This window comes from Lichenostomus cassidix, chromosome 2, assembly GCF_008360975.1.
Source record: "Lichenostomus cassidix isolate B80296 chromosome 2, HeHo_3.0, whole genome shotgun sequence".
Lineage (NCBI taxonomy): Eukaryota > Metazoa > Chordata > Aves > Passeriformes > Meliphagidae > Lichenostomus > Lichenostomus cassidix.
This window is the reverse complement of record NC_139482.1, coordinates 93,930,191-94,001,125: the sequence shown is the minus strand read 5'-3', so window position 1 is coordinate 94,001,125 and position 70,935 is coordinate 93,930,191. Positions and strand designations below refer to the sequence as shown.

General features: G+C 41.5%; 3 protein-coding genes across 10 annotated transcripts in view; all 3 read left to right on the top strand.

The window, feature by feature from the left end:
• Positions 1 to 12,386: 12,386 nt before the first annotated feature.
• CNDP2 (carnosine dipeptidase 2) lies at positions 12,387 to 27,885 on the top strand. 2 transcript variants are annotated; one of them, XM_085052432.1, is made up of 12 exons: positions 12,387 to 12,516; positions 15,117 to 15,213; positions 16,163 to 16,306; positions 18,767 to 18,929; positions 20,493 to 20,581; positions 21,504 to 21,704; positions 22,505 to 22,589; positions 23,150 to 23,310; positions 25,202 to 25,366; positions 25,891 to 26,032; positions 26,625 to 26,772; positions 27,192 to 27,885. In XM_085052432.1, the coding sequence occupies exons 2-12, from the start codon at positions 15,154 to 15,156 to the stop codon at positions 27,259 to 27,261; spliced, it is 1,428 nt and encodes a 475-aa protein (XP_084908558.1). In that variant the 5' UTR covers positions 12,387 to 12,516; positions 15,117 to 15,153; the 3' UTR covers positions 27,262 to 27,885. The 2 variants fall into 2 exon arrangements, with proteins under 2 accessions (XP_084908558.1, XP_084908559.1); XM_085052433.1 differs by having other exon boundaries at positions 12,489 to 12,510.
• Positions 27,886 to 38,048: 10,163 nt separating this feature from the next.
• On the top strand, positions 38,049 to 63,502 carry CNDP1 (carnosine dipeptidase 1). 6 transcript variants are annotated; one of them, XM_085052431.1, is made up of 14 exons: positions 38,049 to 38,881; positions 41,592 to 41,754; positions 43,001 to 43,100; positions 46,613 to 46,692; positions 47,506 to 47,649; positions 48,923 to 49,085; positions 50,144 to 50,232; positions 52,208 to 52,408; positions 53,812 to 53,896; positions 54,447 to 54,607; positions 55,959 to 56,123; positions 56,840 to 56,981; positions 57,388 to 57,535; positions 58,396 to 63,502. In XM_085052431.1, exons 4-14 carry the CDS (start codon positions 46,615 to 46,617, stop codon positions 58,499 to 58,501), a joined length of 1,482 nt encoding a protein of 493 aa, XP_084908557.1. In that variant the 5' UTR covers positions 38,049 to 38,881; positions 41,592 to 41,754; positions 43,001 to 43,100; positions 46,613 to 46,614; the 3' UTR covers positions 58,502 to 63,502. The 6 variants fall into 6 exon arrangements, with proteins under 6 accessions (XP_084908557.1, XP_084908554.1, XP_084908555.1 ...); XM_085052428.1 differs by having other exon boundaries at positions 38,050 to 38,881; positions 46,609 to 46,692; XM_085052429.1 differs by lacking the exon at positions 41,592 to 41,754 and adding an exon at positions 41,172 to 41,254 and having other exon boundaries at positions 38,050 to 38,881; positions 46,574 to 46,692.
• Positions 63,503 to 68,571: 5,069 nt separating this feature from the next.
• Positions 68,572 to 70,935, top strand: part of ZNF407 (zinc finger protein 407) — a 334,983-nt gene continuing 332,619 nt past the window's right edge. For both annotated transcript variants that reach the window (XM_085052423.1, XM_085052424.1), the window contains exon 1: positions 68,572 to 68,655. The gene's annotated coding sequence lies outside the window, so the exon portion shown is untranslated. The remainder of the gene's footprint in view (positions 68,656 to 70,935) is intronic.

Genomic DNA, 70,935 nt, shown 5'->3' with positions numbered 1-70,935 from the left:
TTTCAACAATGCTTCTGAAAACAAATCTTGGTTCTGCCTGAATTTAAGCCAGGAACAAAATACAGAGACTTCAGACCAGGTTAGGTGTCACAGCTGAGCTTCTCTAATTGCTACTGAAAAACCAAACGTGTTCCTTCCTCCTCCACTGCCACCTCCCTGTTTTCCTTTGTCTTGCCTGCCCGCTCCAGTCCCTTCCCCCAGTGAAAGATACTCCTTGCTGCCCAGGGAGCTTTCTCAACTTGCTAACAGGGCAGAGAAATGTAAAGCTGCTCCTTGCTGGGATTATTTTCAGAGAGGTCAGCAAGCCCTGAGGATACCGCCAGATTGGTGCAGGAAGGTACATTGCAGGGCCAGGCAGTCTGGGATGCTGGAGGCAGCACTGTCCCACTGGCTCAGCTGGATCAAATGTCTGCACCTTAAAGATGCAATGAGATATTGCAGATAAAGTGAACTTAATGGAAATGGTTGCTGAAAGGAGCAGTCCTGTCCCCATTTTCACCCCAGCCATATGCTGCCACTGCTCCCTCAGCAGCTGGATCAGAGTGGTTAGCCCAGCAGGCAGCATCAGTAGGTGTCTGGCTGCACTTTTTATTTCATCCTAAGAAACCAGCTAAAACTCACTGGATTTTGGGGTCTGTAAGGAGCCCACACCCTCCTCTTTGATTTGGGAACAGCATCTACATATAGCAAGAGCAATTTTATCTTTAACGTGCAGGTGTCTGCTGCTTTGAAATTACAGAATATGAAGAAATAAACTAAGAAAATAATGATAGGTCTTAACATAATTTTAATAAAGTTTTAATAGTTTTAATAAAAAATAAAAGTACAGAATGAACAAAACTTAATGAAGCAAATGCAAGTTGCATGACACTCACACTGGATAGTTTACCAGCTTCATTTTATGGTAAATCCCACAGGATGCATTTGCAGAGAACAAAGCCCTTTCTTCCAGAAATATTTCAAAACAGCATTCAGGCATGGGGAAAAGATTGTATCTAGTTTTTCAGACTCTGAACTTTTAAATATCTCACTGACTTTAGTGGGTGTGAAAAGGTGGACAAGCCTGGCAAATATGTATGTATGTTTGTACATGCACCTTCATGTACATGTATACATAGAGAGCTTCAGAACAGGTCAAGAATTGACCCAGAAAGCTTCCATTTAGTAAAAGATAAAAGCCTAGGTGGTTTAGCCTCTAATAACAATCTATTGTTAGTTGCAAAATTCAAGTCTATTTTTAGATTTTCCTAAGCTTCAAGGTTCTTAAGATTAACAGAGTTAATTGTAGTCCATCCTCAGTAAAATATATATCTTATGGTCCCTCTGTGCCATCGCAATTTTCCGTTAAAAAGAGAAACTTTGCTTTCTCTATATATTAAACTGTGAGTGTTTGACGTTCCATTCCTGTGCTCCTAAAGGAAGCTATATTCCTATTCTCATTTGAACTGAGAATTAAATTTGATGGAATTTAATTAGTAGAAGTTGAATTAAGGCAAGCGACATCAGGGGCAGTAAAAATAATCCAGGAGTAACTGAATTAGTTCCTACCCAATTAATGTTTGAATTAGTGCTTGGAGCACGATGTCAGCATCAAGTTGGTCTCCTCTTTGTTGCTGTGATGGGCACATCACAAAATTGCACATCACCAGTGATAGATCAAATGTGGAATAACCACAGGTTTCAGTGGCCACGGGTGAGATGCCTTGGTACAGCCAGGTGAGGAACCTGGGACAGCATCCACCTGTGCTGTGTGCTATGCAGGGGCTCAGCAGTTCCTCAGCCCAGGGCCATGAGGAGTCCTCAGCCCGAGGAGCTGCTGAGCCCTCACATTTCTCATCACCTTCAGACACAAACTGCATTGCAGGCTCAGGCTGTATTGTATTAGGCTGTATTGTATTAGGCTGTTAGACCTAATTTTCCTAATTACTGAATTCTTCATGAAGAAAGAAAGTAAATCAGTCATTAAGAACTACCTTGGCACTCAAGTTAATGAAATGTAAAACTGGTTCATTGAGACTTATTGTTCTCTTTTGATTGATTTTATCACCTTCTGTCATTGGTTGTCTATGGAAATGGGGTATGTGTCTGCTAATCTTTCACAAGGCACATGTGAATCTTCTATTTTCCTTCTAGGAGCTCAAGAAGTTTTAAAAGCTTTCAAATCTACCTTGAAAATACATTTTAATATACAAATACTTCTTTCTGATTTTCTTTGGCAAAGTTGTTATGAGAAACCTTGCAAGGTTAGACATAGGTTTGAACATGCCCTTTAGGCAGTGAAATTCCCCTGCAGAGTACTGAGTCTACCAGAGGAATCCAAATGGATTTTCTCATTTATGCCATTAATCAAAAAGAGTATGTTGCAAACTACTCACAGAAGTTTTATGGCATCAGTGAGCAGTGAGTTTATTGGGTCACACTGCGAACCAGAAGTAGAAAAATGGCACAATATAAAATACAGAGTACAGCTTTGTGGGCAAGGGAAAAGCCAGGGATAATTCACTGATTTAAACAAGGGAATGTGTTTAGACAGAAAAAGCTTTTCCATGTATATATATAATTTAAAAAAATTATTATATATTTTGTCCTGTTTGCTTTTTAATTTTTGAAGTATTTCTTAGGTATAGTTGCCCAGGAAAGCCAAAGGTATTAACTTTCCCCTTCCCTTTCACCACTTTCTAGATTCCACATAGAAGGCTTTAATTGTCCTGCTCTTCTCAAATATTCCCTTCCAATTAATCTCTTTATTAACCTCATGCCAACTTTTCCCTCTCATTTGGAAACAGTATTGCCTGAAGAAGCAAGTAAGATACCTTGGCAATCACTGTGGCAGATTGTGGTTTACTTCTAATTCTTCAAACAAGATGGAAAAATTAAGGTGTAAAAAATAGTCTGGAACCTTTGCCCACATATCCCAAATGATTCCTGACACAGTATTGCCTATTGCTTCTCTGCTACGTTCTTTGCCTGTTTACATTTCCAGTCACCAAAAGGAAAATCAGCTGTAAGATGAAGCTTAATCAGTTTGTGAGGGGAATTATAAGTGGAATTTTCTTTGCCTGGGATTGGAGTCAGTGACTTGAGAGCACTTTTCCAAGCCTAAGAGGATGCTCTCTGTTGGAATCTGCTGCTGTATGGCATGTTGTGTGTCTGTCCACAGTATGTGAAAGGGAGAACAAAGAAGGGAAAATGCTGAGATTGTTTTCCAGTCTTTCTGTATGCAGTTTCTAGCCTTTGCATCGAGTTCAGGCCAAGTGATCTCATTATGCCAATACTGAATCTGGCTCTGTGTAGCCTCCCTTTTAACTGTCTGAAATAATTCCAGAAATACTTAGAAGTTGCACTAGGGCTGTGTAGAAAGAAAAAAACCACCCCACCATCTAATAAGCTAATTCTCTGTGGCATTGGGCTATTATTTCCGTGAATGGTTCAAAGTAATTTAAATGGGCAGAATATTACACACAATAAACAGATGGCATTCACAGGACACTGACCATTTAGATACGTGGCGGCTCAAAAGAGAAAAAGTTAAGTGTCATCTTCTCTGGTCAAATGACCAGATTTATATACTCCAATGCATTAAGATATTTCAATAGCTCATACTACCAGAAAAGTTATCACGTTGTCATACAGATTAAAATCAATCCAGCTCTAAGGCTGCAGACTCTGAAATGACTTTATGTTAAGAATTTGCACCAGACTGATTTTAAATGTGTTTCTACTGGCAAGAGTGACCTAGCATACCTAAAGACCACATGTTTATGTTGTGTTATGCCAGAAATTGTAAAATGCAGCCTCAGGTCTGCATGCTGTCTGTTACTAGAAGAGAAATGGAAAGCAAAACTGATTCTTGGAGATGGAAAAAAGCATCTCCTTTGTAGGCACAAGTAACCACCAAGTGGATACTTACAATACTGCACGTGAAAGGTTTTATAAACTAGAAATAGACTTTCCAGGGACAATCTGTGCTGCTTTTCCCCATTCACATAAGCAAATCTTATTTTATAGCATTTTTCTGATTCTTTTGCTTTGTTCTTTTGGCTCACAGGGCTGTGTACTATGGTACTGCATGTTTAAAAATCAAATTAAATGCAGCCATCACATACAGTAGATTGTAGTGCATTTACACGCAGGTGTGTCCATTTCTCAATTTCTCTTCTAAAAATCCAAATCTGAAGTAGAAAAAATTGAGGGTTTAGGAAGACCATGGGTGATTTTCAGTACCAGTTCTGTAAAACTTAATTACTTTCAGTTATTTCCTTGAAGCTGTTCACTGCAGTTTCTTTGCAAATGATGAATAGTTGGGCATGGGGCAAACTGCAAAGTGATCCATTAGTGAAATCCAATTTTCTATCAGACTTTCCAAGTAATTAGCTTTCCTTTAGGTAATATATTGTTAGTTTGCATGCATCCAATATTGTATGACATTTGTTTAGGGAAGAGTAGACTTTCAATTTTTCTGTATTGCTTACAACAAACAAACAAACAGCTCTTTTTTATATCAAGGTGAAGCATCCCTGAGTGCAAGTGACTTCCCTGTGTTACTTCTGAGTAAGAAACCTGCATGTTGGATCCTGCCCAGCTACCTGAGCAGCAGCAATGCCACTACTGTGTGATGTTCCTCTTGTTGCATGCAAGCATCCTTCAAGAACTTGAGTGGTTCTGGTGGCCAGGCCTGTATCTGGGAGTCACTGTCACAGGCATCAACAGCCAATACAATAATCAAGGTGTGCCATGGTGCATCCTCTGGCTTTGAACAGAGTTGCTGGTGACTGAGAAGCTTCAGAAATTGATTTCCAGAGTTTCTTCCGCAGGCACAATCTTTGTGCCAGATTTAAAATGCACTTCCTCATGCAAAAAGAACAGAGAGAGAGGAGACTTTCCTTCTCATCAAAGCCAATCTGGTGTGTAGGGTTTACTTGGTAGGTGGGTCTCTAAGGAGATGTAACATTTCCTCTCTACCTCTTCCTATGCTATTTTAAAATCTGGGTTTGAGGCAGCTCTTCCTACCAAGCCACATTTAGTTTTGTGAGCTGCCTTTGGATAAGAAGTTAAATTGAATGGAAATACTTTATAAGGTAATAACGTATCTTTCAAAGAAATTTAATTTGTTATGGACTGGAGCCAGTGGCCACTGCAGATGTTGGAAGTCATCCCGTGATTTTCTGTTGGCTTTCAGCTTTAAGAATATGTAATTAAAAAAAAATCCCCACTTAAGTAAACTAGCCAGTTGTCTCTACCTCCACTGGTGAAACGAATAATCAAAATGTTGTCCTTTTTCTTAAAAGAAGAATTTCATGCAAACTTGAAAAATGACTTTCTGTAAAAAAGCTTTTGCTCCAGAATGTCTTATAATTAACTTGGCATTGCTTTTCTTTTTTTTTCCTGAAGTGTCGTGTTGTCATCCATTTCCTGTATTATGTTTTTTGTCATTTTTCTTCAGTACAGTCCCATTTTCTTCCTTGCTTGTATTTTTCAGTCCTCTTTATTCTTCAATGATTTACCTTTTCAGTTTTTTTATAGGCCTTAATTGTCTACCACCAACATCCTCTGTCAGTCGCCTCTCTCCTCAGAAGACTTTGTGTGTTGTAGAAGGAGTCCCTCTCCCCATCCCTAGCAACAGCCTTCTTCCAGGGGAAAAAAGGCAATTCCTTAATTCTGAATACAGAATCAGTGGATTTGCTTTTGATTTACACTAAGGAGCATAAAAGGAGGAATATGCAGAGATGCCATCATTAGACTTTTAATATTCCTTATTTTTGCAACTCCCTGTTTCCTGCATAGAACTAAATTGTGCTTTCAGCCGATGCAGTGCAGATGCACACACATATGTTCTTAGCAAAAGAACTCATAACAAGTCTCCCAAAATGAAAAACAGGGATTGCAATGTTCTGGATGCAAGTCTGGCAAGAGAGGAGATCCACCAAGGGAGGTAGACTGGAACCACAGGGAAACCACAAGAGACACCAAAATTAGTCCTGCAGAGCTGGCTCTCTGGAGTAAAATTCCAGCTGGAGAAGCACTTAGGCTCCATTTTATTAAGGAGAGCATGCATTGCTGGCCAAGCCTCTTTAATATTTCTTTTTCACTTTGACAAATCAACAACTTATAAAGGACCGAAATAAAGTCTCCCAACATCCCAAAATATATTCAAGAAGAAATTGAAAATGACATCTACTCACGCATATAGCACATTCCATGTACTTTCATCATGGATAAACTGGGCATGGAGTTAGGATGAAACACTGGAATGAAATACAGGATGGCTGAGATTAAGCAGAAAAAGGGTGAATGTTTTTACGTTTGGGCTCTGTGGTCATTCCGAAGAAAAGTGCTGGACTGAAGCAGTGTCCAAGGGCTGTGGTTCTCATCTGCACTCAGAGCACATCTAGCTGGGCTATTGACCCTTTGCTTGCCTGTCCTTTACACATGCCTTTACATAACACACATCCCACCATTCCCATTTGAGCCATTGACTTGTTATACAAATGCAGAGTACCAGGACAAGCAGGCAGAAGCACAGAGTGCTTTAGTCACCCAAGCAGAGGAATAGACAACAAACAAAGGGATGTAGGTGTATTTTTTAGTTCTTTCAGAGCACTGGCACAGCCAGACTAACACTTCAGCACACAAGGAATCTTTTGGCATGCCCATTCAATGACTTTCTAAGATATGTTGGCTGCGCTTTTTGCAAGCCAGTCCTTCAAGGTGATGGAAAAGAGCAATTTACTAACAACCTCTCACACCACTCTTTAATCTGTGCCTCAAAATCACAAGGGGGAACAGTACCTGCACAAGATCTCTGAGCACAAGATCCCCAAAATAGAAAGACTGCCTATTCCTGGGCAATGTTTGGGCAATGTAATTGTGAGAATGCTGCCAAAAGCACATTGATATCTGGGCAATTTGCACATTGAATTTAGAAGAAGGGGTATCTTTTTTCTGGCTGGCTCTCTGCCACTCTCTCTAATTTGAAGCAATCTTTCCAGCCCTCTAGACAGGTTAGTTTTGATGTTTCTGACAGTGACATTGCCAACGTGTCACTGCTGCATCCTGAGAAAAGGACATGGAGAGCACAGTTTGCAATATAGTGTACAGACTCAGCGAAATAGCACTTGTGGGGAAGGGCAAAACCACCTTATACAAAGCCAGCAAAAAAGGAACAAAGAGCTATCCGGCAGTGCAGAGCAAGACCCTTGCATTTTACTTTATGCTGTCATGGTTTGCAGATAAATTTAGTGCCTAAAATTAGAGACTTCAAGATCAATGGTGTCCTGAATTGGCTTAGTTAAGCAACTAGTGACTGCTGAAGGCTAAGAGTAACCCAGGGTATTTCAGTATTTTGTTAAGATACTGGAGGATCTAAAGTTGCAACAAGCTTTTGAGTGCATTTTTTTTATCAGGAAGGTCACAATCTTATTGACGGAGGGGCTACCAGAGCTGCAGAAAAGTTTGATGCATCAACACTGAGCCAGGAGGTTCCTGGGACAGGAAGAGGCTTGTAGGGACTGATGAGGAAGGAGAAGTTCTGTGAGCATGCTGGGCCTCCTGAGTATCCAACTCATCACTGCGGGGCAAATTAGCTCCTCATGCTTGTGGCAGCCAAACCAGAAAGTCAACCTAGCACAGCAGCAGAGAGCCACCCTGTGTGAGGGTGGGCATGTCTGTCTGCTCCACAGTGGCACAACGCTGTGAGGGCTCATGGATGATCAGTGCAGATGTCTCTGTTCTGAGCTGGATGGGGATATAAATCCTCCACTTGCCAGGCTCAGCATAGTGAGAGGACACAGGAGATGAAAAAAGCAGCAGTCAGTACATGCTAGAGGATGGGAAGGAGTGGAGGGAGGGAAAAGGGTCCTCTAGCATTTATTATTACTTGGGCTACTGAGCCACACAGGCTCCATTTCACACTAGTGCTCCATTATGGAAGGATGGGAAGAAGGATCACAGGACCAGGGCTCTAGATTTTGATTCAGTTCTTGTCTCAGCTGCAGCATCTCTCTGTGTGCACGTTTCACAACAGCAAAAGCCAAGTGCAGAGTCCAGTGAAGTGCCATGGCACACTCTAACTGGATTATGACCAGGGACTTGGGTACACAGGCACCCCACACTGGGGTCTCTCATGTAAATATCCACATTTTCTACATAGGTTAAATGTAATCTGCCCTGTACTTTGATTAATTACCTATTAAAAAATTCTTTTGTTGGAAGAAGCTTATGAGGATCAAACTCATTAATTACTACATGGCACACGTGCATATATAGATTAGGAAGGCCATGAACACACCCAAATATTCAGCACTCTACAATTACAGTATTTCACACAAACAACGTTGCTTTTTTGGAGTCCAGGGCAAGGTTACCTCTGAAGCAGCCCTAGTACTGACTGGACAGTAAATGATACTTTGACTTGTTTTAGTTTAGTGCTGTTCCTCTAAATGAGTTTGGGCTTTGAGGCCACCTGGTTTTAAAAAGCCAGAGGTAGTAGTGATGCTTATGTTGCTGGAATGTCAATGGCAAGGCAACTTCCAGGTATAAGCAGCTCTGTTCACCTTTAGACAACAAAATCAAACCTAGCATGAGTGGGTGTACTTAAGGTAAGCAACATTAATGGAGTCAAAATACTCACATAGGTACATGTACATAGGTGTGATATAAATAGGACACAGTTTAGAAGGGATTAAAGCACCCGGTGAGGACTTCCTGAAACATCCTGCTTTAAATTTGCTGTCACTAGCTCAAAAACTATTGTTTGTGGGAAAGCAAAGAAACGCAACAAAGCTGCACTGTTCTGCCCATCCACATTTACAGTCTTCTCTTTCAATCTAGCAGTTTATCTAATGTAGTGTGAGTGACCAATGTTTAGAAAACTGGGCTTGAGACTCACTGAAGCAGAAACATCAAAATAAAGAGGAAAATGGAAGATAGAGCAAGAAATAGCAAGATACGACAAAGATACTGAAGACAACTAACTTAAGCTTTCTATGCTGCTCAGAAGTGCACTGAAGTAGATATTTACTTTTATCTCAGGTAGGAGAAAAGACAAAAAAATTGAGCAATGTGAAATTTTGAGATGGCATACACCTGCACACAGGGACATGACCACTACTTGAAATTAATTTCAAAAGAACTGAGAGTGAGATTTTGCATGTGTACCATAGTACCCATAGAAACTTTCTGTCCCCTTTCATCATTTAGCATGGAATTTTTCAGACATGACAGTCACAGCTAGTAATGACATTTCTGCTGGCCTCCCACAGCCCTGTGGCTCTCAGTCCACAGTCATCCAAAAAGCTGATTCACACAGAGTTGTCCTCTCCCAGACCAGCACTTAGGTTTCAGGCCCCTCCCTTCCTCAGCTGCTACTGCTTCAGCTGACTCACACATGCTACATCCCTCTGATTAAAAGCAATGGCACAAGTACATACAAATTATTTCTTTAGAACAAAACTATTTCAATGACAACATATTAAAAAAATAAATAGAGCAGCTTACATGTCTAGATATCCCTGCCTGGACCAGAAAATATTGAGCACCTGTGTATCTTCTTTATAAAGTACCTTGCTTTGTCATCCCCTGTCCCTAAAACATTTCTGATGTGTCTTTTCCTACCCCTCTCTCCTCTGTTCCCAAAGGATTTTTATGCATGCATATGTTATTTTCACCTCCAAATTAACAGCCTTGTAAAACAAAACTGTGTTTCCACAAAAACAATTTACAAGGCCCTCAAAGCTGGTAATTGTGCCTGTTATCTTTCAAAAACTGTTGTTTTCCTTCGGGTAAGTTACTGTGTGGTTTCTGAGTTTGTTCTTCACATAATCCTTTGTGGATTTAGATCAATACAGGCTTGCAGAAAACTGTGATAATACACTACATAACATTTGCTACACAATGTATGCTTCTCTAATGCCTTTCTTTTGTCAGCTCACATCCTTGATTCTTATTTTGGTTTGTGAATTGTTTTAAGGATGTGGGAAAAAAGTACCAAAAATTACTTCCATGAAGGAACATAAGAATAAAATAGGTCACCGGAAATCATCCTGTGCCATGTCACTTAATACCCTTCATAAACACAACAAGCTGTTTTTTAGAAGCAGTTTCTTTTTCCTGGTTTTTAAATTTTTTTAAAAAATGTATTTATTTTTTTCTCTATTAATTCCAGGCAAGATTTTTCTTAACATAAGTGTAAATAGAAACTTTATTCCTTTATTCCAGTTTCTAAGTTCCATTTGTCCATTTGGGGTACATTTTGCCATCTGCTCTCCCACCAGCACAGAGCAGTGCCAGGTGTCCTGGTGCCAGGAGCTCCTCGGAGTCTGGGGTGCCAGGAGCAGCAGAAGCCCATGGGGACCTTGTCAGGGCAAAGCCTGGCAGCCAGGGCTCATCCCACCCCCAGCCAGGAGCCAGGTATCTGGGGGGCACCAGGGCAGTCCCAGCCCCAGGCAGCTCTCTGGGGACAAACCAAGGCTGGCATTAGTCTGTGAATCTCCAGCTCAGCATGGGCTGTGGCCCTACCAGCCTCATGCAAGCTCCTAGCACTTACTTTATGCCACACAGCACCACCAGCTGAGTTCCTAAATTATGTAGCTCTCCCCCATGGCAGCTCACAGACCAGCTAATGAGCCCCACTCTTTCTTACTCGTTTCCAGCTCTTGAGCTCTCAGCTACATAATTTCATCCTGGTTTTATTTCTGGGATCCTCAGGATTGCTGTGTTGTTCCTTCCCTGTACTGACTCCATCTTCCCAGCGTTATGCCCTCAGCAAATTTCATCAGCACTTTTCCTAATATTTATGGCACTGGGAGGCACACTGCCTGATAGGTTTGACTGAGTGGTGAACCTTCCTCAGTAATTCAGGTAACAAATACTTTTACTACAGCCAAGGGCCAACTGCCATTTTTACATTTATTTTAAGAATGTCTATAAACCAGTATGAGTTACCAAATTATTACATCCATCCATGGTTAGCAGCTATTCACTGCTGACTATTCATATCAGAGCTATTCACAAACAGCAGCAGCTTCAGCAAGTTCCCATCTTATAAATGCTGGCTTCATGCAGGGCAGGCACAAGGTAACAGCAAACCTTACCTGAATTTTTATGTTTTTGCATGTAAAATTACTTTATTCCTGTCCACCATTGTTAGGAACTCAGAGAACTCCTCATTAGGTGGCTTCACTTTCTCATCTTACTATTCATACTGCACTTCCCTTATCCAACCAATGATATCAAATTGGTTTTCCAATGATACTAAATTGAGAGGAGGCGTGACTCCCTTGAAGACAGGGAGGCCCTGCAGACAGACCTTGATAAATTAGAGGGCTGGGCAGCCACCAGCCCTATGAAATTTAGCAAGGTCGAGCGCCAGATTCTGCACCTGGGGTAGGGAAACCCTGGATGAGTGTGCAGACTGGGGCAAGAGATACTGGAGAGCAGCACTGTGGGAGGGGACCTGGGGGTCCTGGTGGATGGCAAGTTGAACATGAGTGAGCAGTGCCCTAAGGGCCAATTGTGGGGTGCATCAGGCACAGCATTGCCAGCCGGGCAAGGGAGGGGATTGTCCTGCTCTGCTCTGCACTGGGGCAGCCTCACCTTGGATATTGTGTGCAGTTTTGGGCCCCACAATATAAAAAAGTGATAAAGCTATTCGAGAGCATCCAAAGTAGGACTACAAAGGTGGTGAATGGTCTTGAGGAGAAGCCATGTGAGGAGCAGCTGTTCAGCCCAGAGAAGAGGAGACTGAGGGGAGACCTCATTGCCGTTACAGCCTCCTCGTGAGGGGAAGAGGAGGGACAGGCACTGATCTCTTCTCTGGGGTGCCCAGTGACAGGACCCAAGGGAATGGCCTGAAGTTGTGTCAGAGGAGGTTTAGGTTGGATATCAGAAAAGGTTCTTCACCCAGAGGGTGGTTGGGCACTGGAACAGCTCCCCAGGGCAGTGGTCACTGCACCAAACCTGGCAGAGCTCAAGGAGTGTTTGGACAGTGCTGCCAGGCACATGGTGTGACTCTTGGGGTGTCCTGTGCAGGGCCAGGAGCTGGAATTTGAAGATCCTTGTGGATACCTCCCATTTCAGGATATTCTGTAATTAATTCCGTGATTCTAGGGACCTATCTAAACCACATCTAATTCTATCTAAATCTATTTAACCTATCTAAACCACAAATGTAGGAAGATCGTAAGGACACTCCCAGCTTCGGCTGGAATAACTCAGTAGTGCAGACAGCCCCTGCTCAAGACGCCCCAAATTCCCCCGGTGTTATAATCACCGGTATATTACATTCCCTGTATTATTTCGGCCCCTCCCCACAGGCCCGCCTCCCTCAGGGCCGCCCGCCCGCCCCGCCCCAGGCCCCGCCCCGCCTCAAGCCCCGCCCCCGGAGCGCTCATTGCCCGCGGATTGGCCGGCAGAGCACGTGCCGCGGGGCGGGGCTGGCGCGGGGCTATTTAAAGCGCCGCAGCGGCCACGGGTCTCTTTACCTGAGGTGGGAGTCGGGACGGCGTGGGCACGGTGAGGGTGAGGAGGGGTCGGAGGCACCGGGTCCCTTGGCCTTGTGGCGCGGCGGCACCGGTGTGCATCGCCGCTCCGGCCTGCCGGGGAGGAGCCGGGAATGCCGGGTGCGCGGTGTCGCCGGGGCGCTGGGCCTTGCGCCGTGTCCCGCGATAGGGAGCTTCTGCTCGGCCTCGCGGCGCGGCGGCACCGTGGCTGGCCCCGAAAAGAAGCTGCTCCTGTCCTTTTTCCCGTCTCCTTGTTCACTCTCTCTCTCCCCGTGAGCTTCCCCCCGCGCTGTCCTTAGGAAGCCCTGCCTGCCTGCCTCCTGTCCCGGGCCTGTCAGCGGCCTGGGGGGCTGCGGGGAGTTCGTCTTGGCGCTGCAAAACCCTGTGAAATCCCGGGTTTAACCCTTAAGCCAACCTTGGCCCGCAGTGCTGAGCCTGCAGCGGGAGCGTGGCGCTCGGTGAGGGCTATAGAGAGCTCCTGACTTGGTTCCGTGTTCTCCTCCGGGATACTAATGTTGCTTGTGGGTAAGGAGGGCAAAGTTGTAATGGTGCTTTGATAGTCCCTTGGGTCTATCCCTTATTTCAAGGTGCAACTTTTATAGTCCCGTGAAGAGGTCAAACTGTGGAGCCTCTCCTGCATGGGTAGGAAGGGTTCAGCTCTCCATTCTGAAGGACTCACAGGAAGTTCAAACCCTGATTTTGAAGAGAAAGGGGGAAGTAAAATCCAGCCTTTTGCTATGTAGTAACCAACACTTGCTTTTCGTAGTTTGAAGCTTTCTGGAGCAGGCTTTTTTGCAGCTCTTCAGTGTGATTTGTGTGATTCAATGTCGTTCTGGTTTCCAAACTATTTAACTATGGTTAAGGTGATATTTAAAGTAGTCCCTGGCTTAGTGAGTAGTTCGGATCTTGTTTGTGTTGGACAGAATGTCAACCTCCATGTAACACGTATTTTGTGTCTGCTGTGAAGCTAGAGCACTGAAGTTGCTATAGAAACCGGCTGAGTGCAGGGGAGGGTCAGATGCGCTGGACTGATGCCTGTGTGCTGATTTCCTGAAAAGCTCCCCATGAATCCTGCCTGACTCCAACTGCATGTGAGGAAGGTGGCTTCATTAGGGAAGCCTAGCTTCAGTGGGAAGCATTGCTTTAACTTGGTTGTGTCTATGTAGTTCCTTCTGAAGGTGTCCAGTTTTCAGCTTTCATGACTATGGAAGTAAATGCTTACCCGTCTGGTCATTTGGGGATGTTCTAATTGGTCTTTAAAACTAGTTATCCAAATTCAGACTTGATTTATGCTTTGAATTAAATTGATGCTATCTCTGGTGAAAGGATTTTGTTGTATGTCAAACACCAGTGTCTGTGTGAGTACAACCTTGCTTGAAAGAAAATGTGTTTTAACTTTTAAGTAGTGCTTGTATTGCAATGTATTATGTGGGACAACCTGCAGCTTGAAAGGATTTGTTTCAGATATGCAGAGCAGTCAGCTGTTCAAGAAATCCTAAGACAAGCAGTCAGATGTTTCAACAACTGTCTTGTGACTACCACGTAGAAGTAGAAGAAAGGCTTAGAGGATCTGGCATAAAACTGACTCAACAAAAAACAATCACAGTGGCTGATGCTGCTGAATGTTCTTGTTTAGTGTATTATATGGACCACTGGAGTTTTCCTCCTAGTCCAGACACTTGAATTCCAGAGGCATATTTCAGGGAGCCTCCTCCTCTGTAGATACTCAAAAGGCTCCTGGACACTGTTCTGAGTATGTTGTAGGGCCATGGCTTAGACTAAGTGACCTCCAGTGGTCCCTTTCAACCTTAGCCATTCTGGGATTTGTGAAGCTCATTAATTTCCTGGCTTAGAGTAAGTGCTGTCTCTTTAGTTTTAACTTGAGAGCTAAGTTTATGCTTGTTTGCTTTGTTGCTTTAGTGGACAGTTTCTTTCCAATATTGATATTAAGACTGGTAGGGAAGACAGAAAACTGAGAAGGGGACAGGTCTTGGGTTTTCTCATGTGAATTTCAGTTGAAATAAAAATGAAAGAAGGAAATGGTGGCATTGAAGTAGTCACTGACCACTTGCTCATGACATGCTGGGGCTGGCCTCTGTTCCTATGGCTTCATTCTGACCTTGTTTGTGAACTCTGAATGGCAGGCTGAGACTTTAAGGCTGAAGAAAGCACAGTGCTTCAGCTGCCTTTTAACCTCCTTTGTAGAGCACAAAGTGTGGTGCTTTCTTGGATCTAGCTACCAGCATTCAAGCCTCTGGCATGCTATTAGTTGAAGTAATAATGAAATCTACTCTGAAGTTGCATTTTACTTGAGTAACATTTTGCCTGTAATTCTGCAGTAAAATGAAGTGTATGATTTCATTGAAGAATCTCCACAGAAAAGCTTGTTCAGTTTAACTTTAATAGTTATGTTGAGGGGAGAGGCAGAGAGTGGTGTTGAAATTAAACGTGATTTTATTTAGCCACTTCACTGTGTCATTTCAGGAAAGGGAGGGGCCTCTTATATTAGTAGAGCTTGGTGTGTGGCATTAGCAGCTGAAAGGTAAAAGTCTCCTGTGGCTCTTGATTACTGGCTGTTGCTTCTTAAACCTGTGAAGCTAAATTATTTTTCTGTCACAGAACCTTCAGCAACACTGTTCTGAAAACTAGTCCGAAAATGTCTGGTCTTGATACCCTCTTTAAATACATTGATGAGCACCAGGACCTCTATGTTCAGGTAAGCTTTCTTTGAGTTTTTCCTGCAGCATGGGCAGCACTGGGGTATTAAAAGTTAGGTGGTCAGGTTCAAGTTTGCTGTTACATCTATATAATATGCCCATTGATGGACTAATATCAAGTAATGGGAGAGAGGGGAGCAGGCAGCAGGTGTGAGTGATTTGAGTCAGGCCAGAAAACTGTTTCTTAAGTTTGGGCATAGTTCAGTTCAAAAACTTAAATGTCCATGGTAGATTTATTAGGAAATTATCTATTACTGTGTAGTGCAACTCATGACTTATATAGAGGTAGGAGAAGTTGACACTGGCTCTTGAATGCCAAACTAGGTTTATAGTTTATTCTCTCTTGAGATGGGAGAGGAAAGATATAAATGAGGCTGGAACAAAGCTTTCTTGTATAAAATGTTTTATGCTGGGGCACAGAGGGAGAGGTTGCCCTCTCCAGAGAGGTACTTTGCTGTTTAACCTGCTATTTAGTTACAGGTTGTGTTGTAATCCCTTTCACACATGAAGGAATCAGTGGTACAGCACTGTGAACTCAGGCAGGAACTATACCCAGTGTTCAGCTTGATTCCTGCCAGTTGTTCTTGCTGATCTCACATGGGGAGAAAAAGCTAAAATGGCCTTTTTGAGAGGCATTAAAGACTTTAGCTGGTTCTGGATACTTAAAGAACAGCAACTATAAAGGCACAATAAGCACAAACTGTCATACTCTTAAGCTTACTTGATGTATGTGTAGACTGTGCTATACTGCAGGGACTGTTGTAGGGGAGTGAGATTTTAGAGAGCTTTTGGGAGTAATATTAACTGTTAAAGTTTTTCTTTGCTCAGAGGACAGCTGATTTGCCTCAACTCGAGCTTGACTTAAACCAGTGTTTGTTGAATGACAAGGTGTGGTATTTGCATGGTGCCTGTTGTGTAGTAAAACCTGTAGCTCTTCCATGTCTGCAGCGCCTGGCTGAGTGGGTGGCAATCCAGAGTGTGTCAGCATGGCCAGAGAAGAGAGGGGAAATCAAGCGCATGATGGAGGTTGCTGCAAAGGATATTGAGCGACTGGGAGGCACAACCAAACTCATGGATATTGGGAAACAAAAGGTATGTGAGCATCTCCATGTCAGCTTAATAGAAAAAAAATCTGTTTAGAAGACAAGGTGTTTTGCACAAGAAGGTGCTGGTTTCTTATGTTCCTAATATGAAATGCACCTAGACTCCATTAAAATCCTGTTTGACTTATGACTAAAAAGAAAGAATAGTATGGGTATTCTTATGTCCCTGCAGGTACTGGCACCCCAAGCTGTGCAGCATCTAGCAGGCATCCAACCAGCATCTGACATGTTGTGCAAATCCCATGCATGGGAATGTTACCCCATTTTACTTATTCAAGTTCAGTTCCACTGACAAAAGGGATATTTGTGTGAGAATTTCTTGATGCACTTTTAGGTTGTCACAGACATTCAGGTGGTGTAATCACCAGTGCCAAGTGGGAACTGCCCTTCAGGTTACAGTCAAGGGGCTCAGTTTATCCTGCAGTCCAGGGATATGCACAGCACAATACAGGCAGGAAGGTGAAGCTCTGTGTGCAGCGTAGCATAGGCTTTGGGGTACTCAGGTTGTCTATGTGGGTCATTAATTCCTTGGTGTCTGATAGACCTCTGGTCAGGATCACCACAGAAGAGTCCTGTGGACAGTGGCCTAGAAAGGCTATAATACTGTTGAGGTGTAGGATAAGGTCTTGCCTGCCACACAGTCTGAACCTTCTGTTAAAAATCTTTGCTTATAGTACACCTTGGGACCCAGTTAAGAATATTGAATTAAATCTTGGACTGTATGAAATATATTTTAATTACTTCTTGAACTGAACATAAACAGAGCACTTGCAAACAAAAATGTTAGACATTTTTAACAAAAGGCTGGTGTTGGTCCTTAGACCCATAGACTGTAAAGATACTGACTGAAGTTTTTGTAAGTCTTCCAAAAAGCTTCTGGACTCTTTCAGAAGTGTACACTTGTCACAGGATTGCATTGCTGCCTTACTAGATACAAAAGTATCATTAAAATAATGAGTTCCCTCCTTATTTTTAGCTAGCCAGACTGCTTTTTTTCCCCTGAGAAATGTATGTACTTATGAGAATGATAATGATACTCTCATCCTAGGGAGCTATCTACTTGATATGCTCCTTCTTTGAAGTGCCTGGTCACTACCTGCCTGAGTAAGACCAATACAAAAACTGTTAGACTAGCCATTTGGATAGTGGCATTAAAAATCTCATACTGGGATGTTTGCTAGTTTTGGGAGATCATCCTTGTAATTGGTGTGAAAGACTGCTGAGTGCAATCTGTGTTTATGGGGACCTTCTGAGCAGTTCTTGCTTTTGGCAACTGGATTACACTTGTTTGTAGCTACAGGTTGCAGCAGGGAAACAGCTGACTTGGGAGGGAATCTGTAGGATAATTCTAGTTCTGCTACTACCTACAGCCTAAAACCCCATCAAAAGCATTTCAATTAATTCAGAGACCAAGTTTTTTTCATCACTGTAACTTTTTGGTAGCAAGAACTGATTCTAGAGTTTTATATGCAATATTTTTATTTAGATAACTTTAATCCACTTGCAAGTTAATTTCAGATTTACATTAAGTATAGAGAGAGCTAGTCAGTGTATTATGTATGTTGCTGCTGTATCTGTGAAGGACAATGTAAAGCAACTGAACTTGTCAGATCAGTTACTTTACTGTTGCACAGCAGTTTGTTGTGTGTTGATTGCTGTAAATTCTTGCTGTAGTGCTTTAATCACTTAGAGCTGGCAAAGGACTATGTAACCTGTTGATAAAAAATTGGAGTTTGGAACCCACATAAGCAAAAAGTCAAAGCTGATCTTGATCTGCTGAATAGTGTGTAGAAGTACATATTCATCGGAAGGGAAATACTTGCTGACTGGGAATAGCATGTGATAATTGCTTATGGGGTATTCTAAGAGATTAAGTCAAGTTCAACTCTTGAACCCTTGAACTGATTTCATCAGCACTACCCTGCCCTTAGCTTAACAATGTAGGGTGGTACAGAGAAATACATCTGTTATGCTGATCTTATTTGGGTGTAGGCACATGTTACACCCAGAGATACCACCGTCAGGAATTTTTTGTCCAGAGAGCTATACTGTGGACAGGATGAAAGTGCAGTGACAAGCAACACAGAATGCAATATTGAATGGAGTTTATCACTTATGCTTAGGTCAGCATTAGATATGGCAGTTTGGCATGCAGTCAGCTTGCTCTGCTAAACCCTGATGTAGGATTGGTATTTTAAAGCTAACAGTTCTAAGTGGCTTGGAACATTTTGACTGTTACTGGGACTTGTCAGGAAACTAACTGGCATGATGCCATCAGGCCTTCTTTGGCACCCTGCTTCTGGCAATCAGTTAAAGTAGCTTAGTTTTGTTTAGATCTGTGCCTCTACTCTCATAATCTCCATAGTGTTAAAGTAATTAATCTCTCTGATAAAAACACGTCCCTCTGATGTTCCATATTTTAATAAAACTTCTGCCCTCCTATTTCTAGCTGCCTGATGGATCAGAGATCCCCCTGCCACCAATTGTCCTGGGAACACTGGGCACAGATCCATGCAAAAAGACAGTGTGTGTATATGGTCACCTGGATGTTCAGCCAGCAGCACTAGAGGATGGCTGGGATAGTGAGCCCTTCACACTGGTAGAAAGAGATGGTAAGAGCAGTGAACTTCACAAACTGAAGAAAATTTCTGTAACAAGTGTGGTATTCCTCTGTTATTCCAAGCCTATGCCATTGATTGAAAGGGGAAAGTAGAGTAAGAACTGGTAGGGGTGTTTAATACTGTTGAGGTAAAAATGTGCAGGTGGGAAAATGGCAAAAGAGTCAAGCTGCAAAATCTCAGCTGCTCTTGGGGTTGTTTACTTTTTTTGATAGTCTAGGCTGTAACTTGCATGTTTTCTTCGTTGTAGCTACAGCACAATCTTAACTGCTGTCTTCCATGGTGCTGGTTTGTTGCCAGAGAGATTTTTAGAACTAATTTCTTGTGCTGTTCACAGCTTGAAGCTTGTAAGGTCATGTCAGACTGCAGGAATTTTGAACCATTACTGAGAAAAAATACACTGCACACTTCTTTATGCCTGGAGACAGGAATGGCACAGCAGCCTCCCTGGGTTGCCTTGTGTATAACTGTGCTACTATGAGTACTGCAGAAGCTGTTGTGCAGAAGTAGTGCCTCAGAACTTGGCCCCCTCCCATAAATGGGGATGAAGAAATGGTGCAATATCTCCTGTTGAAACAACATTGCCAGTGGTCAAGAAGATAAAAACTTCCTTTTCTATTTAAAGCTGGTGCTACCAACTGCTTCTTCTTTGTTTCACTTTCTCAGTGTTAGTGTTAAAGGTCATTTCAATAGAAGGGCATTAACCACTGGTGTCGTCTAAGCATTAATGATTGCCAGAAAAAGAACTATCTGTGCTAACTAGTAATTCTGCTTGGGCACCTAGTCATAGGCAGCAGAGTCCAAGTTACTGAATTGGGTTATCTCATCTGCTAGCAAGACCTAGACTTGCCTTAGGCTGTGGCTTGTCTCCATGCAGTCTGGCCATGCAGGAGTCATTCACCAATGGCTCTTTATCTTTGCAAGTTGTCTAGCCAGTTCTGTCACTGGTTACATGGGGTGCTGAGGGGTTTTAGCCACAGCTCTGAGTTGCAGTGATAACTGCCTCTGCTGTGATCCCATGTGCTACTTTTTTTGGGAATTCCCTGTGACCTGTGAAACTTGTCTTTGATTAAATTCTTTCTAGGGAGATCCACTTTTATCTGGAAAACCCAGAGAAGTGATTTGTCACTAACTACTGTATTTTTACTCTTCAAACAAAGAATTATTGAACTGAAGCTAATACTTGATAAATGTCTGTTAAACGGAGGGAGCTTGTTTCTGTACACTTCTGTGTTTCTAGAAAATTCCATTATTGTGCAGGATAAGGCAGCTATATTTTTTTCCAGGCTTATATTAGGCTCCTATCAAGGGAGCAGCTGGGGGAAGAGGTGGGGTAGCTCTGTAAGTGGGAGAATTATTGCAGTCCTGTACCTATCTCACTTACGAGGGTATGTGAAGTGGGATGTAAAACTGCTACTTCAGAAGAATCAGAAGTGAAAATTTTTATAGAAGCAGGGTTAAAAAGTTATCCAAAGAACAGTGTTCTCCTTTAGGCAAGAGATGAAACATCATACTAATTTTTTTCCACACTGGTTAATTTGTATCTTGTTCCTACAGGAAAGTTGTATGGGAGAGGGTCAACAGATGACAAAGGTCCAGTGCTTGCCTGGCTGAATGCCTTGGAGGCTTATCAAAAAACTAACCAGGTAGGTGCCCTAAACATATTCTGCTTTTTCACACACAGCTGAATCTAGTAATAAATGTTATCCAAGCTACAAACCTTTGAGAGGAAAGCCTGCTTATTCAGCTGATTGCAGGAATGATGCAATAGTCCTATAAATTCCCTGATTTTCTATTAGGGTTAAGTTGACTTGCTGACAAGTTAGTCTTGTAGGTGCTTGGGTTGGACTTTAAACAATTTTCCTTTAATGAAATATGTAGGAAGGAAAATACATAAGCAAACATGTGGAGCAGGAGGAATAATCAAATGTGATCCCTATCATGTAAGCATGTAAAATTAGTTTAGCTGTTATCAAAGCCTTATGTCTCACTGCCACTGAGCTCTAAAAGGAGGTTAACTTAGTAACACTAAAACTGGGAGCTTTGCTTGTTTCTGTTCAAGAAAATGTGCAATCAGAAACAGCTCAGGGTGTTTGCTTTATCTTGCAAGACAAGGTCCTATCACTTTTGACAGGAATGACCAGTTCTCAGTTGCTGTCTAGGTATATAGAATAGTGTAGACTGGATAGACAGGGTGGCTCTGCTCCTACTGTGGCATGCAATTCCTGTGGTTTATAATAGTTTTCCTTGCCTGGCAGCTTACCTTTGGCAACAGATTTCTTCTGTGTTCCCACACTTAAGGGGTTTGGAAACAAGTTATTCCAAACAAGCTGTTAAAACTTTTTGGAAGAGTTTGAATTCCATCAAATGAAGGGTGGTATAAGTGCCCTCAATATAAGCACAGTCCAAACTTTAAACCAGTTTGTGTATAATTAACAAATTCCACTGTCATGGAACTGTTTTACCCATGTCCATTTTTCTGCTTTGAACACAACATGAAAATTACTGATTGCTGAAGGAGTCAAGTGTTTTCACATGCTTAATCTGTTCTTGTTTTTCATTTCAAAGGAGTTTCCAGTAAATATTAAGTTTTGCCTAGAGGGTATGGAAGAATCAGGATCTGAAGGCCTTGATGAATTGATTTTTGCTCAGCGAGATGCTTTCTTCAAAGATGTGGATTATGTTTGCATTTCTGACAACTACTGGCTGGGCAAGAAGAAACCTTGTATCACTTATGGCTTGCGAGGTATCTGCTATTATTTTATAGAGGTAAGTGCTGAAATACACTGCAAATCCAGTATTATTAAACTGAGTTTTCCACTGGAGAAGAGTGGTAGTTCAAACCTTTTCATGCCAGTAGCTTTTTTTTTGGTTTTGGGTTTTTTTGTTTTCAGAAAATGTGAAACTGACTACTTTTGTAGAATGGTTTTTCCTAATTTTCTAAATATCCTTCTTTTACTATCCTGTCTGATACTTGGGTAGGTGGGCTAGCTTTCAGATGTGGGCAGCAAGATAAGCCAGCACCTTCACTGAAGAATTGTCTCATAGCATAGGTGTCTTCATCCACATACACCCTTCTTATAGATGGGTGTCACATTTGCCAATTTCCAGTTAGCTGGAGCTTCTCCAGTTAACCAGGACTGCTGGTAGATGATTGAGAGTGGTTTGACAAGTTTTTACCAGTTCCCTCAATACTCTGGGACGAGGTGGATCCTATCTGGGCCCATAGACTTGTGGGTGGTTAATTGGCACAGCAGGTCATCAATCCTCTCCTTGTGGATTATAGGCTTCCCTCATCTCCCCATCACCAACTTCCAGCTCAGGGAGCTGGGCATCCTGAGGACAACTGGTCTTGATATTGAAGACTGAGGCAAAGAAGGCATTAAATTCCTCTGCCTTTTTCTCATCCCTTGTCACTACACTACTCTCTGCATTCAACAAATGTTGGGGACACTCCTTGACCCTTGGCAAGATCAAGTTCTAGCTGGTCTTTGGCTGTTCTGGTGTGCTCCCTATATGACATTACCTTTGTGCTAAAATTGACCTGAATCTTCATTCACTTCAAACAGGTGGAATGTTGTGACAAAGACCTTCACTCTGGCGTTTATGGTGGTTCAGTACATGAGGCCATGACAGATCTCATTGCTCTAATGGGTAAGAAAAAGCAGGTTTCACTGAATGCATTTTAAATGGGTGTAAGAACCAAAGCATGACTGAGTTTGCAGTGAGGGAGTTGCTGAAGACTGTTTGCAATACCAAAGCAGTGACCAGTGAAATGGTGCTTGCCAGGTATGCAAAGTTAATGCCTTAGATACAGAAATATGGTGAAGGTCTTGCCAAGAACTTGTCTGTATAATGTAGCTCCCCATGAAGTCTTGCTACAAATTTGCATGTTAATTAAATCAGTTGTCTTCTCAAACTCTGCTGTGGATGTGATATTGAACTCTTTGGGCATCCTGCCTTCAGACAGACAGCCAAATGTAGCAGTAGAATTAAATACAATAGCAAGCAAGTGCACATTGTTGATAGAGGCAAATTCTTTAAGTGCCTTCCATGCTCAGTGGTGCATGCTCTGGGAAATAGAAGTCTGAATTTCATTACATTTACAGAATTTTTAGAAGGCCAAGACTTCTGTTTCCCAAGGAAAGTGTTCCCAGCAATGAGATATTGTGTATTCTGGTTGAATACTGATACTAGGTGCTTCTTGTTTACAGGTTCTCTTGTAGACAAGAAAGGGAAAATCCTCATCCCAGGTGTTAATGAAGCAGTGGCACCTGTTACTGATGAGGAGCTGGCATTATATGAGAAGATTGATTTTGACCTGACAGACTATGCAAAAGATGTAGGAGCAACAAGACTCCTGCATGATGCAAAGGTGTGCACTCCTTTTCCACCCTGTCTAGATCAAGCTGTCTATATAAGTAGGAGACAGAAACAAACTTCTGTGGATGTGTGTGTAGTTACCAAGTAATTTATTAGGCAGAGGGTTCATCTGATGTCTTCAAAATGGTGAGGATGCTGTGAAGAAAATTTTGCTTACTGTATGATTGACTGCACACTTAACATTTTGCAGAGGCACTGCTAATGTTAGGTGCTTGAAAACTTAGTCTAGGTTATACCATGTTTAAGTCAAGCAGTCTTGATAACTTTAAATTTGCTCCTTAGTCTAAGTAGCATTTGGAACTTGTACAAACTTTATCTAGTGCTGTTCTCTTAATGCAAGATAAGAATGTTGGCAGCTTTCCAGAGGTCAGATGGCAGTCTGCACAAAACATCTGTAGGAAGTTCAGTGGGTTATCAGAAATAAAATAGTTTCTTAGAGATGATTGCTCATTAGGTGAGAAAATAGCTTGAAACCTAGCTGTGCTGAATTTAAGGCTGACATGCTGACCATCTTCCTAGACCTGGCAAACATGATTTTGTAATCATGAACTAGGCAGCCCAAATCTTTGAACAGGCTTGAGCTCAATAAACTCATGTCTAAGTTAAATCTTCATCTTGGGAGTTCTCCAAATGAATGCTTTTAACAGCATTGAATGTTACAAGGTACAGGTATTACATACTAATTTTAAATCCCTGGATGTAAATACATCTGCTGTCATGGAAAGCAGACATAGGTGTTGTAAAAGGCAAGTTTATATCTGCAGGTCTGTCTTCTGTCCTAGTACTGTCAGGAGGAGACTTCAAACTTAAGTCCAATAGGTATAAAAAACAATTCATATCCTCAACCTTGTCTTTACATGCTCAGGTTTATATCAGCTGGGAGCACACAGACTTCCTTGTTTAGCCTTGTCCTTTAAAGTAATGGATGAATTACAGCTTGGCTATAAGGAGGAGCTGGCAAGATGTTCTTTGTGATACTGAGCTGAAGCTGTTCAGTCTTAGCTAAACTGAAATCCCAGTTAATGGACTTCTAAGCTGCATACATGCAAGAGCAGTTTTAGGGCTCAGGAAAGAAAAGGGAGACAGGGCTGTAACTTCTAGGTGAGAAGCAAATGTGCTTGAGAGATTTGAACTGTGACCACTACAATTGCTTTGAGAAAAGATTAGAGGCAGGTTGTACCTGGGGAAAAAACCAAACTTGTAACATAAAGGACACAAAACTTCTAAGTCTCCATTTCTGCAGTGAAGTTCAGGCTTGAAACACTGTACCAGTATCTGCACAGGACAGCTCAACAGCTGCATTGAATTCAGGATCCAGTGTATTGAACAGCTGTGTCCAAAGCAACTGGGAGAAAATGCAGGAAGGGTACCTGGAAGGCAGTGGTGGTCAATTTAATCAACCTGGAGTTCAGGCATTTTAATACAACTGATGACATAAAGAAAAGCATGCTGTAAGCCTCAGTCTGAGCAGTGGTGAGGCTTTTAGAAATGTGAACTTAAGAAGTGTTTTGGTGATGAAGGCACCTTCCTATCTTGAGGCAGGGGTGACTAGAGCTTCCAATACTCTCCTTACACACTGTGCTTGAGCACCATATAAATGATGCTTGTGTCCTTATCAGACTGGCCATGTCCTGCAAGTTCCAAAGCACTGGGAGAGAGCCAAACTAGAGCTGCTGAGTCTCTGAAAGTGCTGAGAACTTGGCTGTTGTATCAAAATGTGTGCTTAATGGGAGTAACAGTTTGAGTGGTCTTGAATGAGCCATGTTTCTCCAAGGGAGAAATCACTGTTTCTTGCAAATTCTTTATTAGGTTCAAGAAATCATTATTTTAGGGAGCTCTGTCAAACTTCATGTGACCTTGCATCTTTCTCTTTGCTTCTGCAGCGAGACATCCTTATGCACAGGTGGAGATACCCTTCCTTGTCTCTCCATGGAATTGAAGGAGCCTTCTCAGCCTCTGGAGCCAAGACTGTGATTCCTAGGAAAGTGATTGGCAAGTTCTCAATCAGGCTTGTGCCAAACATGACTCCTGAAGAAGTCACAAAGAATGTATGTTGAGATGGATTGCTGCTATCCAAACTAGTGTCTCTAAACTTTTGTTCATCTTGCCTTGGGGAAAGAGTTTTTCTGTTTTCTAGAGCAGTTCTGTTAATTTGCTTTCCTACCATCTTCCCTGTTCTGCATCTCAATACAAGATAACTGAGGCAATCACTGTGTGGTGCCCCAGTGGACTGTCGTGGTCTGACTACCCAGTTTCTCTAAACTCAAGAGGGCTTGGGAGCAAATGCAAATTTAATTGTAGGGCACTTGGATTGTCAGAAATGCATATTTAAAAGCAGGAGTATTTGACATACTGGCTAATTGTTCTACAATATACTGTTGATTTGCCTAAAGAAGATATTCTGACTCCAGAGCAGAGTATCATTGGAATATGATGAAATAAGAGCAATAGGAGAAGTATTGCTGCAAAGTTTTAGTGACCTGCAAGTCCCTAGGATGCTTATACAATGTGGACTTTGCCTGTGCTCACACAAATGCTAACAGTAGCTAAGATCATTCAATCTTTCTTGCAGGTTGAAGACTACTTGAAGAAAAAGTTTGCAGAGCTGCAAAGTCCCAACAAATTCAAAGTGTACTTAGGCCATGGTGGAAAACCTTGGGTGTCAGACTTCAACCATCCCCACTACATGGCTGGTAGGAGGGCCATGAAGACAGGTCAGTGGGTTTTTCACTTGGCATTGGTAGAATTAAAAAGCTCTTGTTCCAACACCTCAGGTAACACTGCTGAGGTCATGTTTTCTGAATATTTAGTTTTCAGCACTCATGCTTACTAACTTTGGCTCACTAAGTAAGGAAGCACGTTATGTGCAATCCTTAAACTGAAATCTGAGATACAGAAAGGAAAGATTCTGGATATCAAATTCATTTCTACTGTTCTGAATCAAGTTTGGTGTGGTGTTTTTGTATAAGGATGAAACTGTCAGTTCAGATCACCTGCTAAGCCAAATTCCTTGAACCTTGGTCACCACAGCACCCCTCATTTCAGTTTTGCTAGGTTGTATAGGGCAGCTAGAGCAAATGTAACTTGTGTTGGAGTACAGACAGGCTTTCAGATGAAGTGTTGGTGTGGAACTGAACTGACAGTGACAATACTCCAGTGCTACAACTGTGGGGGAAAGCTCCACAGTTCTGTGGCCTTTGCAGTCTGGCTGATTTGGCCAGCACCTGGTACAGATTGATACTTGAGGGCTTAAGTAAGGACTTGGAAAAGATATAAACTCCAAACTGACTAGTATCATTTTTCTAGTTTTTGGAGTTGAACCAGACCTGACAAGGGAGGGAGGAAGCATTCCTGTTACCCTTACTTTTCAAGAAGCAACAGGCAAGAATGTTATGCTGCTTCCTGTTGGAGCTGCAGATGATGGTGCCCACTCTCAAAATGAGAAGCTCAATCGGTAAGAGAATATTTATCCCTGTGCTGGGGTGAGTTTACTGTGGGTCTTGGCATGCATTATGAAAAACTCTAAGAATTGAGCTCTTGTTTTGGTTTAATTCTCTGGATGGCTAAGTGCCATGCTGCCTAGCAGAGACTGGTTGGGTAACTGAATCTTGATTTCTAGATTGCTACACTTGAAACCAGAAGAAGGTTTTATACTTTGGTCTTAAGCTTGGCTACCCTTTCACCCGAGGGTTGTGTTTTTCCTCTCATCAGGGAAGATGTAGGGGTCTGGGGAGTAGTGCCTGTTGCCTGCAGCAGTAATTCCTGTAGAGTTTGTTGTGTGCATAGGACTGATGTATGGGCTTTGCAAAAAGGTCACCTACTAGAAATACAGCTCAGTGAAGACACTGCTAAAGGAAACTTTCTTCTTTGCAGGTACAACTACATCCAGGGGGTGAAGATGCTCGGTGCATACCTCTATGAAGTTTCCCAGCTGAAGGACTAAGTTAGACACCTCACTTTCTGGTTTATGGATCAGAAGTCTGAATTTTCCCACAAAATGTCATCAATTACCAAGTTTTACATGTTTCCACTTTTCTACCAACACTCCACTGCTTTGGTGGGGGAGAGGGAAGTTGGTAGTTCAACTTGACAAAGAACATGATACACCAAAAATACTTCTTTAAATGCTCACTTTAAACGAACAGACTATTCCTTAACTGGTCAGCAGTCCTGAACTTCATCTTCATCCCCTCTGTATCACTTCAGTTTGCTGTATTAATATACTTTTCCTCTAAAGCAAGAGGAATAGTTTACTCTTGGCAGTTTAAGCAGCCACAGCAGTGGCAGAATTGCCAGCCAGTTTAAGGTTCTTCCTGGATGTACTGGAAACAAGCAGTCAAGATTATAGGGCTACACTGGAATGTGTTTAAGCTGTAGTGAGACATCTGTCTTTAACTGAGTGATTTGGAAGAGCAGTTTGTCTCTTGCAGTTTATGCCTGCCTGCAAGTTTCAATCTACAGGGAATCAGGTTGTAATAAATTTCACTGTGGTAATGACTACTGGCCATTTTTGTAAAGCTGCCTTTGTACTACCAAAAAAGAATAAATAATCATGCTGTGGTTCGGCTCTTGGTCTCTAAAGTTTAAATAATGACTTGAGAGGGAAAGCAACTTTGGGAACTTGGAAGGGACACTTCTGTGGCTACAAAGGCAGATAAGCAACATAGACTATATGTTGTAGTAATCCAAATCTTTATTCCTAGGGTCTGGCTCCATAACAGCTTGTTGACTTGAAGCGCATGTTGCAAAATCCTGCTCTTCTGAGAGAGAATAAACTCAAAAGGTTTCATTTTGGCTCTGTAAACCAGGTCATCACACTGTAGCATAATTGATAATACTGCAAGGGAGTGAATGGAATGTGTAGGCATAAGCAGGGAGAGAAGAGATCACTTGTTGCAACTGCTACTGACATCCAACTTCAAGCTGTCTACTGGATATGTTAAACTCCAACACTTTGTTATGTCGAAAAAACAAACCTCTTACATGTTTGCTAATCTGGATTGGGCTCACTGCCTCTGAATTACCTAACGAGCACTGACAGCCTAAAGTAGGTAAGTATTTGAAGTGATGGTTCTTTGCTCTGAGAGCATGGTACAGTCCTGTGTCCTGATGTTGAGGAGTCATCACATGCTGCTCACCCCTTGAGAGGCAGAAGGCAGGAATGGCTTCTCCACCTGGTTTTCACTGTTGCTTGATCTGGAGACTTAACATCAGAGAACTGTTGAGCTAGGCAGTCTTGTGGTCTCACTGAAGCTTGTTTTGGTTTTTTTGGTTTGTCACTGAAGTTGATGGCTGGATGTAATCTGGTACCGTTAACCCTTGCACTTACAGCTGGGATACAGTCAGACCATCCTGTGTCTACTTGTGAGCACTGAACACAAGTACTAGGGAGTTAACGTTTATAAATTTTGTTGTGAACTATGTTCAGAAACTGTGTGTAGTTGTCCTATTGCATTTGTAACAAATTTCTTGAGAATCAGTTAATTGGCTCAAGCTCTGCACTGAAGATGCTGCTTCAGATCCTATACTTGCTGAATAAGTACAGCATGGCAGAGTTGTGAAGGAGGCCCAGACAAAGGATGTTGAGGGGTTTGTAGACAAGGCTGAGAAGCAAATACTGTTGAATATACAGCAGAAATATTTTGGCATGGGGAGGGTGCCAGAACCCTGTGAAAAAGAGATTAAAGTGGAACTTTGGCCCAAGCAACATGCAGGGCCCTATTTGAGCCCACAGGAGCAGGTTGCTAAAGTAATTAGTACATAATGAGATTTAGTGGCGCTTCATATTTGTTTAGGTGAATAATTTTAAATTTGTAAATCATCAGTAACAGTTAGCTTGCTACAACAGGGCTTGCTTTGGTTGTAACCTCTCTTGTCCCTGCAGGAGGTGACCACAAATGCAGTAGACCTTGACCTCAGTGAACAAGGCCAGCAGACAGATCTAGTGGTGCGATCTTATTTCTGTAGCCTGCCTGCTTCAGACCTGGCTCCTTGAAGACTTCTAGTGGCAGGGGGCTGGCTTGCTGCATCCATCAGTGCTTGTGCATGGTGGGAAGAGTTTGCTTTGCCCAAGTTGTTTGAATAACAGCACTGTTGTACAACCCAGAAGGGTCTAATGTGACACAGTGTGAGCTGATCATAAAAACCAAAATGCATTGGTGAAGCACAGGCCTAGACAACCCTGCCTGCTGGGTGTGCAAAGGCCACTGGGCATTTCCCACACAGAGCTTCACAGCATTGCTTTACCTGTTGAGTTTGAAACTGGGACATCTCTTGATCAGTGCATGTGGCTGTCAGCAAGTCTAGTGTGCCTGTACTTCCAGTTCTCCCACTCCAAGAAAGGAGAAAGATCTACACCATGGATTTTGCAACTACTTGTTCTCAGGGTAAAACTCCAAAATTGAGAATGCAGACTTGTGGTCTCATTGCTCACTAGATTTCTTGTGTCTTAGCAAAATCCATGACAATACATCTTGATACAGAATATGCACTTAAAAAAGCAGCAGGAGTTATTACTAGCTATTATCCCTAAATAAGTCCCAAGTGCCATTGAAAATGTGATTTTTCTTTATTTTTCTGTGTTCTGGAAAACACAATCATGCACATTAAAAGCCAGCCCTGATTTTCAACATGATGCAATCTATTTTAGGCTCATCAACCACAATATTTCCTAATTTGAAACTGTTTCAACTTGCTAAACAGACTTTGGTTTAGCATAATGAGTTTGGATACACTAACTAAATCAAAACTTGAAGAGCTTCAGCTTTGTGATCTTGACCTTGAAGCAAGGGGAAGAGTGGAGATAACATAGAGCTAATCTAGATAAAGTATTCCAGTTTGTTCATTCTATTAAACTACTAGCTCAAAAACATTACCATTTTTTCAGTGTTATCTGAACTCATTCAATTAAAATATAATAGATTCATGTGTTAAATATGCATTTACATTATGAGGAGTCAATCTGAATAAATTGCCTTCCTGATAATTAATAAAGTTATTCAGGGGCTTTAAATCACTCTTTAGAGAATCTTCTTAGGCTACACAGGAAAGTTTAGTGGGTAATTTTGATTCTAGTCCCTTGCTAGCTTGATCATACCATTTTTACATCATGATGTAGATTATGACAAGCCCTGAATGCTGAGACATGTTTTTCTAGTACTCTAAAATATTCATCTTTCTATTAATTATGCATATCCTTAGTGATTCTGAGATTTCCTGAGGAAAACTTGACATGCATGCCAATGAAATAGGCCTGCTGATGCTAAGGCAGCATTATCCAGTGTTCTCTCTGTGCAGACTTGTGCTCTTCACAGTCATGGAGGCAGCTCATGGGCCTCTTATGCTTCTGTCCTTTTAGACTGAAAAATGCAATAACACAGTTGAGCAGCATTTTTTGTCACTGTTACTGTGCCTTGCTTTACTTTGAAAAAGCAGCTGTCCATGTGATTCCACTGGGATAACCACCATGTAGTCACTCCTCAGGCTGTCTGTACTAGGTTTGTGTGGCAAGGTTCTGGGCAGGGCAGGGCTACAGGAGAGCCTTCTGTGAGGAGCTGCCAGAAGCTTCCCCCATGTCCAACAGAGCCAGTGCCAGATGGCTCCAAGACAGACTGGCCAAGGCTGAGCCCATCAGTGACAGGGAAAAAGCTACTGCACAGAAGGAATTGCAGCCAGAGAAGAGAGGAGTGAGAATACATGAGAGAAACAGCCCTGCAGACTCCAAGATCAGTGATGGAGGGGAAGGAGTTGCTCCAGGAACCACAGCTGAGAGTCCTCTGCAGACCATGGTGAGGCAGTTGTGCCCCTGCAGCCCAGGGAGAAACAACATGTGATGAACTGACTGTCTGCCTGCACCTCTGGGGTAAAGGAGGTAGAGAATTGGGAATAAAGTTAAGCCTGGGAAGGAGGAAGGGAAGATGTTTCATAGATTTGTTTCTCATTATCCTACTCTGATTAGTCATAAATTAATTTCTCTGTTTTGCCCATGACAGTACCTGGTAAGTGATTTCTCCTTGCCCTTATCTTGGCCCAGAAGACTTTATTTTCTCTGCCCTATCCAGGTGAGGAATGGAGTGACAGAGCAGCTTTGGTAAGCACTCAGAGTCCAGCCAGAGTCAATCCCTTACACTATTGCAACACTGCACAGATTTGACCCCTTGCACAAAATCAAAAATATTTGAAAGTGAAGTATGTTCAGCTATTAGATTCTCAGAAAATCTTCTAGAGACACTTCTGTGGTGGCTGTTGCTTGTGAATCCCTGTGCCCTACAGTTGTCAATCACAGCCCACTGGTCTGTACTGAAAGAGCCTTATTAAAGTTGAGATGTTCATAAGCCATGTGTATGAATAATATTTAAGGTAGGGTCCTTTGAAGGCTGCTGCTACTGCCTATGTGTATTCAAGTAAAAATATGCAGAAAATTCTAAATGTATTCATGTAAAGGTGAATCTTTGGAGGACTGTTTCCTTGCTATTTTGGACTGAGTAAATTAATGGATTGCAAATATGAGCTGTTAATCTATGCAAAATTGTAGCCAATTCCTGAATTCCAAGATAGATATGTGATGAAATTAAGTACGGTGTTTCTGAAATACTTAATGTATTTAATGTTGATGTAGTGAATAGTGGGGCTAAGGTCAGATTTGAGAATAAATGCTGTGTTGCCTTGGGTTGTTTTAAATGCTAGTAGGTAGAATTTTGAGATGCTGCTGCTTAATTTCAATAATACCTATTAAACTCTTCCTTAGACTTGAAGAAAGCAATAATATAACTAAACTAACTAAAGTGGTAAAGCAGTACAATGGCTGCAAAAGACTTTTGAAGACTAGAATGCTGTAAAATATCTATTTATTTATTTATAAATATGCCTTTGATAAGGTGTTGGTTTAGACGATCTTGCTGTAATGGGCTGACATCTTTTTCTCTTCCATTATCAGCTGTTTAGCAGTGCATCATTAGAAACCTTTTAAATGCAAAAGTTTTGTTTCTTTTGATGGATTTTTAAATAGTACATGCAGAGTACAGAACCTGCCCTTTGCTGCCTCACATATTCTCTGCTATGGCTGCTGTTTCTGCTCTCCTGTTTTTCCCAAGCATTCACATGAGGGGAACTAATCCTGCAAGGGGAGCCCTTGAAGTTTCCTAGGAATATTACCAGGCTTTCACTGTATAATGTGATAATTACATGTTGACTGGATTGAGTCTCTCCTACTTTTTGTATAAAAACTGAAGTTCTAATTCTACCATGGAAGCTGCTAGGAGGTAAGGACCTTCAGTTTTACTCTGTAGTTGCCACTGCAATAGTTTTCAGTTTTTGGAAGTTGGTGTAGCATTATAATGACACTAAATAGAAGGGGAGAAGGTAACTTTATTTCCAAATTCTTCTCCCTCTTTACTGTTTGGGTGAATAGCGACCAGTGAAAATTTGGGCAAAAGAGCAGCTCTATCTGCAAATCCACTGGAATATAGTACTTTTTAATTTGTGGAAATGCCAGGAGTTAAAAGCATCAGACAAAAGGCACTTGGAACTGGTTCCAGGTATATCTCTTCAGGTTTTTCTATTGTGTTGAATGCTTAGCTGCAGGACTGTAGTTCAAAGCTGGAAGAATACAATAAAAATTCAAAATACAGTAGAGTCTGCGTATCATTTTTAGGAATTGGTTGTCAAACAGAGAATTAATAAAAAGAAAGCAAAAGATTTATTTCTGCACATCTTTGAATCTTGTTAATATTTCCAAAATGTTCTGTAATGTGTTGCTAACCATATCCTAAACTTTTGTAGAAGGAGAGGCAATGCTGCTTGTGATTATTTTAAGGCAGTTTTAGTTCTGACCAGATGGATTCAGGATTAAAAATCAAGAAGGGAGAAGGCTGCATCAGGAGCTGAGGCACACAGGGCTACCAATTCTGTTGCCTGGCAACAGAATTTCTGTATAAAGATGTGAATAAGGATAACTGGAATGTTATCTTTATGGATAGGCTTGGACAGGCTTGGGAGAAACACTGGTAGAGAGCAGATATCTGAAGTGAACTAAAGGGCTTCATGAGAGAGCTGGAAGTGAATGTACAAATACTTGTTCCTGGAGAATGGAGATCCAGGATTCATTAGCTTCCAGCCTTTAGTCTGCTAATGTTCCTTTGCACTGATCTGGAAATGATATTTAATGGAATGTGGCTGGTTATGAATTTAAAGTTTGTAGAACTGCATATAATTTTTGGAAGCTTTCCTTGGAGTTGTCTGACACTTATAGATGAAATTTAAATACCTCAAGACCAGTTCAGAAATAATTTTTTTAAGTTCATATGAGTTTTGATTACAGGATTTGAGAAATGGGATAATAAAATTTTGTTTTTAACTGCAGATAAGTTCATGCATTGACTGGTTTAAAATAGAAATACACTAAAGTGTGGCAAACACATCTAGGTGGGGTTTTTTTCCCATGGAAAATGGGAGCACCTGATTAACAGTATTAAATTAATAGAAAACTATGCTGTATTACATTGCCTATTCTGTGAAAGTGTTCCTGTAGGATACGACAGGTAATTGAGTCATCAACATAAAATATTAATTATTAAGATGATACATTTCATTTTCTTAATGTGCTGTAGTTCCACATCTATCTACGTGCAAATATGACACAGATTTATTGGGACACAGCAGTCACCTTGAAGCTGTGCTCAGTAGCAGCTGATTAGCATTATCTGTTCCAAATGTAAAATAAGTTCAGCTTCTCTGACCTCATTAGAGAGAGCTGAGAGTGCCTCAGTAATAAATGCTCATCTAGCTTCTTCCAATGATGTGATTTATATGGAAGAAAGTTTTAATGACATTCCCTGCCACTAATAGGCCAGCAGTCCTTAAGGATGTAGAAGAAAGATTCTGAAAATAATTAGACTTAGCAGTAAAAATTAAAAAGGGGGCTTGAACAGGAAAATATTTCTTTTTCACTAGAATCCACTCTGTAACACAGCTGTCTTTTCACTAACTTATATTCATAGACATTAATGCAGAAGTAAGGCTAATGTGTCCAGAAGTGCTTGGTAATCTGTTTGTAAACTTAGACATATGCACCTGTTTGCTTTTGAATTTGAATTACTAGAGTTTATGCACATCCAAAATAATTATCATTCTGGCACACTATTAGGCCTTTTTTTCCATTGCTGAATATGAAGAATTTGGGTTGATAGAATGACAAAGTGGTCTATGAACCTGAGAGGCTGCTTCTTTAAGTTTGGGTCTAAATCAAAAGTAGAGGAGGTGGTGAATTCAAATTGTGAAATATTCAGAAACTTGTTTGTTTTACAATAGAGCAAGATGGTATATTTTAATTTCACATGTTTTACATAACATTATAATGCAAAAATACAGATTACAATCAGTCTATTCCAAATATAATTTTATCTCTGTTAATAGAAATTAATATGTCATCCTGAGTCCTTTAAACCTATCAAGTTAATCTGCAACTCAAAGCTAACAAACAGAAAAGTGGTTTAAAAGCCTCTTTTGTGGTGTGTGATTAGGGGGATTGGTTACTTCAGGAAAGACAGGTATATTGGCAAATGATGCATAAACTTATAAGCTTGGTCTCTCACTCAGTTTTTGCAGATGTATCAATACTCAGAGTTTTCAAGATGGCAGAAGCAAAGAGTGACTTAGATCTTAATATTAGCAGAGGAACACACTGAATACCAAAACTGCTGCTCCCCAACCCCCTTATTTCAGTACTTGAAGTGTCACATGTCACATGGATAGCATCCATTTATCTTTCAGTTTAAAGATCAAAAATTCTCTTTGTGTTTTCGCAGTGCTCTGAATTTGAGAGCTTGATCCTGCTAAATCTGTTAGTCGGTTTAGGGCCCAATTACTAGTCACAGGAACAAATGAAAACTTCAGATAAGATGACACCATGCTGAGATAATTCAAAAGCAATCAGTCACACTACTTCAGGCTTGCTTTTTTTTTTCTCCTCAAAATGTGGCTCTTTGAAAACTATTTATGAGGGAAAAAAAAGCACTCTCATTTCTTTTCCTTTGCTTGTAGAGTTCACCTAAAGCCTCAACTGTGTGAGATGCATTATCTTTCTAATATCTCCACAGAGCATTTTCCTCCCTCCCAGGTAAAACAGAGCAAGTCTATGTAGATAAAAGACGTGTTTGCTTGTGGCAGGGAAGGCTGCACACAGATAAAGGATCTGACATCTCTGACACCTTTGTATTCAGCTGAGATTGCTCACAAGGTATTAAATAGATGGTTTGGACTCTTTAAATCTATCATGTTCTGGAGTTAATTTTTTCTATATGAGTTCTTCATGCAGTTTCTGCTTTGCAAATCGACATATTTGCTGCCTCTAGCAATATTTTCTATAATAACTTCTCCCTTACTCCAGCAGTGAATGATCAGATAGGTGAAAGCAGACTTGCTGCCAAGTGGAGAAACTAAGGCTGACATTATAAATACATTTGTACTTCTCTAAATGTGACAGACAAACTGGGCCCATTTCATGATGCCATTATCTTTGATCCCCTGTACTGAATTACCTGTGTGGTTGTGTATGTTCCTCAGGTAGCTTTTTGTGGTGGGAATATACTTGCCCCAACAGTTTCCCTGTAGGTATTAAGATGAAAACAAACTATCCTAACCTCTATAGCTTTAATGAGGAAAGGCACCATGGGAAAGTAAGGGGACATCAGAATATGGTTTTTTTTTTGTTCCTATGTGCTTTTCTCTAACCTAAGATATTGACTTCTAGTGCAAGAGATAATAATAATTTTTTTAAAAGGCTAAGAAGAAATTTTGTATTCTGATAAGGAGGCATAGCAAAGGACACAGATATTGTGGGTTTTCCACATAAAGAAGAGAAAAACATGCTAGGTCTGAATTTGGAGTGTTTCCTTATGGGCAGTTGCTATGTAATTGCATGTCATGGATTGAGATTTCCTAAATGATTGTGTAATTAAAGGATATCCAGCTCTACACTGACTATGCCTGTCCAGCACACAGCAAACAGCCAAAGAATACAATGGGGCTGCACAAATGAATGAGAAACAAAAGTGATGGGTGTGTCAGACTGGTGAGTTTTGTGGTTAAGAGTCAGAGTTTGAAAACCTGGAGTTGTTTGTCTAGGCTGCCCAATAGCACTCACCTACTAGGGAGGGCTCTGGATGATGATCAGTTTGGAATGAGCCCTTGGAATGTTTGGGGAGCTTGCAGCAGTGCCTGGAGCATTGCCCTGGATATGGATCCATGCTATCACCAGCTCTGCAAGCCAAGGCAGCAAGATGAGGGCTGCCCTAAAGCTCAATCCAGAGTGGTGTGCACAGCCCAGCACATTTTCTCAAATGTAGGTGATGATAACCTTATATTTAGGGGCCTGACGAGAAAACTCTCACTAAAAATAGTTGAAACTAAAGCCAGTGATAGCTTTGCTTCTCTGGAGCACCAAGTCTTGTGACTCAAGCAGGCACCCAGGCAATATGTATGCAAGAAGCCATTCCCTCCCTAGCCTCCCCATTTCCCATCCTGTAGGAAAGGGTACATAGATTGTTGCAGGTGGGGAGAAGATATTTTTCTTCCTGGTCAAGCTGTGTCCCCCTTAAAGACTGACTTCCAGGCATGAGGAGCACGTGGTGGAACTGCTCTTCTAACAGTTGTTTGTGCACTTGATCTTCAATAGCTAATTACTTAAATGCATTTTTAAATATTGTCATGGGACTACCCCAGTTTCTCTATTTTAGTTCACAGTAAAACTTCATTCCCTCTGAAGTGCAATGAGTGAGGGCGTACAAACTTTATGCATCTTCATGAACTATCCCAAAGATTTCAACCAAAATTTCCCAGTTTAAATAAGGATTTAGACACTCAGAGTGTGGGATTAATGGCTTATGTCCAAACCAGTGATTTGCAGAACTGTCATTTTCTTAGAAGTTAGGAGCTTAAAAAAAAAAATTAGTTCTAAATGTTGAGATTTCTATAGTACTGAAAATTAAAAGCCATCATTGCCTTTTAAGCCATGTCAAGGCACATGCTACACTTTTGTTGAAAGGCCTTTGAATAAGTGAGAAACTCTTCTGCTTGAAGACTGTAACAAAGAGAGCAAAAATACTTGCCTGTAGGGAAAGTATTTTTAGTCTAAACCCTTGTGGAACAAGTAGAGAGCTACTTTCCAGGGAAGTTGTAATTAAGTTTCTAGAAACTCAATCAAAGAGCTTGATCCACTAGTTGAGCATCTGCCTCAGTTGTTAGCAGGCTCACTGCCTATGTGCAGGTGTTTAATTAACATGTCCACATATGAACCAGTTTCCTACACAAATGCTCCAGTCTTGTCATTAACTCTCTTTCTGTTTTTGTTGATCTGCTGTTGCATTTTTCACAAAACTGCCCATGGCTGGCACGAGGTGCACAACATGTGAGTGGTGCAGAGCATCAGTTCAGTGGCATTTCCTCTGGGCTGCTGAGGAAGGAGCTTTACCCTCGTTGTAGGCAGTGGCACTTTGACAGAAGGGATGTGCTATGAAATATCTCCCATTCCTCCTTGAGGAGGTCACAGTCACAAAGGCTTTGCAATGGTGACATCTGTTAGCAAGAGGCAATACTATTGTGAGTGTGTATATGTATATTCATATATGTATAAACAGTGTGTTTGTTTATTTTTAAGATATTTAGCCTTAAGAAAGCTCATATTTAAGCTATTTTTTCCCTGCATTTAAGCTTAAAAGAGCTTGTGTTTGTCAAGAGAACTGCTGCTTGTTTTGGCCTTCTCCCAAATACACTTCAATGACAGGAGGACTGCAATGGAAAAATACTCCTAAGCCTTTCTTCAGAGGCTGTGGCTCCAGGGACACCCAGCCGAGATGCAGAAGTCAGCGAAGTGTCAAACTGAGTTAACTTTGTGGTGCTCCAAACATGTGCCTTGAAGGACACCATGCACAGCACCACCTCTGTGACTCTGACTCTGCCAATTCCTGGGCCTCACAGAAGGTTGGGAGAAGGCAGCATGAAGAGCTGCATAAACATTAGTGTCAGCTTTACTCTGTGAGCCCAAAAAGCCAGTCTGTGATGTGCTTGTTTGGAAATGACTGTGAGTTATCAGCTGGACAAAAACATCACCTGCAAGGAGAGCATTAATCACCCCTAGGGAATGCTGATGCTGTTTGGCTGAGAAAAGCTGTCTGAAGGATATCAAGATGGGAACAACCTCTTGCCATCATTTCAGTGTGATTAATATCTGAAAATATTTTTCTTAATCATTAAACCAAATGAATATACAATGTTGCTTCTGGAAAAATAGGACAGTCTCCTGTCTCAGCACTCAGAGCAGTGTACTGGAATTGGCACTGGACAAGAACTGGTTTCTCTTACCACTTAAAGCCTGCATGCTTGGACCTCTGGGTCCAGAGAGCTTGCTGAATGAGTCACCAGGCAGTGAGAGGGCTCCGTGTTATTGCTCCTCCTCCACAGAATACCTCCCAGCTTTGTGGCCCTGCTCCTGGAAGGTGCTGAGCAGCATTGCTCCATACAGAGGACAGTCTGCAGCCACTGATCCTTGTGAAGCATCTCCTGCCTGGGTAAGGGGACCTTTTCTAAATCAAACTCCTTCCACTGACATACCCAGGTGTGATTATTGATGATCAGGTAACAGCTACTAATTCAGGGTCTTGGGGATCTTTTCCTCTCTACCAGCATGATCTCACTCTGCTGTTGACAAGCTCTCGCAGTGCACAACAAGTTAAGCAACTCAGAGTGCTGCTTAACTTGTGTTTTGGCTTCAGTTATGATTATCTTGAAGGATGGTGGCTGGGAAATACTCTTCTAACTGCAGTGTGAAGTGGAAAGGAATGAAGAGGAAGGGCTTGCTGCTGCTGCACAGGGAAGTAGTGATATCTGTAGGGGAGAAAGATTTGGGAAATTATGTGAAAGGGTCTCTCCATTCCACACCAACCCTTCTAGGATGCAATGATAAGTTATATTAAGGGAGTATATTAAAAAATGACAGTAAGCTGCAATAACAACCAGGTACCACTGATTATGACATGACAATACCATTCCTGCTTTTCTGCAACATGCTTTCAAGAAAGGAAAAATAGCTGGCTTGAACTAGAGGTAGCTGCTTATAGAGTGACAGATAGCACTGAAAACCATCATTTCTCAGTGAAATGAAATATTGCTCCTAACTGCATATTTCTTACACATTTGCTCACTCAAACATAAGATTGTAATTATTTAAGCTATCCTTTAAATTAAGGTAACAATATAAGCATGCTAATTCTGCTGAAGTGCCAGTGACAGGAGGGTACCATCACTTTGTAACCAAGTGAGGGTGCTACACTCTGCCCTGAGGCAGTAATAGAGACATGAAGTAGGACACCATCTCTGCCCTGGATTGTTTATATTTCCAAAGCAAAAGAGAAACAAAGCCAGTGATGCTTCCCCCCCTTCATCCTATTGTTTTAGTTCTGCACTTATTTTCCTTTAATCAATCTATTTCCTCCTGCTTAAACACTTACTGTATCCCAAAGAGGATACTCAACCAAACTATTTGAGTTGGTTCTTTCATTTCTTGTAGTTAATAAGCTACCACTGAAGAGTGTTTTTATTAAAGAGATAAACCTGCCTACATTTAAAAATCCTTCTAAACAATGTTGGCAGAGTTTATGATACCCCATAAATGGAATAAGGACCATAACAAAATAAATCACATCTATTGTGGACCTTAAACCTTGTTGCAAGTTATAGGTTATAAAATAAGGGGTAATTAGCAATGAAATACTAAGCTATAAGGTAATAATATGTTGTTTTCTTTCCATGATAGTATAGTTCCTCAGTAGTATTATGTGATAAATAAATAGTTGAATGGATCTACTAGATACAGGAGATCTATTTTTAATCTCACTTGCATTATTGTAATTCAGGAATAACTCCAGTGTAAAACACTTAGAGTTAGAACAAATGAAGGCAGGATTCATGTAAAAATATAATTATTTTAAATAAATGCAAATAAACATTTAATTTCCCCCACTTTTGTATTTCATTTGCAAACAAATTTTTGCACATTAATCAAGTGAAGAACAAGTGCTTAAAAAATGGAAAGGTCTTTGTAAGGTTCTGAGACAGGACCTGGACCTCCCTTGTTACTTATTACCCTATTATGCTTATTACTGAATTTGACCATGTCAATAGAGGTTCTTTCAAAACGGGCAGAGGACCTTAAGGGTAGAAATTCATGTGCAGACACAAGAACCTAAAATTGACTACAAGTGCAGCAGCCTTCACCTATGGGAGAGCTGACAGCAAGGGGATGGTGAGGCTATCCACATCTAAGTACAAGTACTGCACATCCCACAGTTCTTTCCTTATGAATCTGTTTGCCATGAAAAGAGCAAGAGCCAGCAGAGCTGTCTTTCCAGGAAGAATATTTTTATACCTGTGTTTATCTGATTGCAAACCAATGAGCAGAAAATTTTCTTAGGTAAAAAAAGGCAATAATAATTCCTGGGAAAAAGGGTTTGCCTTAACAGAAATGTATTCTTTTCCATTTTTCAAGTCAAAGCAAAATCCACCTCTTTTCTCTCAGTCCTCCAACATACTACTGTAAAGCTGTAACACTTATCAACAATGCTAAAGTGCTTTCTGGTAATGGGATTCCTGCTGGGATGTTGGACTTCCAGGAGGTAAAGGAGATGGGGAAATTTCCCAATACTTGATGTATTATTTGATTTGGCTATCCTGCTTTGATTATTATGGATAGAGGAGCAGAAGTGAGCATCTAAACCAAAACATAATCTTTAACTTAAAACTATCTCTTCATTAACTGCAGAATTTGTCAGTAAACTGAGATAAAATGTCCCTGTTCTTCAGGTGGAAGAGGAGACCTTTCCAGTTTAGGCTCTCATCATCAGCAGCAGCAAAGGCAGCTGCAAAGAGGAGCACCTAGAGATAAGGTCTTTCTTTTTAAATATCATCTGTATTACAGCAAAACAGAACTGATAAACAGGGTCTCACTTTTTTCACTAAAGGGTTGGCTTGAGCATGGGCAGGGCTGGTAATTGCTGCTCTTAAAAACACCCTCAAGGCAACTCATATTGCAAAACTTCAGGAGCTGACTGCTGGAAATTACACTGGGCATTGCTGTTGTCACCTGCCAGCAAGTGCCAGACCTTACCTATGCTTCCCACCAGTATTTTCATTGCTGCTACACAGTCTATTGATTTTGATGATACTTCTTTAAACTCTTCAAATGCAGTCAGGTGCTGTGAGCTGGAATTCATCCCTCTCCAGGTGTCTGGATCTCTGCAGCTCCTGCTCATTACAACAACAGCTCCACGAGGTCAGGGCTGGGCTCGAGAACTGCCATATGCAGGGCTGTCCTCCTCCTCCTCCAAGGGGCTCACCTACTCAGCTGGAGAGGTGACTGGGGCTTGATTGCCTGCTTCCACCAAAGGTATGCCACTTATCAATGAATATTGTTAAAGGAAGTTAAAAAACAACCCCATTATCTCAGTTATCTTCCTTGATGGGGATTGCTTAGAGAGAATGTTCCTTTAATGGAGTCCGCCATTGATCTGGTAAATTAGTTCCTACTGCCATAAACATCTTTATCTCCTCTCATGTCAAATGCACTTTATGTTATTTGCAAACCAGACTAGTCCTGATTTTGTTTTTCTCTGGGTTGGTTGCAACCCAATGTTCAGTTTTCACTGGCATCCTCCTCCCTGCACACCCCCGAAATGCTGCATTGCGGAGAGGGAAGTGCATGAAGCCCACGCTTCAGGAGAGACAAGGAGGCCTTCCAAGCACGTTCAGGAGCTGCTTCTCAAGTGTTTGTAAGTTTAGTTGATATTTTATCAAAGAATCATCCTAGTTAAAGGATCAACTTGGATTTCTTGATAAATCACTGCAGAAGAACACTAAGTTTTCTTTTAACAGTGCTAAATGAGATGGGAGGAAATGAGAGACACAAAATGTTCTTACTCCTAAGGAACGAAGGAAGAGAACGTGCACAACTGACTGTCATGCATTATTTCTAAAAACAGGCATACTACATTTTTCTAAAGAGCAGCAACTGGTCCTTACAATGACATCAAATAAAATACACTTGACATTGAACGCTGAAGTCTTTGTTTGATATTCCCCCTGACTTTATCATCTCTTCAAATAATGTTTCCTCTCCTCGTAACACTGAGATATTTTAGCCTTGCCTGAGATATTTCTACAGCTTTATTAAACCAACTCCCTTTTTGACAGAAGCTTTTCCAGTTGTGATCCAAATGCTCCTGAGCAGCATTGTCTGTGTATTAATAGTGCACTAACATGAGGCTCCACCAGCTACTCCCCTCCCTCCATCTACTACAGCAAAACATAGCTGCTACCTAATTTCTTGTTTGAATTGTTAATATTTTGTGCACTCTGCTACTCGGTATCTCCTCACATTCATTTTCCAAACTTTGCCACTGTTCCTTACTTTGTTTATGATAGAAAGTATTTTTGTGATATTCTATGATCTTTTCTTGAAGTTGGATCTGTTTTGAAAATACCACAAAATAATTCTAAATATGCCTAGGATATTTTGCTTGGTTGGTTGGGTTTTTACCTTCACAGCATTTTAGTTTCCTTGTTTCATTTTCTTAAACAGTTAAATGCTAATGAAATATGACAAAGACATACGTCTCTTGTCTGCATCTTTCCAGGTCGTTTGCATGTAACTGAGATGAAAAGAGAAAAATTCCAGCACCACAGCACACATCCTCTGTAAAAGCAAGGAGCCCTTTTGTGATTCTGGCATAAAAGGTAAGTGCTTATTCAAGTCAACATCAGGTGTCAACTATATATATAAATATACTAATTTTTCAGTGTGAAAATGAATAGAATTCAGCAAAATTGAATATTTTAATAGAAGGAGGGGAAATCATATATGATGGAGACAATTTAAATCCATTGCATGAGCTTGGTTGCTCTAGCAGCCATGTTCTGACCTCTGCTATGATCCTTCTTGTTCAAATGGGTCATAACCAAAAGATCTATTTTGTACATCAGTGGACCTGAGAAGCCTCTCTAATTTTCTACAATAAGGTTAAATGAAGGTGCATTCAGTTGCCTCTGTTGTAAATGTTTTCCGAATTGAGGTTTGGAAATGGCAAGGTAGAAAAATGAGTGAAATATATATGAAAATGAGGCATCCAGCAATTTTAGTGGAAAATGGGAATAATGGCACTGATGTCTCTCTAGACGAGCATCTGATTGAAATCCTGGGATCTCCTGACCATGGCAAAACTAGGTTTCATCCCATCTTCGAATGAATGCTCCCTGTAAAATTCCTGTTCCTATCACTTACTTCTGGGGGTGCAGAGCCTTGCACTTTTCTGAAGCCCCTCACAAATGCACCCATCGTTGTCCCATCCTCTCCTCAGCTCATGTGGGAACCAGCTCCCCTCTGAGAGATGCAGCTCCCAGGTGGAGCACACTGTATCTGTCAAAAGGACCGGTGTGAAGATAAACTTTGCTCTCGCGGGATCCACTGCTGGCTAAAGTGAGACTGAGAAATATCATGCAAGCAAAGCCATTACCTGCTTCCCCAAAAGCACATGGAGACAAAACAAGAAGCAAACAACATAAATGGCCTCTGTGCTCAGCTTTTACCTAATGCTGATCACCTCCCAGTACCCTGAGTCCCTTTTGGACATGACCTGCCGTGCCTTGGCTCAGATGATGTCCTGTATTTACTTAGGCACTGCCCCAGCAAGTGCCAGTGTCGTGTCTGTGCCAGGAAACTCAGTGTCCAGTTCACCAGGGTTTTCAGGGTCCAATTACCACCTCCCCACTCTGGGACCCACGGGTTTCTCTCCTCTGCCCTGTGCAGCCTGGCAAGTCCTCCTGACCATGCCTGTGGTCACACTCCTACTTCCTACTGCCCTCTGTACAATGAGCTTCAGTTGCCAAATATTTGCAGCCACTTGCACAGTCCAAGGCTGGAAGAAATATTCAGACTGGGGATCTTATCTCTAGGGTACTTTTTGCAGAATTCCTGCTCTTAAGTCTTACCTGCAGGAGCTCAATCCAAAGATAACAGTAACCTAAACTATCAAAACCTCATTCTCTAAAATGTCTTTGATGCTGAATCCCAGAAGCTGCTTTGTCTCATCTAAAGTGACCAGATTTTTTCCATGCTTGCTTCAAAAATTCCTGTGATAATCACTTTTGGTTTAGGACAAATTGCTACTGCTTTGGCTGGTAATGAAAATATTTGAAGGGGATTGTTGATTAGATCCACCTCTTTGAGGTAGGGTATACTGTTTTATGGAGAAAACAATGCAAGAAGAAAATGTCATCACTTGACCATCACTTAAGGCTGGGGTTTAGTATTCAAGAAATATTTCTCTATTTAAATAATATGGCTAAATTTAACTTCTCCATCCTAAAAACCACCTCCAAATTTGGATTTTCTTGTCTTGGTTTACAAGTCATCTCCATAGCATGGCTTTGCAGCAACACTCACCTGCAAAATCAGCATTTGGTCTTTTTCAATACCAGAATTTCCAGTGTCAAGAGATTTCAGGAACTGGATATTGGGGACTACATCTACTGTCAGAGGCCTTCTCAAAGTTTCACTTCAGAAAGTGAAGTAAACCTTGTAACCTTGCCTCTAAAGGAAGGTTGGAAAATGCGGCCCATCCTTCATACAGCCAGGATCTCCAGCCAAAAGGAGCAATGTTTCCCTCATCTTGTTCATCCTGCTTGGCTTTTCAATCTTCCTTCTCTGTCAAAGAAACATAATTGAAATTATTAATATTACCATAGCCTATCACCTTAGCAATGCATCAAAGTTAAAGAGTTATGGATGGACCTGCGACTATACCTTTTGTTACCAGGATAGAATATTTTTAGAATAAAAGCATTGGATTTTGACCTTGGAGTCCATCACATCACAGCCTGATACAGCAGCTACTCTGAATTTAGCCCAACCAAGTATTTAGCCATCCAAGGATTACTCTGCTAATATTAATTCAAGACACTATGGTAACAACTTCAAGCAAACAAGAGTGGAAAACTACAGGAATAAGAAAAACACACTTTAAAATCTTATCTTGTGAAAAAAAAAAAAGAGAGGTTTGCAAGTACTAAATGATTTCTGCACTTATCAAATGTTTCACTGTTCTTATTCAACCACAAAAGCTATCTGTTTTCTCTTATCCGTGAAAAATTTGGAATGTGTGTCAGTGAATCCATTTTTCATCCTTCTTCCATCAGTCTGGAAGGAAAATCGTGTCCTGGGGTGCAGCAGGCACAGCATCACCAGACGGGCAAGGGAGGGGATCGTCCCGCTGTGCTTTGCCCTGGAGTTGCCTCACCTCGAGTCCTGTGTGCAATTTGGGGCACAACAGTGTAAGAAAGACATTAAACTATTAGAGAGTGTCTGAAGCAGGATTATGAAGATGGCAAAGGGCCTTGAGGGGAAGCTCAGGTGTGTAAGGAGCGCCTAGGTAAGTTGGTCTGTTCAGCCTGGAGGAAACTGAGGACAGATTTCATTTCAGTTACAACTTCCTCAGGAGGGGAAGAGGAGGGACAGGCACTGATCTCTTCTCTGGGGTGACCAGTGACAGGACCTGAGCAAATGGCCTGAAATTGTGTCGGGGAGGTTTAGGTTGGATATTAGGACAAGTTTTTTCACCCAGAGGGTGGCTGGGCACTGGAACAGCTCCCCAGGGCAGTGATCACAGCACCAAGCCTGACAGAATTCATGGAGTGTTTAAACAAATGCTGTCAGACTCATGGTGTGGATCTTGGAGTTGTGCTGTGCAGAGCCAGGAGCTGGACTCAATGGTCCATGTGGATCCTTTCCATCTCAGGATATTCTGTAATTAATCCTGGAAATGAAGGAAAAGAAAGATGAGTCCCCATCGCCGTTGGTGTTTGCAAGAATTCCCCAGGGTTGTCTTCCCAGAACATACAATTTGATATTTGTGTACTGAAAAACTGATGCAACAAATGTTTCTTTAGAAAATGTTAACCCTAATTTACTTATAAAGCTGAAGTTAAGGCTGTTCACTCTTTGGTCATTTTTAAAAATTTTTGTTTCAGCAATTTGACTATGAGTCAATTGAAGGTTTTATGAGATAAAATGAGCACACTTTCTCCTGGCTTGAAGAGATTAAGTGAGAGTTAAATAAGCTCAGCACTTCATAAATGTCTTCTGCCTTCCAGTGTTGAAAAGAAATGCATATTGTATGGTGCCTGTAACGTTGAATTTTATCCTTAACTTTCAGATAGCATCCTTTTCAGCCCTGTGCTTCTCCTTAAGGCAGTCATGTCCTCCTCATCCTCTTCAGCACTGGAGATGGAGATCTTCCAGTACATTGATGAGCATCAGAGTGATTTCATCAAGGTAGGAACTATATTGCAGTGAAATGATGAGCACTGAGCTGGTGCCCCAGAGGCCTGGGCTCTGCATGTCAGAGGAATGTTTGTGACAAGGGTAATAAGCAGGGCTCCAGGTCTGACATCAGGAGTGCAATATGCACTTCACACAGCAAGGCTGCAAGGGGACAGACTGCTGGGGACCCTGGGGGTGAAAGAGGGACTTGTGTGGACTTCCACAAAAGAGATGGTTGTGGGCATGCTTTGAGTATGTTCAGACAGAGGCTCCACTGAGCCCAAATGCACCTGCATGGGAAGTCCAAGCCAGACAGGATGCTCACTCTCTGTCTTTACTTCAGAACTGATTTTGTAGGTTTGCGCTTTACAAAGAGAGGAGTCTTGGTTTCATGCTGGTTTGTGATTTCATTTTTGTCAGCCCCCTGTGAAAAGGCACAAATGTAAATAGTCAGTATCAGTTACGCTTTGGATCTATGAGCACTTCTGAATCCTCATCAGTTTCACCAAGATAATTGGTACATAATGAAATTTCCATAATGCAAACTAGTCAGCATCTAGTCTACCTCCTCTTCCACAGGATTTTATATCCAGGGTTGACAATGTGAATGCTTAAGTGCAAGCACCCTCCCTGTTTAGCAAATCAGCAGTCTCATCCCTGAGGAGATAACTAAGCAATTCCTCTTGATCCTGAAACCTTAGAGTATCTGTGATATTGCTGTGATGATACAGAAAGGAAAGCATCTTCCAGTGTGAGATTTCTGACACCAAGGGCCAAAGACCACAACTCTCTGAGTCCTCTAACTGCAGTTTTCTTCCTGTGCAGGATCTGAAGGAATGGGTGGCTGTGGAAAGTGATTCTGTTCAACCACACCTGAGGAAAGAAGTAATACAAATGATGGCTTTGGCAGCAGACAGACTTACAGCACTGGGAGCCACTGTTAATGTAGTAAACTTGGGGTCACATCAGGTGCTTCTCTGATTCTTGGACTTAAAACATCACATTTTTCATGTGGTCTACTTATTGCATTCAGTGATATGTACATGCATGTTATGACATAGTGTTATTTTTTGAGAGCTGGATAACTATTTATCAGTAGTCCTGTATCTACGTGATATCTGCTGAAATCAGGTCGGAGAATTGTGTGCATACTGGGAACCACACAGACAATCCAAATGCAAATTGATGTTCTCTGCATAGAAGGGAGTTTGATGCTTTTAACTGGAGGGAAGCAGTTTGCAAAAGCACAAGGACTGAGTTTTTTACTGGGGCTTGTTTTCACATTCTTGTGTGTAATGAAGCATGAGAATTAATGCATCATTTGTCACTGAACTGAGGGAGGTAGTTTTTACAAGGAAAATGTTGTCAGACAGAGTTAGCTACCTAGAGCATCATCTCTGGTTTTCAGAGCTTCTGACAAATGATCCGAGCTATTTTCTTAATGATTGTTGGAAAGCAACAGGGAAGAATTCATCTCTGAGAAACTTTCGTCTCCAATTTACTTACCTTGCAGCAGCTGTGGGCTCTTTTCTGCCCTGGGCTGTTAGATTTCTACTCTAACAGGAATTCAAAAGTTCAATAATAGTGGTTCCTCTTTCCTTTCTCCGAGGCTTCTGGTGAGGATTCTGATTCTTAGCACAAGGACCCTGCAGTACAGCAACACTTTAATATTTCAAGTTGTGTCATTTGATATTTGCAGAGAATGTAATTGGGCTGTGTGGAGCTCTGTTCTGCACAGAGGCACATTATAGGATCAGTTCAGAGCCTTAACCTGTTTTTAAAACAGTCTGACATATCTGCTGCCTCCTGCCAGCATATTTTCTTTGGTTTCTATATTTGAGGTTACAGGCCTCCTGCTCTCTCTCTGTGGTGAAATCAAACCCCAAATTAATTTGTGCAGCTTTTGACTATCTCAGTGCCACAATAGACTCTATAGCACAAGGTTACCTCTGTCTTCTCCAGTGCTGGGAAGTGAGAGCTTAGTAGGGAGGGCATTTATGACAATAAAATGTTAGAACAGTTTTACAAAGTCCAGCAGGACATAAACAGTCGAGGAGAAAGATCTTAGTTTCTCTGAATAGGTTAGAGCTGGTTTCAGTCAGATTTGTGCACTTAATCCAATCAAAGTCAATTGAGTGTAGAACTATTTTCAATACTGAGAATTCCAGATTTTTTGGTAACTTTTTAAGATTTAGAAGGTTTTGTTTTCCTTAGTTGCCTTTTTTTAAACCTTTCCCCACAGTCTCCTGATGGCCAAGTCCTCCCACTGCCTTCTGTCATTCTTGGGGAACTGGGGAAGGATCCACAAAACCCCACTGTATGTTTCTACGGTCATGTGGATGTGCAGCCTGCCAAGAAGGAAGATGGCTGGAACACTGACCCCTACACACTGACTGAAATCGATGGTGTGCATCTATTCATAAGTTTTGTATCATTATTTGAATACACAACTGAGATTCTGAGTGGGAGGAGGGTTCCTGTATATTTAACCACAGCATGAGGACTTCTCCTGTGGAAGTCTTTGGGACATATCCAGCAGCTTTCAGCTTTGATGATTTGCTGTGACTGGTGAGACCCATCAGTCACTGCCTAGTATTTGGTGTGGAAAAACAATGTGAGGCTAAAGATGCTTTATAGATTATTCAATAGGGAATCCCTTTCTGCTTAAAAGTTCTTGTGGCATTTTTGCATCCACCATTATCCACCCTCGGACCTCCTGCTCTTGCTTCATGCAACTTTTGTACTCCCCCCTGCCATGCTGGATCTAAGGAGCATTTGTGGTGGAAGAATGTGAGGTCTTCTTAATGGAATTATCCTTCCAGCAGATAAGTAAGACCTTAGAAATCCTGATTCCCAGGCTATAACCATTTAGTTGCCCTTTCTCATCATCTGGGATCAATTACCAACACCTTACTGGTGTAATTCTCCTGCCTAATTCCAGTGTATATCCAGTGTAGCCAGTGGGGGCTGCTACAGAAGTCTATACACAGGGACAGATTTTGGTTTCATTTACAGTGATGACTGTACATTATGTACAGTTGACAAAGAAATTACATGCTTAAACTTGTAGCTTCATATTTCTGCCATGGAATTTATCTGTAGGGCTTTTGCTGCTTGTCACCTGGTCTGATGATGTGTCCAGAAGCTGCATATTGTGCAAACCCTTCAGGCATATCTGGTATGAATGAACGGGTCCTGAGAACAAAAGGGAAGCTCAAAAATTGGCATGCAGCAGAAACCACAACATGATGTATATAAAACGAAGGAAAGGAAAAAAAAGTGTAGCAGTCCATTGGGAAACACCTGAACAATCATCTCCTTATTTAAAATGAGCCAATGAAATCCTGACACTTTTGACACTTGACACATCACTAAAGCTTCTGTGGCAACTGGAATCTGCCAATTACATTGAAGTGATGAGAGAAAATTCAGAGATTACTTAAAAACTTTCCTGTTTCTTAAGGAAACCTCTATGGGCGTGGAGCAACAGACAATAAGGGACCTGTCCTAGCTTGGATAAATGCAGTGGAAACATTTAGAGCCTTGAAATTAGTAAGTATCAATGAGGACTTCTTTATTATTATTGCTAGTTTTTATTATTTACTATTAACTGTTTATTATATCTCTGGAGGGATGTGTTTACATTCCTGAGTTAGATGATACATCTCTGTCCCAATAGACTGCATACACTTTGAAATATTAGCTTATTTCTAATAACACTTATTTCTAAATAACACTTAGGGCAGTGGTCCCCCTCCAGTAAGAATTAGTCTTTGAGCATGTCTGTTTTGAACAGTCTGTCTGCAATGTAAATACAGTCTTGCTGCCATTGCCCTGCAGAGGAAAACCCACAGGGAAGCATTCAATATATATTATATATGTTACAGAGGTCTGATACCCTGTTCTCTTGAGAGCTTTTAAAATGTAAAATAACAGACATCACAGAATGCTCATGAAGACTCATCTCTGCTGTTACGTTCTGCTGATCTTTGGTTTTGTCTGCCTGCAAGATACCTTCAATTTATGTGTCTGTGTGAAGAGAATAAGTATCTAAAAATGTTCGTACAGAATGGGGTGCTATGTCACCAACAGATTAGATTTACTAAAGCAAAAATTTTGAATGGGTGCATTCACCAAGTACAAACACAATCATTCAGAGTCTGACATATTTCTGAGGTCAGACATTTGCCTAAATTACTACAATGAAAAACAGAGTCATCTTCAAATAATTTAATAATTTTAGAGTAGTTGTATCCCCAAAGTAAAGCTAAACCAACATATATTCTAAGCTTGTAACTTGGTTAACTATCATCCTTTAAGGTGAATTTGCATGACATATTCTGTCAGTGTGCTGCGAAACAGCTTTCTGTCTCTTTTATGACATTATGGCACAAATTCAGAATTAAGTCTTGATTTTTTTAAAGTCCTCTTACAACCTTCTGGAAAACATGTTTTTCTTGCATCTATGGTACTGAATTGACCTCAGTGTCTCTGAAGTGCTAGAAAACACACGCATTTTCTATTTGTCTCAAGAGCAGTTGTTGTTAGTGGATATGGTTATGGGTCTGACTTTCTGCATCTTTCTAGTTTTTCAAATCACTAATAGCTATCTTGACATTTTAGCAAGCAAGCGAAAATAATTTTTTGTCATTTGAAGTCCTTCTCCAGAAAACAGCACAGACCATCAAACAATATTCATGAACAGTGTTTCTATAATTTCTGTGGCCAGTTGATGAACCGTTGGTGAACCCATCCACGACACAAGTTCATTTAATTTTACACATTTGTTCTTGCCTTTAATCGGAGCACTGAATCAAAAGAGAAAACATCTTAAAACCTCTAATGGGAAAATGAATTGTAACAGGAAACGAAGTTGAAATTTATGTCCTCTGTGGGAAGTGTCAGCATTTTCAACTCCCACTATTCCGTAATAAAAGTTCTCCTAATTACTCTTGGAAATGCATCCTTATCAACCAGCAGGCTTGTAAATTCATGAGTGCTAAAAAGACAATTATAGTAGAATCACTGACAACATTTTTATCACCACGTAAGTCTGGTGATAGACAATGCTGGGGAAACCACAGCCAGTGGCTCCCGCATGGGCAGTAACAGTGGAAAGACAAGAGGCAGGAAATTTTCTGTGAAGATGCAATTGCTATTACACCGTTAGGATTTCCAAAGCAATTAAAATATTGAATAGCACTGAGACGCAGCCCATTTAATGAGACATTCCAGCAAGTTTTCTGAAAACACAAAGAAAAAGAGATATCACTTATTCTCTTTGAAAATGAAAAGTAGATAAAAACATGAGGAAAAGAAAAAGCTTTTCTGGGAACCTATAAGTGTCCATCACTGGCTTTTCTACGGAAGCAAGCTACATATCCTATATACTTATGCTACATCTTTCTTGTCCTAACACAATTTGTTCAGCAAGCCAGTCTGCTCTTAATTTTAAAGCTGCTTTTTTCTTTTTCAAATTTTTTTAAAATGCTTGTTTCTTACCTAGACTTTTGTAATTTTCCTATAGGCTATGCCAGTGAACTTTAAGTTTGTAATTGAAGGAATGGAAGAAGCAGGATCCTTGGGGCTAGAAAAGTTACTTGAAGAAGAAAACCAGAGCTTCTTCGCTGATGTTGATTATATTGTAATTTCAGACAACCTGTGGCTCAGCAACAAGAAGCCTGCCCTTACCTATGGCAGTAGGGGAAATGCCTGCTTCTTTGTGGAGGTAAAGGACAAAGTTCATTCGAACTAAGCCTCTGGCAGAGAGCAATGATGTAATTACATCTGCATGCAGAGAAATACTGAAGGAAAGCTTAATATTTATAAGTACAGAGCTTCCACATCCCTTTTGGCTTCTGCAGATATCCCTCCACATTTCAGTTCAATAAGCCTTATTTACTTCCATTAGCTTCTCTTCAATCATTTCCCCACTTACTTATCTTCCCTTGATCCCTTTCCTATCTCATTACTCTCCTGCCACTCTCCCAGCCTCTTCTCATCCTCCCCTCTGCACATCAACTCTGTTCTCTTGCAGCACCACCCCTACACCTGCCTCTCCACAACCATCTCTTCTGCTGCTCTGCCCTTTTGCAGCAGATACTACTTGGTACAATGAATCAGCCCAAAGGGACTCAGTTTAGTTGGATCTCTGGGTTTAAAAGCCACACAAAAATTTTGTAACCATTGGCAGGAGCAAATACAAGTTCGCTGTAGCCAACACGCTATATTAAGCAGTCAGTGTGAGCTACTGTGAAATGAAGAGCACAAATTTCTCATCTGGAAATGCTTCCTGATGAAGCATAAAAGGAATTCAGAGGGAAGATTAAAGAACTTGAGAACTAAAGAAAAATCTGCATTAACCTTTATGTCTGAAAAAGAATGAATTTTTTTGAACCGAAAGAGCCTTGGCAGCCTTGATTCAATCCTTCTCAGTCTTGGTTAAGAAAAATGATGCTATTAAAACATCAAAAATGATCTCTCCCTGCTAGTAGACAGTTAGCTGTAATGAGGTTTTGGGAAGAATAAACAAGTTCATTGCAGGATAATATTTTATGATAAACCCAAGTATGAAAATGTGTCTGGAAGAAGAATCCATTTAATAACTCAAATGCCTCTATTGTAAAGCCTTCTTATTCAAGAGACCTATAAATTTTTATTTGTTGCAATCTGGAATTAAGGTTGTACATATATTCTCAAAATAAAACAAGTATGATTCATTATTACCTTTTTTTAGGAGATCTTGCATTAAATAAAAAGGGCAGACAACTTGAAGAATTTATTCTCCAATGTTAGAAACAGTAATATGCAAATATTTAATGTATGATGCCTTTAATCTTACTGAAGCAAAAGAGGGAGTGGAGGGAGACCCTCGCTCTCAAATGTGTAAGTTCTACAGACAGCTGAATTTCTCTCTCTGGTGGTTGGCAACAGAGTTCCATTTACTCTTTGCCAAAGCAGATTGCTCCTGACATAATGTTTTCAGTTTAATAATTAGAAACAGATAATAATTTTCTATTCTTTTGTAGTCTTGTTTAAAAAAGCTTTGAACCACCAGTCACTGTGGGAAACAAACACTCACAGAAGAGTAAGGTAGCAAGTGTTCACATGTAACCAGTGGTTTTGGTGCAGGTTGAATGTGGCAGCAAGGACCTTCACTCTGGAACTTTTGGAGGCATCATTCACGAGCCGCTGCTGGACCTGATAGCACTGCTGGGTAATAGCACACATCCTTGCTGGGGAGCAGCTGGGGAGCCATGCCCAGTGATCAGCCTAGTGAAGGGCAGGGTCGTGCTTAATTGTTGCAAAGCAACTCTATTTTAAGCAAGATCCCCAGGTTTCCAAACCTCACACAGCTGTGGTGGCAGCAGCTGAGGAAGGGAATGTCCCCAGGAAGGCCAGGACTTCAGACATGTTAAGCTGATGTAGTCATGTGTCAATTAAGACCATTTAAGGATTACAGGCAGCTTTAATACATACACACGTAGCAAAACCTGACTTTTTAATGTTGATTTGTATCTCAGTAGGATGATGTTTTCATGTCAGAAGCTGAGCTGACACATCACACAGTACACACAAACAGCAGCTCAGCGGTTTTCTTAAAAAATATGCAAATACATCAAGTTAGGTGTTGCAACTTGACAGATGCAAACAGTTGTTAGGCTTACTAATTTGGTAAAGAGCTAGGTAGAAGGGAAAAGATGTTATGATTGCCAAGGGGAATAAATAGGCTCCATTTGTACTGATATCTGTATCTTATTTTGTAGACAGCCTTGTGGATTCCACAGGTCATATTCAGATCCCTGGAATCTACGACAGTGTCGCTGCCCTGACAGAGGAGGAAAGGAAATTATATGAATCGATTGAATTTGATCCAGAGGAACATAGAAATAACTGTGGTGTGAAAAAATTCCTGTATGGCACCAAGGTAACATAAAATCTGCATAAAGAATTTAAATCACCTATTTGTAGCATTTATGTATAAAACCAAATGAAAGATATTTTCAGTCAACGGTGAGCTCAAAATAAAATAAAGGAGCACTGAGAAGTAAAAGGTAAATAAAATTAGTCTGCTGAAAATCTGAGGCACTGTATCTGGGGAAAGTGATCTGAAATATGAACCATCAATGAAAAGGAATAATGCAAAACTAACAGTATAGCTCTCCCTTCCTTGCCTACCCCTTCTCTCCCCCCAAGCCTAATCAGCCCAGTAAAATATGCATTAAAATTCCTGCATTTAGGTTGCATAGTGGGAACGAAGTTGTATTCAGCTCTGAAAAATGGGAGGCAGCTTTCAGCAGATATATTTTGGGTGGTTTTTATTTGTTTAATACAGATTTTGATGTCTGCTGAGCCTGCCATAAAAAGCATCCAAAGCTACAACCCTCTCCTTACCAGCAATTAAAAATTATATCCTAAATAAAAAAACAGCGGGTAAGGACTGGCTTGGAAAGATCTCTCTGCACAAGAGTGGCAGCTGGGAGAAAGGAGCTGATTAATTTTTTTATCACTAACATAATTATACTGGTGTAAGTTCTACTAACGTACATGCTTTCATTTCCATGAAAAATATTTCAAATTTGGTAAAGCTAGACTGTAAGAGTCAGTAATACAAAAGTATAATGTAACTACACTCTCTGAGTTTTCATGCTTTACCTATATGAGGATGAATTGATGTAAATTTTATGTGTAGATAAAGGTCTAGTCTCATAAAACTGAAGGAAAGCAGCAGCACCCTGATATTCTGCATGAAGACCAGATTATAATTTATATATTTCTCCGATTTTCCTTAGAATAATAATAATTTTATTTCCCCTCTACATCTTTTTCAGACAAACTTGGTTACTGAAAATTATCATCTCACCTATTCTATTATTTAGTGTTCATTAGTAGAATTTCTTCACTGGTATCATCTGGGAAGGGTCTGGCTCAATGGTTTTTACAGTGACAAGTTCTGGGATAAATAGGCAGTCAGATCAGAAGTTGTTCTGATCCTACTTTGCACTAGGAAAATTTACTTCCAAGATATTTTAAAACAATGCTCTACTTTTCTTATTTTTCAGGAAAAACTGTTACCATCCAAATCTTTCTATGACTGCAACTAGTAGTATTTTTAAAAAATGAAAATACATGTGCATGGGTTTAAATTAAAAATCAAACATCTTTAAAAAACAGAGGTTTCCAAATACAAATTTTAGGATGGAAAAAGCTTGTTCATATCAATTGTGAATGGCTCCAGTGTCATCCCTGCTATTTTCAATTTTTTTTTTTTTTTTAAGGAAGAAATACTTCTACACCTGTGGCGTTACCCCTCTCTCTCTATTCATGGGATTGAAGGAGCTTTCCATGAACCAGGAATTAAAACAGTCATTCCAGCAAAAGTAATTGGCAAATTCTCAATCCGTCAGGTCCCCCACATGGACCTTTCGGTTGTGAAACAACAGGTAAGAGACAAACCTTTTCTTTGGTCTCTGTTGTGTAAACAAAGCCCGTCTTAGCACATCACAAGTTTAGACTTGTAGTAAACTGTCCTAGGTTGCAATATAGATGTAGTTAAGTATTCTATTACCACCAGCTGTGGGCCGTTAGCTGCTATCACCTGCTAATGGCCCACTCCGGATGACAGGCAATGGGCCATCCATTAGCTGTTACCAGCTGCTAATGACCCACCCCGCATGACAGGCAATGGGCCATCAGGGACCCACCGTGTGACTCATGGACTTATCTCATCCCATTGTGGGATGCTCTGCCCAGGAGGGAGGAACCAGGTGTTCCCACCTGGATATAACCTGGCCTTGGAACTGCCTGAGTTAGCCCTGTCTACTGGGTTCCCAGAGGACCAGAGCTACTACTGGATCTTCAGCTGGAGACTAGACCTTCACAGGATCACCGCTTCAACTGGACTACTTCAGTTGGACTGCTACTACCACCCTAACAGGGTGTTAGGTTGTATCTGACTTTGTCAGTGCTTTTCCTTGTATTATTTCACTTATTTTTAATTTCAATCTTGACTTGTGATCTCCCACTGGTTTGTTTTCAAACCAACACATAAACTAAGTGTTTCTAGCACTTATTTGTTTCCAAGAGAAGTGGGAATGTGGGTATAAGCTTGAGTTGCAAGAAGGTAAAAGCTTCTGACTGTAAAGTGTTTTCCCTGCAGGTGGTGGAACACTTGGAGGGTGTCTTTTCCAAGAGGAACAGTCCAAACAAACTTAAAGTGTCTATGCCTTTGGGTGCAGAGCCCTGGCTTGCTGATTTTAATGATCTACTATACAAAGCAGCAAGAAGGGCAATAAAAACAGGTGTGTTCCTTCATTTTTTTTTCAGTTCTTAATGTGTTTGCAAGTGTGCAGGGGCATTGTGCTCATCGATAGGGCAAAAGGGATTTCCCAGTTCAGTGCTGCAGCCACTTATCCCTATAAGTGTCATTGATTTTGATAGAACAACTCATCAACATCTTCCATACCTTAATAAACTGGGAGATGTTGAACAGGAGTAGCCAAAAAAGACCTCATTTACTTATTTTTGCGTTGATAAGAAACTAGAGGTTTGTAGAGCACAGCTGATTTGTGAAATCAGTTGCCTACACACTCAAAACCATTTCTACTCAGAAGCTCTTAGTATCAACTCTTTGCTTAAATACATGGTAGCAGAAAAAAGGACCTTGGTTTCACCAAATTATTCATTTATTCTTCCCATGTATTTCAGTTTTTGGAGAAGATCCAGATTTTATTCGTGATGGTTCCACAATTCCTGTTGCCAGAATGTTTCAGACTATAACACAGAAAAGTGTGATGATGCTTCCAATTGGAGCAGCCGATGATGGAGAGCATTCCCAGAATGAGAAAATAAGCAGGTGCCTTTTATTTGTCTGTTTCTTCTATGAGAGAAGTGGGGAGAACTGCAGTACCTTGGTACTCATGGATGAGCGTGGCCAGATGGGAAACTTTGCTATGCATTGGATAGTCCAAAACTACCATCTCCAGCAAACTTGTCGCTGTGCTAAGCAGAAAGCAAAATTCCTAACCTATCACATTCCATTATACACTTCTCATGGGATGTCTACTCAGTTTTTAAATTCATCACATTGGCAATTTTCATTTCACTAGCAATGAAATTTGCCTCTGGTCCTAAAGATGATGGTGCAGACAGGCATTCTTCCATCACAGCATCTATTTTGAAGTATGCCAGTTATAGACACTCATGGTTATGTAAAGATTTTGATGGTTTTCAGTATAAATAGCTATAAAGATGTGTTTATATTTCAGGGACCAAAACTAATGTAATTATATAAAAATCAGGTTATCACAAGGCCACTTTTGTTCATTGTTGGAGGCATTATGGTAAGACATTATTCAGCATGTTGTCTGAACACTTGTGCAATTCTTGAGTCAACTCATGCTGAACTCTGGAAACTGGAGAACCCTTACAATAACTCACAAATTACTTTTTGTTTCCCCTTATTATAACCTTAACATTTCTGGCTACAGACAACAGCAATTTGGGGATGTAAACTGGAAAATGTTTTCTGAAGTAAATCCAGAGGAGTACCAAATTGAAGGATGTCCAGCATTTCTGTGCACTGGGTACCTTTTGGGGGCTATCAATCTTGCCAATTCCTCTGAAGACTCAGAAAACTTCACTGAACTATGTCTCTAATTGTGAGAGCAGGACAGTCTGACAGGGGCTTCATTGTCTTTCCTTCCTTCTTCACAGACATAACTACATTGAAGGAACCAAATTGTTTGCTGCTTTTTTCCTGGAGATATCAAAGCTACATCGGAACTTACAGGAAACTTCCCAAACAGAGACTATCAACTGACAGACCATACCAAGAAAATCAGTAAAGCATTTTCTTAAACTTTTAAACTTATCTAAAACATATAAATCACATACTCAGTGGCTGTGAATTGGTGGGTAGAAAAGATAAGTGCCATGCTATGTTTTGACATACTATTAAATGGCGTGCATTTGTGATATGGTCAATCAAGTGATCTTATCCCTAATGCTATAAAATAGAGTTAGGGATAATTAATTCATGGAACATGTTACATTTTAATTTTAAACTTCAGGACAAAGGGAATTTTTACATCCATTTTACCAAAATGACTTTATTTCTATTTTGTAGTATCACTCTTTATGCTGCCTAATTCATATTCTAGTTTCTGAGCATGAGCAATACACAAAACCATAGTTTCCTCCTAACTATATACAAAATTTCACCTATGTAATTATTTGAAGAAAGATCCACTATCTTAATCTCTTCCCTGTCCTTCACAGAAGGTTTTAAATAGGAAATGCAATGAAATTATCTTGTTGACTTTGATGTGAAGACTTGCCTATTAATATCTATTTATGGGTATAATCACTAAGGTCAGTAGAACTGTAACAGTAAATAAATATTTCCAGGTCTGGATTCTGCCTTCTCTCTAATCCAAATCTCCTCTTACTGTGCTGTGAGCAGTTTTAAGAATCACTAAATAATGTTTTCTTCATGTGACTTTCCATACAATAGAAAAAAGTTTTGTGAACATCTGTCTTAGCCAAAGTCTGTCATCAGGAGGGTGTTTTTTCCACCCAATTAGCAACTGGTTGTTGTTAATTACTTTTAAAGCATCAGTTTACATTAATAACTAAGTCAAAGGCAAATGATATATTTTGAAATGAAAAAATTAGTTGAGAGCTCTCTTTGCTGTTTAGGCAAAACATCCAGCACAAAGCTCACAATTTAAATCTAGATTATTTTTACTTTGAAATGTGATTTTTACTCCAATATAATTAATTCACACACAACCAAACCAACTTAACCAGTAGTATTATCCCTACTGTTAAAACAAATTACTTCAATTAAATAACCGAAAGTACTTAGGATCTTTCTTTTCTCTCCTGCTACTTCTCATCAAAATTCTGCAAGAACAAAGATGTGGATGTGGAGTCTGTAGAAGGGTATATTGTACTGCAGATAACTTGTATGAACGCATGATATGCGAAGTTATCAGGATAAAAGCCTTGGCTGAATTAAAAAACACAAACGAGCTTCTGATTTTTCAATACCTCCTGCGAAATTCCTGGGAGTTGTGTGTAAAAGTTGCTGGCCTTTTAAGACATCTATGAACAATAACAACCTGGGGTACTTGGGTCTCACATCACATTCTCAACAAACACCCATTTTCAGCCCTACCTGGGGCTGTGAGGCTCACTGTTCAGGTGTAAGAGCTGAGTAAGGATGCTGGCTCTGGATATTGGCAGCGTTCAAGGGGAAAAGGAGGACTCAGCTCAGTCTATTACTTGTTCTGGCACTGCTGATGCAGAACTGCAGTGTAACTATTGGTGCCCATGTCAAGAGAGAGGACTCCAAGACAAGGACCAAAAGCCTCAAAGACCAGAAGACTCTGGTTTGCACATCATCAACTTGCAGAATAATTCTCTACAAACTCTCAGTTCCCTTCACCTGTTGAAAGCATTTAGGAAGCAGCATGGTAATGAATGTTGCAGGGGAGAGAATTCCAGTGTCTGCACAGGACTCAGGGTAGATTGGTCCATGATTAAAAGCTATCAAACCATAGAGGTACATGAGGGAATTTTGCTCAAGTATTTGAAAACGTATTATTGACATAATACATTGCAATCTCTAGGTTTGCAGTGGTTTTACAAATTACAGGATCACACAGAATCACAGAATGCGCCAAGTTAGAAGTGACCTACACCACAAGGATTATTGAGTCCACCTTTGAGCACTGTACAGGACCATCCTCAAATTATATTAAAATATTATTGAAAGAAACCTCTGCTCCTAAGTATAACCCTTTTTGCAGAATAGTAGAAAGGTTGGTAAAATGGAGATGGCAGATTTCCTCATGAAAGAGGAATGGAGAGTAAGTTTTAGGAATATGACTGCTCTGGAATATCTCTATAATATGTTATGTCTATATGTTCTACAACATTACAAAGTGCAATGGAAGATTGGCTTATGTAGTTTTTACTGTTGCTCTTTGGAATGCCAAACAAAATAGAGTCAACAGACAGCATCCGTTTATAAGCACAGACACTATCAGAGCAGTGCACTGAAATAAGATTCTGCTCTGAAATAGCCACTTACTGTCAAGTTACAACCATGTGAGTGAAACAGTGGGACCACTGAATTATGCAAACCATCTCCATGCCTCCTTCACTCCCAGAGGAGAGAAAGAGCAGAAAAGCTCAATTTCAGATTCTCCTGTCCATGAAAGAAAGCACTGGGGAAGCCACTCCTGCCCACAGGGGTATTGAGAGCTACTCTTTCTTTTCTACATCAAGAAACAGTATCCCCCCCATCTTTTCTCTTTTTATTTCTTTTTTTTTTTTAATACTGTGCAGCATCTCATCAGCCTTTTGAAAAAAAGAAATGGTGTATGTTTTTCTAAGGTCTGTAGTGTTAAGCAACATTTTCTAGAATGTTACTTCTTGGTTGCATTAACAGCTATATGTTGCCACAGCAAGTTAATTCTACAATGCTAGTGTTAGAAATAGGATTAAAGTTTGCTTCTATTTGTTAGCCTTATTCTAGATGTGCCATATCCTATGTCAGAGTATATTAGATAGCCACAAATCCTGACCAACTAACTACAGAAACCATATGTACAATTTACGTGTCTACATATACATGTATTTAGCTGCATAGATACAAACAGTTGCAAGAACTAATTCAGTCATTGCTTTTAAAAAAAGAAAGTTGTCTTTTTTCTTGGAGGCTGTACATCCATGTTATAGGGAATCAAACACTCAAGAATGGGATCATACTTTTCTACTGATTATTAATGTGAAAGAATAAGTTAAAACATTTTAATTTCTATTTAAAATCAGTGTGTTTAAGTGTGAAAGTCACTTTTTTATATTAGATAGTTTTCAATCTTTAAGTAATGTTTCAAAAGAGAAGACTGAAAAATGTGTCAGCTAAAATCATGTAGAGTGAGATGCTGACAATAGGAGCTGAAGGTATAGAGAAGTGAGCAGCATCCTGAGCCCGAGAACTAATCAGGTCATCATCTGCTTAGCCTGTGAAAGTGGAAATTAGCCTTTCTCACATAGTTATGATTTTGTTTTTCGCTAACAGTACTCCCAAGAAGTTTGACTTTGACTCCTGCTAGTTATTCCTTCCACGATACAGCATCTGGCTTGTTTCACAAAATGTTATAAAATGCCTTGCTAGTTAAGGATGTTCATAGTCCATGTTTGGACAGGGAAGATTGTGCAACTGTGCCTTTACCTGTGACACAGAGGCCCATGCCACGGTGGCTGGTGCCAGTGAGGACCACGAGAACCCTTGTTTCTGCTGGAACTTTCCAGCTGCGAGTAACATGTAAAGTTAAATACTCATTGCTCCAAGGTGAAGCTTATGTTCAAGTTTATACCTTGTATCATAGAATATCTAGAATTGGATGGGACCCATAAGGATCATCAAGTCCAACTCCATGTATGTCTGTATTTGAAGCTGCAGACACAGTATGCCCCTCAGGAGTTGTGTCATTAAATATTTTAAACATATATATGAATGGAAAAATAGGGACAGTTCCTTGTTAACAGAGTGCATATTTTCCACTTTGCTCTCCCGCCAAATATTTCAGTGATTCAGTTCTCACATGGAATGAGTTCTTTGGATGGAGAACAATGGAGACAGTTCCTAGTTACTTTATCTGCTCTCACAGTTTTAAAAATTGCAAATACTATCAGAAAATGTGCTTGTATTTTATGTAATTTCACTCAGGTTATTTGAGTGAAATGTGCCACATTCACTGACCCCTCAAGGCAGGAACAACAATGGTGTCTTTTTTGCAGACTTAAATAGATGACTGAAAGTGCAAATACACTTCCACAGGTGTGGAATTTGGATTCCTTTTGCTAAGAAACTTTTTACCCTAGGGAGAGGAAAAGACCCTAACAAAACCTTGCTTAATCTCCAAAGTCCACACTACATAAGGTGCATCCCGACAGCAAAGAAAAATGGTCAAATTCCTTACTTGACAAACATTTGAGAACTTCATTGTGTAACCAGGAAATTCTTCCCTTGGAGCTAACAGTATAAACACATTCTTATTTCAGTGGATACAGTTTTAACAGGACTAGGATATGTGTGCCATGCCAGGTGGATAATATGTTGACTTAGAGAAGATAAAAAATAATAATTAAATCTCTATTTCATACAGCATGACTTTTTTTGCATGCTCTTTTCTGATCTGATACCATATTAAATCTTAATGTATTGATGCATAATGTACTAGACTAGATGTTTGTATTTGAGATATATGTCTATTTGAGAAACTTGCTTTGTGAGTTTGCAAGAGATTAATTATACAGTGGCAGAGCTGTAAATTCTGGCAAGCTGGACATCTTCACACATAACAGACAATACAGGGTAATAAATGACTCTCATTTTACTGCAATGAAGTATTATTAAAATTAAATGAATTTTTATTAAAAACCCACAGTACAAGAAAACCAAATCCTTGGAGGTTTGGCAGTGTCAGACTCCAGACAGACTTATACATATTCGTAGTTAAATGAAACCAGCTGTTGCGGGCGTATGCGTGGATAATGCTGATGTTGCTACCTGTCTCAAAACGCTTTTGATGATCTCTCACTGTGAAATAACATGAAGTGCCAGCCAATTGCATGTTCCCCATACTTTAGATACAGTTACAATTTTCTTTAATTTTTTTATATCTGTAAGAATGATCCAAATGTCATGCTAACGTTTTTATTTGTGAAATTGAAGGGGATTTTTTTTGTTGTTCTGAGCTTAAAATTGAAATTAAAATATCTGTAATAAAAACTGGAAAATATTCAACTTGACAGGCTCCTGACACATACCCTTCTGGTGTGAAGAAACAAGTAGTGGCAGAGCTCTCATATGAATTTCATGTAAGTTTGCATCACTCCTTTTTAACATGTAGAAATTCAAGAGTTAGTACTGCTTTACTCCTGTGCATTACTGCCTTCCTGACAAGACGTCTAATTCCATAGGCAGTTAACATCCTCAGTTTGGCAGCAACCCTGACATTCCAGTGACTACTTCAAAAGATAAAGCATTTCATCACAGTGGAAGGACCAGTAAGATCCTGGAAGTACATCCTTACCAAAGTTGGCTTTTTTGGGGGCTTCTGGACAACAAAATTTATATGGTCCACTTTTTATTGAAAAACAGTGGAATGAAAGTTTAACAAACTAACAAGCAAACAAACAAAACCATGACGAAGCTAGCTGTGCTAGCTTCACTTGTGGTGAAGAAGCTAGCAATGGCAGTTTGTGGTGCCTTTGCTAAGTCTCCCTTTCAAAGTGCACACGAAAGTGTATGGGCCCAGGAAAAACAATCTTCATCTTGTAGTGCTCTATAGCTACTTGTGTATCTAAGCACGGGATTTTCTGTAGCAAACAGCCTGAAGACTTAATGTCCATGGGTAAAAATTCTGCTTGTGTTCCTCAAGTAACTTCAGTTATTTGTCAGCACAGAAAAAAAAAAAGACATCTGATTTGTTGGTATATTGACAGTGATGTTTGTATCTAGAAAGCTGCACACACAGAAACTATAAGTGAGGTCTCCTGTCTGCATGTTTTGTATTGTTTATGCAAAACAGCTTAATTGCTTGTGCTTATGTACAATTGCTTTCTATGACCATTTACTATTATTTATTTTTGAGATGTTGGCTACTGTGACACTGAGCAGACAGCTGGTTGACTACTGTTCTAGACTTTTACAGATCATAGATATTACACAATTCTCTTACCACTCCTCAGCTGGACTGTAACTTGACTTTAGAAAAACGTAACTCAGATTATTCAGGATCTGATGAAAGATCACATCTGACTCTTTAAGTGCCTCTGTGAAGATACCTCTCAGTGCACATGCAGATAGATATCCATGGCTCCCATGCTTCTGTGTTGCAGGCTGAATAGAAAGCTTTTAATACTACTGGCAAGAGTAGGCTTGGATGATGTGTCTCATGGGCCAAATGAAAGGATTTGCAGCCACTGTTCCTCTGGGGGGAAGTGTTAAGAGGGGGAACTTCAAGCACCATCTTGTTTATTTTCAAATTCTTGCAACTACTACATGTAAACTTAAACTCCTATAAATAGTATTTTAATTGAAAAAACTTTTATTTTCAAGCCGCTCAAAAATATTTTCCCCCTAGATTTTATGTAATTACAGGAAATTCAAACAAACCCCTTCTATGTATTCCATTAAAGCCTGTGTGCATTCCTTCTTATTTTTCTCATTTATATTGCAGTTACATCATCAGGAAAAGTTAGCAAACCACATAATTTTTATCATACTTTCACTTGCTTGCATAAGATTTTTTATATCACAACAAAAAACCCCAAAAGGTAGCTAGCAGTGGGTGAGCATTTTGTTTACGTAAAAATGGGTAACTATTTGTACTTCAAACTAGTTCCTCGGCACAATTAGGCTGCGAACTCAGAGGGTAACATGAAGTGAGTCAGAAGGCGCGCCCTTTAATGACAGAGCGGGTGCGAGTGCCACGGGCAGCGTGACCTCGGTGGCTCAAAGGCGCATCCGTGCCCTGACGCGGCCACACCTCACCTGCTTTGCAGAGCTGGCGAGGCTGCCCGGCTGCCGAGCGGGGCTGTGCAGGCTCGTCCTCCGGCGCTTTGGACACCAGCGGCAGTGGGCACTGAAATGCCGTCAGGGCTCCCTCCACAGGGGCAGCTCCCCCAAAATCCGTATCAGAGCTGCTGCCACGTGGCCTCAGCCAGCCCCGTCCGTGCTCAATGTGGTGCTGCAGTGCCCTGGTCCCTCGGTGACCCTGCCGAGCCTGCCAGAAGCCACCTGTGTGCCGAGGCGGTGCCGGAACCAGCTCAGCCATGGATCACTGCAGTGCTGCACCAGCGCTAAGCGAGGCACCAGGATCACAGGACCACGGCTGATTCACAGGATTGGTCAGGTTGAAAAAGATCTTTGAGATCACCCAGTCTAACCATGAACCCAGCACTGCCAAGCCCACCACTAAACCATGTCCCTAAGTGCCATCTCTACACATCCTTTAAACGCCTCCAAGGATCCTGACTCAACCAAATTCCACCAGTTTGAACAGCATGCAGCAGCAGGTCAGTCAAACTGGAATATTGCACTTTGCTCCCTGAATCACACACCTTGACATAACTTGTATTTAAAAAGGGAAGGTATATATACGTGTATATACATGCATAAGTAACTGACACAGAAAAGGTTCTTGGCGTTTACATCCTAATTATTCTGTTTCATGTTTTCTTAGGAGTTACAACTGCAGAATAAAGATATATGCAACCTTTCTTCAAAAATTTGCTACTCTGTTAAAAACCAATGGTTGTTAAGAAACCCTTATGAACATTACTGCTGATGACTTGATATCCTACAGACACCACGGTATCCTTTGGAGGGCCTGCCAGCGACATTCTACCCATGAGGTCATCGTTGAGTCATGGGGTTATTTCTCCTAAAAAAAATTGATAGGAAATCCCACGATTCAGAGCTGGTAAGTAGTATTATGGTGACTGCCTTTATCCTGCTGAATGTCTGATTTCTGGTACTAGTAATCACAAAGCTGTGTGTGTTTCCTGCACAGGAGCAAACACAAAATATTAAGTAGGAAAGGTAGGAAGAGTTTTAAGTTACACAGCTAAGTAAAGAGCTGGTACTACTCTTAAAATGAGCAACATGTCTTTCTGAATCAGTATTTTGGTGTGGTAGAAATACAGCAACTGCAGTAATTTCTAGTGTCATATTCTGATAGAAGATAAATATAGTCTGTGTTTACAATCCATTGACAAACTAACCTATTACTAAATACATTCTTGTTAATGACTTATTGACTTATTCAATTTGCATTCTAATATATTTTTATTTGCATAAATATTTCAGAACACAGAACAACCACTTTTCAGTACAACTTTAGAATTCTGTACATAGATAAGCCAGAACATTAAATGTAGGGGCACCTGTACACATTTAATAAAGACAGCTTAGAATTACAAAATAATTTTGGTACAGGTATAATTTTTTTCTAGATTAATAGTGATTCTGCTTTAGATACTACTTCTCCCATACCAATGGCTCCCTCTTCAGGCTCTGCCTAAACTATGCTGTCTCTCTTTATTTTCTGATAGAAATATTTCAACTTACAGAACTCCAGCTCTCATGATTTTTTTTTCTCCATTATGTTTCCTCTCAGCAAATGATGAAATAACTGATGGACCAGGCAGATTCACTTGGTGTTGAGACACAGACCTACAAATCTTTTAAGGAATATTAAAGGAATTTGTAAACTGCAGAGAAACTAAGCTTAAAGGATATCAAAGGGTTATTTTACCTCTGTTCTCCATGCTGAAAAATATCAATAACAATCAGATTGTTCATAATTGTATTATTCTTAAAACTGCCAGAGGTTTCTGTAGATGCTCATAATACTAAATCTAGATGTGTATTTAAAATCCCAAAGATATCTTTACTACAAATTTAGCAATATTGTGTGTAGATTTCCTTTTATACACAGAGCAACTAAATTCTGTACTATAACCCTTAGGGACAGGATAAGGAGATAGCCCTCTCTTACCAATGTCCTGTGCAGCACTTTACTGTTTTAAATTTTGTTCATTCATTTCAAATCTTTCCCAAGACACTGGCGAAATCTTCAGTACTGCACTTTCCTTCAATGAAGGGCTTAGGCCACAGCAACTCCTTCATTTTCAAACCATTCTTACAGTCTTTACAACCCACAACACAACTGGCATTGCTGTGCTTTAAACTTAACAGATTAGCAAGTGACTAACTGGCTGAATAGCACCGTAAGTTGTCACTTCTCGTTGGTAAGCTTGTGCATACCGTGTGACTGGAGAAAGTCAGTGAACTGCAAACGTGTTCCCAATGAGGAGTTCTCTCCTAACGTCTCTGTGCCATGGCCTTGAAGAATACTAAATGCTGTTTAACTAAGATACTCTGTCCACTAAAGAATGCAGTGTAATCAGGACATAAAAGGGAAACCTGCGTTCTAAAAATCATAAGCAACAGTGAAAAAGCAACTGCATTTCACCACAGACGTCTGAAGAACTCTAAACCAAGTTTCTTTGCTTTAGTTATACTTGAGAATGTGACTTGGCTTAAAAAAGAAAAAGCACATTTACCGCTTCATCATCACAGTTTCTTCACGAGTTTATAAAACAGAAAACACTTTTATAAATTGCCTCCCTCTTGCCTTTTTCAACTATTTCTCTCTTGAACTGTACTCCCTTGAACTACAGCTTGCAGCGCCGGCACTACCTTCGCCTGCTAACCCTGCTGAACGGCGGCGGTGCTCTGCGTCAAGGACTTGTTTCCCCCTCCCGCAGGACAGCTTTCCCTAGGACCAGATCCAAGTTTCGCTGCAGTGCGATGCAGGGTGACAAAGTGAACCACAACTTCAGGGGCAGCCCGGCACGGCCCACGGTTACACAGGCGCAGCCCAGCGCCGGGCTGCCGTGGGGACAGAGACACCGGCAGGCCGGGCTGCGCCACGCACCACGGAGCGGACAGCTTCGGGCAACTCCCAGCCGCACCCGCTGGCTCCTGCCAGCGCCGCCTGCCCTCGCCCGGCCGCGGCACGAAGCTGCGGCATCACAGGCACGCGCATCCCGGGCAAACGCTCGGGACTGTGTCCTTCCTTCTGGGAGCATCCCTTCCCGGGAGGGTGAAGGGTGACCGGCAGCCGCCCGCGGCTAGGGACCGTGTCCGTGCGGGGCAAGATGGCGCTGGGGCGCGCGCGCAGCGGCGGCCGTTGGGCGCGCGGCCCCTCGCGCCCGCGGCGGCACGAGCGGCGCCTCCGCACCGGCTCCCGCCCGCCGCCGGGCGTCACGTGACAGCGCCTCACCCCCGCCCCCCGCGCGCCGGGCGTGACGCAGCGCGGCGGATCTACGGCGCGCCACTGGTGACACGGCTCAGCACAAGCGGAGGCGCTCGGCTCCCCCCGCGCGGTAAGCGCTGCCCGCCGCGGCGCGGCCGCCTCGTCTCGCCGCCCGGCGGCGCGGGGCGAGCCGCTGCCTCGGCCCTCGCGAGGGGGGCTCACGGGGTCGCCGCGTCGCCGTCTCCCCTCGGGCTTTTTGGGCCTCTGCGCTGCCGTCGTTTTTTTTTTTTTTTCTTTTTTTTTTTTTCCCTTTTGCGTGGGCGGGCGGGCTGTGGCGCACCCACCGAGCCAATCCCATGCCTGCTTCCTCCCAAGCTGCTCGCCGATTGGCCGGCGCGCCGAGGGCGGGAAGAGCGCCCCTTGCGCCCATTGGCCGCCGCGCCCGGCCTCGGGGCCGTGGCGGGTCTTCCCTTCCGCTCTGCCGCGGGCGGGCGCAGCGGGGAGAGGCGAGGCAGACGGAGAGGGCACGGGAACGGGCACGGGAACGGGCGAGGGCAGCGCGGACGGAGGGAGGGAGAACCGGCCGGGGTGGAGACCCGTGCGAGAGCCTCCACTGCGTTGCGCGGTGTCGCTGGCGCGTGCTGCGGGCTCCTCCCCGTTCCCGGTGCCTCCCCTGCCCTCCGCCCAGCTCCCTAGGGCCGCTGCGCAGGCGCGAGTGCCGGTCGGGCGGGGCTGCGGCGCGGGGAGGGAGCGGCGCAGGGCGGCGGTGGCGGGCTCTGGCGGGCTCTGGCGGGCTCTGGCCGGCTCTGGCCCCAGGGAGCCGCCGCCCCGCCCCGCCCCGCAGGATGGCCCTGGGCAGCGCCCCGAACCGCCGCGCGGGGCCTGTTGGCTCGGAGGCGGCTGCGCAGGCGCGGCGGGGGCGAGGTGCCTCGGGAAGCGCACTCGGGAGTGTCGGCGTGTGGGGCTCGGCGCTGCCCTGAGTGCTCTCAGCCGCCCGACCCCCTCTGTTCTTGCTTCCCGCTCCTTTCCCGAAGGTTGCTGTAGAATGAGCGGGGATGAGCTTTGAGGAGTGCAGCGGTTGGCGGTGAGGGACGACGCACGTGACTGCAGGAGCTCTGTACGTGGCTCTTACAAGGGATAAAGGAAGGATTGTAGCTGCTTTTCCTTTATTCTGCTTCAGTCACCAAGCAGAGCCGTCGCAGAATTACAGAATTAGGTTGGGAAAGACCTCTGATAAACCGAGCACTGTCTTGTCAGCAGACCATAGCACTGTGTGCCACGTCCAGCCTTTTCTTAAAGGCCTCCAGGGACGGTGACTCCATGACTTCCCCGGGAGTTAATTCCAATGTCTAATCACACTTTCTGTGAAAAAATTCTAATGTCCAGCCTAAACTTCCCTCGGCGCAGCTTGAGGCTTTTGTCCTTTCATCCTGTCGCTGGTTGCCTGGGAGAAGAGACCAACGCCCATCTGGCCACACCCTCCTTTCAGATGGTTGAAAAGAGTGATGTGGCCTCCGTGAGCCTCCTTTTCTCCAGGCTAAACAATCCCCTGTCCCTCAGCCACTCCTCACAGGACTTGTGCTCCAGACCCTTCACTTACTGCCCTCTGGAGATCAGGCTCTCGAGTCAGGACCACCTTCTGTGCTCTCACAGTGTTGTGATAGTCAACATGGTTTTGTCCGATCCAGGGAGTCAGTAGACTCTTAGGGAACTTGCCAGATTGTGGCAGGAAAAGCAAGTTCCCACAAATAGCATAGCAATACATTTCTAAGGGTGTGTTTGTTTTTGGTAGGAATGATCATTAAACCAAAACTATTGTTTTAGGTGGCCCTTGAGGGATAAGTTACCATCTATATATCCTCTATGTGAGAAAGAAATTTTTTATTGGGAGGATGGTGAGGCATAGGCACAGGTTGCCCAGAGAAGTTGTGGATATCCCATCCCTGCAGCTGTTCCAAGGTCAGGTTGGATGGGGCTCTGAGCAACCTGGTCTAGTGGAAGGTGTCCCTGCCCATGGTAGGGGTGTTGGAACTAAATGGTCTTTAAGGTCCCTTCCAACCCAAGCCATTTTTTGAGTGTGTGATTTTATCCTGTTGAATTTGACTTGTTATGACAGGTTTCCCATTGCTCCTTCAAATAACTAGTGTGGCCTGTGAACCACAGTGTTAATATTAAATGTAGTGTTTGTTGGAGGAAGGAGAGGAAAAAAAAATTGGTGATCAGAATGCTGTAGCTAGTAGTGATCTCAGAATTTACATCGTTAAAAGCTGTATTTCTCTTTTCCTGTGCCTCTTTATTTCTCTGTGTAGTTGTGCTGATGCAGAGTTGTAAGACCTTGGCTTTGTCATTAGCTTGTGTTCATCCATATCATGCTAAGAATGATGGTAACACCTAGGGAGTAGTAAATAAT

Bases quoted from the DNA above. Each gene is read 5' to 3' on its own strand.
- CNDP2 (XM_085052432.1), top strand. From the start codon at position 15,154: ATGTCTGGTCTTGATACCCTCTTTAAATACATTGATGAGCACCAGGAC. The intron at 21,705-22,504 runs GTAAGTGCTGAA...CACTTCAAACAG, and splicing joins TCTGCTATTATTTTATAGAG to GTGGAATGTTGTGACAAAGA. The intron at 26,773-27,191 runs GTAAGAGAATAT...TCTTCTTTGCAG, and splicing joins CAAAATGAGAAGCTCAATCG to GTACAACTACATCCAGGGGG.
- CNDP1 (XM_085052431.1), top strand. From the start codon at position 46,615: ATGTCCTCCTCATCCTCTTCAGCACTGGAGATGGAGATCTTCCAGTAC. The intron at 47,650-48,922 runs GTGCTTCTCTGA...CTTTCCCCACAG, and splicing joins TAAACTTGGGGTCACATCAG to TCTCCTGATGGCCAAGTCCT. The intron at 53,897-54,446 runs GTAATAGCACAC...CTTATTTTGTAG, and splicing joins GGACCTGATAGCACTGCTGG to ACAGCCTTGTGGATTCCACA.